Below are 66,322 nucleotides of genomic sequence, written 5' to 3'. Positions count from 1 at the left end.
AGTTTGATAGCAGGCAAGAAGTAACATTCGAATCGGGAAAGAAAAGCAAGAAGGGGCAAAAATCAGTACGAAGGGAGGACGGGACGTATAGCACTGTACAGTGAAAGATCGGGGGAAAATCATTGAAGTGAAGGCCGGCAGATTGAGGGGATTGGACGGCACCCACTTTCCGAACACTTTCCTAACATTCCTAACACTTTCCTAACACTTTCCTAACATTTCCTAACATTCCTAAGGCTGCATTCACATAGGAGTATACTATTCGGCTATACGGTGCACGTTTTCGAGGGCACGCGAATAGACTGAATCGAACAATAGGATTTCCTAATACCGGTTCACATAAGAGGGCACTATTCGAAAATGCCGAATAGCTTAGTGTAGTACAGAATAGTGGGAATCGTGCTTGTCATTTCTCGAACAGCGTATACCATCTCTTGTTTATGAAATGATGAATACTTTTGTCTGGATTTGCCCTTTAGCAAAAATAAACATGTAGAATGACATTCTGATGCAGTTTAGAAAAAGATTGCTGGGATTGTTGGGCTAGGAGGAAGGATAGGGATCGAGTTGAAGGTGCGCCGGGTGATGGTGTACTGGGTCGACTTGCCATGCCCGAATAGCGTATGGCGAATAGCGAATAACGAATAGCGAATACCGTATAGCGTATACCGTATACTTCTATGTGAACGCATTATGCCCTGGTTCCTAGTGAGGAATCCACGTGCTGGACGACGCAACATCCAAGATTCAGAGAGCCTCAGTGAGCTAAGCTGAAATACAATCGACCCCGTTATAACGAAGTCCTAGGGACAGGTAGTTTTCTCCCGTTATATCGAAATTTCTTCATGACCAAACAAATAAACAATACAAACAAAATGAATTTTTTACTACGTTGTAACTGGAGTTTCGTTATTACCGTGTTTGTTGTAACGGGAGTGCATTGTAGTAATAATGGAGAGCTCTATCGATTTACTAGAAGCCTGTGCCTGTGCACTGACGAAAGTTGGAAAAAATAGAAAACGCTCACAAAATTAAATACGACAGATACCATCTTGAGTCGCTACTCCGACAGACAGAAACTTGCAAAGATGCTCTTTTATGGCCAAATGATTTACCTTGTTGATCGGTCTTGTAGATAAACTTGTGTTTCATGTGTTTACTTTAATTTGTGTTCCTTTTATAAGTTATCGTTAAAGTACAATAATGATTCTGTTTTCAAGAATTTTGTGTTTGTGTCATGCAGAATGATCAATTTATCGGTTTTCGAGGAGCAGAAATACGAACAGCAATCAAGACCTTGAGCTAGTAGATATATTGCTATAAAACAACAACCTACAACAGCAACACACACACACACACACACACACACACACACACGCACGCACGCACGCACTCACAGCACACCGGGCAACGTACTTAACAATATTATTACATTGTGTAGAAGAGCAATGTGTTTGGATTATGTTCCCAATTTCACTATGTTCGCACGTGTCCACCTGTTGATACAACATCCATAGTAAAACTTTTTACGTCAACATCAAGAAGTAATATCAACACTCTCACAAAGTTGCAAGAATGTTAGTAAAAAATTATAATAATTGACTTATGAATTTGCATTGTACATTTCGTACATGCAGTATTTTGATCAAAACTTTAAAGCGATCTTCGAATTACTTCTGAATCAGACAAGTGTCAGATAAGACGAATATTTTATCGAAAAACAACAAACAAAAAATACAATAACTCATAAAACCTGGAAGGGGATGAAGAACAAGGGCGTCACACACACACACACACACACACACACACACACACACACACACACACACAAAATGATTATATTACATTGCACACAGGAGCTTCCGCACAACATTCTTTTGTCACATAAAAAATTGAAATCTAAAATCATTATCCTACTCCAGTCATATCCGACTCCGGTGGACCATGCAATTCAGAATAATGTTCGTGTCCAATCAACATTAATGCGTACTGGTAGATCAGAAATTTGATTGTCACAATTGTCACTCTCATAGTTAATTGATTGACACGTAAATTATGATTAGCAATTCAATTATGATATATTTCGTATCTAGACGGTTTGACATGCTGAGACATTTGTTATTGAATTGCTTGTAATGCATGTACACGTGTATATAGAAAAATGTGTTGTTGTTTATAGACCACGAATACTATGTGTAAAGTATATATTAAAGAATGTTCATTGTAAAGATATTCCCTCGTAGTTCTTGGAAATTGCGTACAATGTGCCATTTCTCGCAATGGGACTCATCGTTATCATCCGTATAGCTCATAGGATGTTATCGCCTTTTGTCTTCTTCCTCGTTATGTATTATTTTCATGGAGACCTATTGCGTTTTGAAATGTCATAGATATCACTTGCTCTAGGACGTGCTTTCAGTCCTGGTTCTAGACTAGACTCGTTATTTTGTCATTTAATGAACACTCCTATAATGAGACTGTGGATTTGAATTTTAAATCGAATGAACCCAATCAAATCTACATGATTCACGGATCTGTACACTCCGGAAGTACATTAATATCATGCATGCATTGTGGGCCTTAGTCGATTAATGAAATTAGGTTTGCACCCTGCTCGAGAAATGGAGTTGGGTTAGAGAGCCTTGCTCGACAAGTGAAATCAGATTTGAACCCTGCTCGAGCAGTGCATTTGAATTGCACCTTGCTAGGAGTCAGATAGGGTTTGCAGTGTGGCTGAGAAGTGAACTTGGGTATATACTCATTTTAAACAGTGAACCTATTTCATTTCAATTCGAGTCATATCCGACTCAGGTCGCCCACTTGCATCATTGAATATCTAGATATAATATTCTTCTCGTCAAATCTAATTTTGGTAGCCGTTCAATCATGAAAAAAATACACAATTTCAGGGATATTTCAGTAACGGTATACCATTCCGATGAAAATACTATAATACATTCGGAGTCATTATGCGTTGCTGAATTAAGCTTTGTATAACTTGTTTCTAATGACCGGGACGTCCACGTTTCTAGATTTTACCGTTGCTGTTAATAGCGCGTTAGTTGTTAAAAAAGTACAGGAAATTGATATTGGTGTAGGTGTTTTTATATGCGTGTGTGCGTTGTTTATTCTATAATTCCATGTAATCGAGATGTCCTGCATAGGACATGTAGGACTTTTATCACATAATGTCCGTTATTCCGTTATTTAGCTGCTGCAATCGTATTCTCGAGTGTATTGTTGTCTCTCTTCAATGTATTTCCGAAATTCCTTCACAATTTTCTTTTTCCTCTGCACATTCAAAAACATACTGCAAAGCTACGGCTATAATTTTCCGATAAACATCATTTTGCAGGTCACTATCTCCATGGATTTACGTCCCTCTCCCCCTCTCTCTGTTGTCGTTATATGCCAGTGTTGTCTCTTATTGTCTTATTTACATATATATATATATTTTTTTTTCTCTGAATAGGGCTTCCGAATCAAAGTAAGTAGTATTGACTTTTTGTTTTCATTAGAAGGGCCAGCATTATGACAAGGGCTGGCTGTTCAGTAGGTCGATTCATTTTTCAAACAGAACGTATCTGTTCTAAAAGGAGATTTATTACAATGTTTGTTATGCTAATGATGTATCATAATTTCTCGCTATTGTCATACAATGTTTCTTTATCAATTTGCCGCTAATGTATATTATGAAATATACATGTTATGTTTTGTCGAAAAAATTGAATAAATTTCCACTGACTTGAATCTTAAAGAACTCGTATTATAAACATGTCTAAAAATTCGTAAAACTCACCTCATAATGTTGTAAAAAAAATTGATATCGGCTGCTTCGAGGCGGTATGGTTAAAATAACGATGAGTATGGTTACAAATTGCATAAAGGTGATTTCTCAACTTATGCCACGACTATGCCAATGATAATAATGCCAAGACTGGTATTACCCCATCTACAATGCCAGTCTGGCGAAGCCTGAACAGAATTTAGTCGGGGAAAGCTGTATCATTCTTACTGAAAGAAGTGGGGAAAACTAGTAATCAGATGTATGCTTGCCCAACCTCCACATGCCCGGCAATGTGACATACATGTAGGTATATCATGTTCAAACATGACCAGAAGCTGTTTAGTGACAAAAAGGTGCACTGCAATATAAAAATCACATGAGGTATTATTGGATCTAGAAAGACCCTTCCACCAATTGAACATACACTGTAGCTACAAAAAGAAAAACCCTCAGCACCTTAAAAAAAAATCCTCTATGCAACAAAAAGAGAAACCCTTAGCCACATAAAAAAGAAAACATACATTTAAATAATGTCAGTTTGTAGCCAGATGTGAAGTTCCAAATTCAAGAAGATGAAGCAAAGCAGAGTATATTATGTATTCTGAAATATAAACCTTAAAAGCTTATGAGGGATTCTATTTTTCTTATATTTGCAAGTCAACTATGTGCAGAGGTGATGAGAAGAATAGACTTTTTTTCTATACTAAGGAAAATATGCCTGGATATGCGTACAAGTGATATCTTATATTCTCATCCCTCGTTCAGAGATACATGTAAGTAGGAAAAAAAGATCATGTGCTTTAGAATATTATCTATGTGACATGAAAAGAAAGACGGATTTTTTTTTTTAATCTGGATCAGAAACAGGAAAATGGATCAGAAAAATTCAGCCAAAAGTGAGACACCAACAAAAGTGGCGTCGTCACATTTTTGTTGTACACCTATCTCTGTCTTGCAGGGTGAGCTGGGTAGATTTAGGCGTGGGCCCTCTACACTGCAAAAAGTCCGGTGTTAAATAGTGAACACCGAGCTGGTGTTAAATTTTCGGTGCTCATTTATGGTGTTAAATTAACACCTCCGGGTGTCATTTCCAAATTTTAAACTGTTTTTTTGAAGAGTTTCTTATCCAACTGCACTTCTTGTTGATTTTTAAGTTAAACAAGACGATCAAGAATTTTACATTAGAATACTAGATTTTCGAAAAAAATGTGAAAATAAATTTACACCACAGTAACACCAGCTGGTGTGGTCTCTTATTGAAGCTGGACGGGTGTTAAACCATTGATATTAACACCAACAAATATCAAATCAACACCATGTGGTGTCATTTTTGAATTAACACCAGTACAGTGTAAAAATAACACCAGATACAGTGTCAAATTAACACCACGAAGTGTCAGGTGAACACTTTTCAACACCATCACAGTGCATTTTCTACACCTGTGGGTGTGGTCCTCTATTGAAGTTTGATTGGTGTTAGATTTAACACCCGTGGTGTTAAATCTAACACCGATGTTTTTACATTGTAGTAGGAAAATGTTCAAGAGCAAAGAAGTCGCCGCTCACCACCGCAAAGACAAAGTCCCATTGGACATGACAGCGGGGGAGTGCATGAAGGCCTACGCCCCCTCCCCGGGCTCCCCCACCAAGAGGGCCGCACCCGTGGTCCACTGGGTGCCCGTGCTGCCCGCCTCCCCGCCCCTCCAATGGGCCCGGGGTAGGGCGTGGGATCGGTGGAGGCGGAGGGGGAGCAACGACCTCACCTAGCAATACGGGCGATCTCAGAACATATTCCTGCTAACATGAGACCAGTGAGGGCGCCCTTACATAGTTTAGCAAAAGGTGTGTGTCATACCTGTCATTTCTATCTTTAATCCTATTGGGAATTGACAGTTCAGAGTTTACCTTAAATGTGAGAGTTTTGCTGAAATGTGTTTGGTATCCCCACAAAGTGGAGTTAATTAGACTTTAAGGGATGATACAACTTTTGTTGAGATAGGGTTTCAATTTGTGTGTGTGTGTGTGTGTGTGTGTGTATGTGTGTGTATGTGTCCAAGACGATAAGAAACTACTCATGAAATATGAAAGAACATACAATTATAAGAGAAATTAAAGTTTATTTGATGAAAGAAATTGCTTTTGAAATGGCTGACATATCCAAAATTCAAAGTCCAAAATCAAAGTGGCCACAACCAAAACTTGTCATCCCTCTAACATGTGCTTTTGTCCTTGTTTGATGGGCTCTTTCCTGTTTATGACATCATCGCACAAACTGTTTAAGGTGCATTCTTGCAATGAGAGTTAGATGTAAAATTTATCAATAAGTAAAACATTATAAAATCAATTATGATGCTACAGTTTGTTTAGTTAGAAATGCAATTTTATATGAAGAGAGCAGGGCAGAAATAATGTTGGTTGGACGTGGATTTCAGATCCATGCACACAACTGTGAACTTGAACAGCCTGCGGAAAAAAAAAATGCCACATTTACTGAAGATTGACGTCTCGCTTTACATCAACAAAAATGCTCTTAAGATAGTAAAAGTAGTGGTTTAAGAAGAATTTGTCCACATTGGGTTTGGGACTCTTGGATTTGTTGTTGTTGTTGTTGTTGTTGTTGTTGTTGTTGTTGTTGTTGTTGTTGTTGTTGTTGATATATATACCAGAGAAGGGAGTTCATTTAAGATGTCCTTGTACGTACATGTAGCCTTGCTTGATTAACAGTTATTAACTCCAATCGTTACTGCCACCTAAACTACCCGATCAGCTTTCAAATTTGTTGCATGCTTCCATAGCTCTCACCACTAGTTGCTCTTTGGATGAATCTCTAAAGCCATCTACTAAGAGCCTGACTGTAATTCTAATCCCGGATACCTGCACAAAGCCTCATGAGGCCCAGTACTCAATGAATACTAAAGTATGCATGAGTTTCATTTGTCGACAGAATGTCGTTTCTACTTTTGAAAGTTTTGTTTTCATGATTTCAAGTCCGAGATTGATGCCTCTAAAGATGTCAGACTCAGTCAAACCGAAAGTTGGGCAGCCTGTGCAATGTTCTACCCTTGGAAAGTGTGTGGTGTCCGTTTCCTGTACACTTTGGTGGAAAGGAAATGCCTCAACAACCAAAAAAAAAATAAAAAAAAAAATAAAAAATGAATAAATAAAGCAGTTTCTATTAAAAGCCAAAACATATATTAGGAGACCCATGCTTCAAATTGAGAGTCATATCATGAATATTGGAATTACAGCTTGGATATTTTTGTGACTAAAGTGACAGATGTGAGATTGTGAATGCATGCACAATCCACAAAAGACTTGTTTTGCCTTTCCATTGCTCACAACGTCAGTGAATGACATACCGGTACTTACATTCATGCAGGTGTGGCTTAAAATTACGAGTGTGACCATAATCTTGTGAGATTGTTTTGTGTGTATATGTTATATGGAGATGGGGGTGGGGAGAGGGGCAGTAGTTTTGAGGTATGTACACACATACACACACAAATGCACACACTTTCCAGTGTCGTGTATGCACTGTGCAGTTATAACCTCAATTCCAAAAGATGTAGGAGAGCTACCTTGTACATGTAAACTGTAAAGGAATGAATTTGTGGCTAAAAATACTGCAAGCATTTATCCGTAATTTCAGCATAGCATAGTAGCATCATTAGTCACATGAAATATAAAGATATTTTGTGTTTTCTCTGCAGGTGATAACATTGCAATGTCACATTTTGTAGTAGATACTGATTTTTCTGGTTGTTTGTTTTTGTTTTGTTTTGTTTTTTGTTTTTGTTTGTTTTTGTTTTTTAAGTATCCAGATGGGTCACATTTTTATATGCACCTTTCAGAACAAAGGAGGTTTTAAAATGCATTAATGCAAATTCAATCAATACCACTTTATGGCACGGGGTCATCCCAGTAGACCGACGAGTTCGACATTAAAAACAGGCCCATGAGTTACAGCTCACGAGTCATACAGCCCATGAGTTCGACACTAGGCAAATAAAGCCCATGAGACCGACACTAAGTAAAAACAGCCCACGAGTTCGACAGATACAACACGGTGCGTAATGTGTCGGTCTACGGTGGGCCTTTATTGGCTTAGTGTCGAACTGATGGGCTGTATGACTCGTGAGCTGTATAACTCATGGGCCGTATGACTTGTGAGCTGTATGTCTCTTGGGCCGTATGAATCGTGGGTGTCGGTCTCGTGACGTGCACCCGTATAAACATGTTAACAATTCACGTATTCACACAAAAAAATTACCCGAGTCAGTTGACTCATTTTAGGTCAAATCTACTGAGTCATTGCTGTTGTGACACACCTTTTAAGTTCTTCTGAGTAAAAAGACTCGTTTTACCGAATCTAACGAGTAAAATGACGCACACCGAATTACAATAATGAGCCACGAAATCGATGACTCATATTGCATCATCTCTATTTGACTCAGTAACTGTTATAAATGAGTCAACCGACTCATTTTATGTGACATGTGAGTCCAGTGAGACGATTATAGTCGATCATGTAATAACTTCAAGCAAAAGAATTAACTATTTTTCAGAAAATATTTTCTGAAATTTCTGATTTTGTCGCGGATGGTAAATTGCATAATTTTTAAATATTTATAATTTCATATAATTTATGAAATATTCAGCTCTGTTATCAGAACAGAAGTCTTGAATAAATGGATAGAAAATATATTTCAAAACAGTAACCACATACATAAATACAATTTTACGACATGGGTATATATTAGAAGCATTGTCTCGTGATGTGTAGTTAGGTGTTAGGTTAGGAATAGCTAGTTACGAGGAGGATTAACTGGATCAGCATGCTGAACAAGAGACTTTTCAATCATTTTGCGTTTCGATTCTCGCACAGTGAGTCGCTTGACTCAGCATACTGAGTCACTTGACTCATTTGGTGACTTTACTGAGTAAAAAGACTCAATATTTGGCAAAAGTGTGTCACCACACGGACAAACTGCAGACTCACGCAAATGAGTCATTTGACTCAGCTGTTTGACTCAGCTGTTTCACTACTGGGTCAAGTGACTCGGTAAGCGTAAGTAAAAAGACTCAATATTTGGCAAAAGTGTGTCGCCTCACGGACAACCTGAAGACTCACGCAAATGAGTCATTTGACTCAGATTTTTTTGTGTGTGTTGGCTCCAATATAAGGAAGAATCAAGAAATAAACTAGTAATGCATTTTTTGGCCCCGACGAGACTCCTGATGAAGGTGGAAGCCACCGGAAAATAAACTCATTTTTCATTGGCAAAAAACGCATTACTAGTTTATTTCTTGATTCTTCATTATATGCATGTACGTATATCATATATGTATATATATATATATATATATATATATATATCACATAAACTCAAAAATAAACTCATTTTTATTGGCAAAAAACCCCGCATTACTAGTTTATTTCTTGATTCTTAATTATATGCATGTATATATATATATATATATATATATATATATATATATATTTATACTTTTTTTATAATATCAATCTAGAAGTACAGAAATGATCAGATACTTTAACTGTATCCCCCTACTTTTCCTGTCATATTGTATTATGGACCACGACAGAAGCATAGTACCTTCTCCCATTCAGTAATTCCTCCATGGTCGAAGCATATTCCAACAAAGTTCGTTACATTCACATTTCTCACAGATTTGAAAAACCAATCTATAATTTCTACGTAAATACGTTTAGAATATTCAGAAGTTTTATACAGAAGCATGTTGTTTAGAGAAACAGTGTGATGATACAGTGTTGCTACAATTAATTTGTTATGGTGCGAATGATATTTATTTCACCCTCTCCATCTTCTCTTTACCGCTTTTTTTTTTTTTTTTTTTTTTTGCCATAAACCTGACTCCAGTCAGCTTACATTAGCAACGATTCTCCCGGGTATTTTCCGCTTGATTTGTATTACCTCGTTAATGAAATCGACCTCGATGCGTAGTAATAAATTATCCATTAGGCCTGCTGCTTTTAAAATACGTTTTGCTTACATAAGCATCAGCTGCCAAAAGGACATGTAGGACAAGCTGCAGTCTCCGTGGTTGTCGGAGTTTCTATGACAGAGGATGCGCTGAATTGTTGATTAATCATATCATTGCGAAATAATACGACTTGATCAATATTAATGAAGATTTTGGACTGCTGTGGCTAAACTTTTATTCATATTTGACTGATATTATCAGCATTTTGTCTACTAGGTTGCAATGCGCGAATCGGACCACGTATATTTATACCTGGGGCTTCTCGGGTTACAAAATAATGGGCATAGGCTCTAAGTGCCAGTACTGGAGTGATAATAGAAGCACTAGGTCTCTCTGATTAAACAGTGGCAACAGTGAAGAAGCTACCCTGAATAAAAACGAAGACAGCAATCTTACAATTACTATCGTAAAACAAGTAGGCGGCACTACCACTACTACTACTACTACTACTACTACTACAACTTCTGTAACTGCTATTAATGTACTGATAATATTCCTATTACACTACTGTATACGATCTGCTATACAACAATACTAATTTTGACATCGTACATATGCAATGATGATGATGATAGTAGTAATACTTGATAATGATAATAATGATGAAAATGATAATGATAATTGCAATAATAAAAATGATAATTAAGCATAGTGAAATCGTTGTCAATTCATGTATTACCATTATCATTATTATCACTGATATTTTCAAAATAGTCATCATCACCGTAATTCACCATACACTTATCCTCTTCACCATTAACAATCTTTTTACTCGAGCGAGCAACACTGCTCTTTGCACAAAGCACGGGTGGCCATAATCTGCGCCTACGAAGGGCTCTGCGCCTACGACATGACATTGTGTTGCGCCACCTACGATGTTTTTTCTTAGGAAAGCGAAGCGAGGAATCGCAAAACTAATGGAAAAGAAAGGCCTACCTACAGTACGTTGTATTTACATTATGAACATTAGCTGCAGCCTGACTTGACGAAAGGACCCTCTGACACATCTAAGTCCTTGATGCAATGACTAAAACCTATTTTCTTAATCTACTATACATTCCTTACCTCCCGTCCTCCTCCCATTAATGTATACACATCCTGATCTTCTTGTTATTCGTACGTACAATGGTCAACAAACACGGGGTCATCCCACTAGACCGACACCCACGAGTCATACAGCCCATGAGACCGACACTACGTGAAAACAGCCCACGAGTTCGACAGATACAACACGGTGCGTAATGTGTCGGTCTCGTGGGCCTTGTTGGCTTTAGCATTTGTTTAGTGTCGAACTGATGGGCTGTATGACTCCTGAGCTGTATAACTCATGGGCTGTATGACTTGTGAGCTGTATGATTCGTGGGTGTCGGTCTCGTGACGTGCACCCGGCAAACACTCCATGGGTATAGAAGACATTGTATTGAATATCTCATATTTTCGTCCTTGCTGTCTGCCATTGCCTTAAAGGCGTCAATGTCCCTCAAGTTTCGCTTCCTTTCACACCGATGGTATGTTATCTCCACTGATTTTCCTTTTGTTAAACGAATGGATTCGAACTTTTGTTATGATGAACTTAATCTTCTGCAGAGCCGGGAGGATCTGAATGTGCTTAAATTTCCCTGCAATCTCACCAAGGAAATTCAAGAGCTGGAGTTCCACCTGGCTATTTATTCAAACTGCAGCCAGTTTTGTAGGGATGCTCAAAAGAATTCCAATTTCGTGCTTTTGATAATCGGGGTTTGATGCCCCGACCTTTCCGAGCAATCTGAAGATTCATTTTGAACTCAAACAGAATATGCCAATGTTTGTTACTTATTCATAAAATGGAATGAAATTTTACGTACCGAATATGTCCAGCTGAGAATTTTATGTTTTTCTCATACAGTACTCTTTGCGCAATTCTATTCAAGTCTCTTCTCTTCTCTTCTAATCTATTATATTCATCCCCCTGTCTTTACAATATGTACCGCTTACGGATGGTGAAAAGAATATCATAATCTTATGAAGACATAGTAATTATCTCCATTATGTTATATACTGGCTGGCCATTGTGCAATGAAACATGGATAGATTGTCTTTCTATCATCGGAGGTGGATCCAGCAATCCAGTCGGAGCATTCTTCAAATATTTGAGTGTCAGAGTTCATCTCACATTCTTGTAAAACACGTGAAGATGCTAAAATGCTTTGAAAGAGAAACTGCTTCATCGTGGGGGTAGAACTGACGTGGATATGACAGAACGAGTAAAATCCTTTCTGTTGGACAATGTTAAACACAGTGCATTGTGGCGTTTACGATAGAAATCGGCACTCAAAGCACCCAAGTTTGGAATTATGGAATTTGGATATTTTAAGTGCTTTTACAGAAAAGTTCTGGTAATCACACAATCAATGCACTACAGCTAGGCACAGGCGACTCCCGTTTATAACGAAATCCTCGTGACCAGAAGGTTTTCTTTCGTTATGCGATGTATCGAAAATTTAATTTTGTTGAAGCAGAACAGTAAAGTAAATCATAAAGATACTATTACAGATTATTTTAGGATTATAGGAAGTAAGTTTTTCCTGCGTTGTACAGTAACTACGCATTTCGCCATAACCTATTCGGTATAACGGGAGCGCACTGATCATTATAATAATTATGCTATCGCTTGTCATGATAAAAATGTGGCTAAACGCTCTCACAAGTTTTGTAGGCAATACCATATCGAAATAATTTGAAAACCATTTAAGTGAATAATTCAGCAACATTAGTACCCCTCTAATGCATAAAATTTTGAGACAGTCAATACTGCAATATTATTACATCTCTATAGGTAATTTGATGTGAAATATTTTTTACTCATTTAAGTTAGAAAAGTAGATTTTCAACACACACACACACACACACACACATGTATATATATATATATATATATATATTCTTTTTTTTTTGCAATTCATTCGACAACTGCGGGTTGTGAGGTGACGACGATACAATAATCATCTCATCTAATGTTCATACATTTTGTGACAATGAGCAATATCACTGTTTACAGGAAACATGTGAAACTAAATGAACAGACTCAAAGAAAAAAAAAACATGAATCTCTCTGTGAATTGTTCCCCTATTCTAATGAAACTATCTCGGTCTAAATTCATTGAATTTTACTCTTCTCACTACAGTAACCTTGTATGGAGAAACCGATCTTCACTTCAGAAGCAAAAGAGATCAGATGGTGAGAAAATGATTTTATTAATTAAGGAGTTCTTAATAGCGGTCATTTTGTTGAGACAGGTGCCCCTATCTAAGATGGTCGCAACATAATTGCATCTTGAAGGTGACAGAGAATTAAAGGGGATGGAGTTGAATGGAGGCAAAAAATCCTTCAAACGTCTGCAAAGTGTTAACTCATTGTATCGAGGGATTAGGATCGCCGCTAAGCAATAAAAATAATTGAGGTCAAATCGACGAAACTCTTTTCCTAAGACACAGTATCTTGTTATGAAACCTATATTCGATTGTTACATGGTTTGAATGAGACACGTCTCTCATGGATGAAGGATCCATCATCCAAGAGAGACGTGTCACATTCAAACCATGTAAAAGAGGAATAGAAAGCTAGAATGGCGCCTCGCTCCGCCAGACCGTCCTCATCCTTATACACTGAAAACATTTTGATACAACTGTAAAACACGCCTACATAAAATTTATTAGCAAAGGTATTAAACTGTACATGTACTTTTTAAACTCACTATAAATTTGGGGAACATCTATAGTTTCTATAAAAATACAATTGCAACTCCGCCTTTCCTATCATTTCAGTTTTCTGTGTTGGTGAATTTCATGGTGAAATTTTCATTCATATATTAACAAGAGAAACATATGGTTATCCTTCAAGGAATATGTCAAGCCTCAAGAGGGCTGGATTACTTCTATAGTGATGTCACTGCCAGTGAGCTTAAACATAAGTGTAATTGAAATAGACAGTTTGCAAATTCATATCTGCATTTTCTTACTCTGTGCTGTGTTTGTATACACCTCCCAGTGCTTTCCACTAAAACAAAAGTAAATAAAACAAGGGAAAAAAGGGAATTTTGGAAGCAGCAACAAGTCTCTAAATGTTAAGATTTAGTGAGTGTATGAAATAAATTCCGACACAATTGTAATATTATACAAATTGTGTCGACCTACATTTAAAACACACTGAAAATCAAGTGCGAACTTTATCATAAAAATTAATGAATAAAATTTTCCATGAAATGCGATGTGTGTGTGTTCACGTGCAAGATACAGAAATGGGTATTTGACTGATGATTGGTATTATTTCATTGTTTCACCCTATGTAAATGTATAATAAACCAATGATCTTTTCGTTGTTTCTGTTGCTTTGTTTTGGGTGTGTTTCACGGTTTTGTTTTTGTTTTTTGCTATGTTTTTCTTCCTTTCTTTTTTTTTTGGGGGGGGGGGGATCTAGAGTTCTTTAAAATGTGATTAACTGATGGAAATTCAAGCCTAGATAAGGTACTATTACAATGATTTGGCACACAAAATCAGGAATAAAAACACAAATATGTTGATTCATACAATTGCTAGAGACATTGATATAGGCTGACTCATGTTTATTGCAAAATAACATACAAATTAACAGTCAAAGTCCACCTTCACATACATAAGGATTGAGAGAATGCAGCAATATTAGTGGAACACATCAGTGAAAGTTTGAGGAAAATTGGACAATCCGTTCAAAAGTTACCAATACTTTAAGTATCTGCGCAGTCACTGCTGGAAGAGAAGACTACTACAGTGTATGATGTCACATGCGTACAACTATATAAGGAAAATAAAAAGAGAATTTCACAAAACTTTACTTTTTGAATAAAGTGCACATTTCTTCAACTTGCTACTGACGTATGTTAAGGGTATTATTATTCCCCCTGCCTTCTGAAAGAGAGAAGTCGAGTGTTCTTTTGTTATGCGAGAAAAATGGAAATATGTTGAATTTTCTTTATTCTTTCTTTATATCGTTGTACTCATGTGACATCACAAGCTATACTAGTCTTTATATCCAGCCGTGACTGAGCAGAAACTTCAAAATTCGTAACCTTTTGAACGGATTGTCCAATTTTGCTCAAACTCTCTCTGATGTGTTCTACTAATATTGCTGCATTCACTCAACCCACATGTCAATGAAGGTGAACTTGTCCTTTAATTTCATATAATTTCCCATGTGACTGACGATGATGGGTATAATCCAGATAATCCATGTTCACTCAAAACATCATCTGCAACTTGCATGACATAGCAGTATGAAAGCCAAGGAAACCTTGAAGCTTTATGGAGGAAAAAAAAAACCCTGAAAGAAGCAAAACACTTAACATCTCTTTACTTGTCATTACAACACGATGACTTGATTGAATGCAACAGGTCCTACAGTGCTATCTGTAAAACGGTTATTGCCCATAATCCTTCTGAACTGAAATACAACGTACAAGTAGGCCGATACATATGGTCAATATTCAGGGAATGCCTCATGAATATGTATTCGTCAGTTCCAGTCTAAAACATTTTAGTCCCCGCATCCTGTGTGCATGTTTTAGTTTCTGCTATGTCATACAAGCCTCAAGCATGCTGTGTAAGGTTTCTGGGATATTCCTTATCACACACACAAAAAAACAACAACAACAAAACAACAACATGATATTTGAATATATCGATTATGCAGCCAGTTACATGCAATCAACCACTGAAGTTCTGATTAAACAGGTTTCTACAAGGACATTATTCATCTCCAGTGTGACTACCATTACTACCCGAGAATGTCATGCACAACATTAAATTGTAAACTTCATTGTAGTACAATGTACATCTATGACAATTGGTCCTTTCTTGACATGCAAACAGCTAACATTTGAAACCACAGACTGAAAAAGAAAATTAGAAGAAAACTACTGGTAATGGTAAAGAATAAATTCTCTTACATTCAATCACATGACATTGTCACATGATATTTGACAGGCAGGGCACAGTTCTCTCTGTTTTTTCATGTTTTTGTTTGTTTGTTTATTTGTTTGTTGTTGTTGTTGTTGTTGTTGTTGTTTTGCTAATTAGTGAGGTACAAGTAAAGAGGAATTCTCCATTATCAAAAAAAAAAGACAAATCATGAGGTAAATAGAGCAGGCTTTCTACTATGGACTGTACATATATTATATCTCTTCTCTATAGAAAAATATATTGTTTGCACCTGTCTGCTGGAAAACACCACATGCATCATGTACAGAATCCTACAAATATTTTTTTAAATTCTTTTCTGCTTATTCATTGTACAGGACCATTTGGGCAATAATGGTGCAACACAACGACATGTACTACCTTATGCCTCTCAATCTCATGCAGTGTTTTCATTCAAACCAATTTACGACAGTATATCCAAGTTTTGGATAATGAGAATGAAGAAAGTGAAATATCAGTATAATTTGATTGGTGATTCTTTCGTTGGTGCAAGAAATGTCATAGCAAATCAGTTTGTTTTTAAAGAGGTTTTGGGTTAAAAAAGCACTACAAATGTAAAAACATGACTACTAGTATACCATAAAAACAAATAAGGTTATAAGCCAATATGATAACAAGTATCAAAACATAATCAAGACAAAACAATAGAATCGAACATTAATTACTTGTACTATAGGGCCTAAAGGAGGTATTCCAATGAGTTTAAGAACACAAGTGAACCAGTCTATTGCTTGTAGCTTTCTCTCTGTCAAAAGCATACCTCTACATTTTCAGAGCAGTGGATGCTAATTACAATCACAAACATCCAGACACACAGCTGTGTAATAGAAAACAGCTGATGGCTTATCAAGGACAAGATTTCACTACTACTTGAATTCAATTGAACTTAATGTCACAGTCTCATCATTTTAAGAATGCCTGAAATAAGGTCGGAGAGTGTGTAAAAACATCTACAACATACATCATTTATACAGCGACTGCATGGGCTGTGTATAGTTAACGCAGCCACAAATGCAGACATATTTCTGACACATTTAAATCATTGTCCATAGCATAACAACAGCAGCGACAACTTATAATTCCACATCTCACAGATGACCTTATATTGCCTCTGTATTCGCTTTTCATGGTTAAGTGTTGGTTCATTTCTGTAGTCTCAGCTGTAATTGCACCTTCACTGAGTTGATTTCTGACAAAATTATCTTATAATAAAAAGATTGAACATTTTCAGATAATTATGATTTCATTTAACCCCCATGTACAAGAGGAAAACAAACTCTTTTGTTTGTTGTTAAATGCAGCAATACAATTTGTGATATCCACTTATCTTTAGTTGATTCTTTATGCACTTTCTTAATACATGTATTGCTGTACAAGCTGGGCCAATAATTCCAACAGCTTTCAAGTAATATCAATATCCAAAAAATTATGCTATAGATTGACCTTCACCTTGCTGATTTGAGCAAAGTTGAGGCAATACCAATGATTTGCACTGACACATTTTTCCACCAAAAACAGGTTTAAATGAAAATCATCAAATTCTCCTTCACCTGGCTGATAAAATCTTACCATGTCTCACTTTAACATTATAATAATAATACTTCAGTGCTCATTGTGTAGAGCACATCACTTCTGCAGTGTCTCTATCCGCTTTAAGGGAGAGGATTGAAAATGGACAAAGGAATTATAGATCTTCTTCAGATCATACACATGGTACAGAATCTTGCTCAGCAAAGCAAAGATGTAGCATTCATACATACATACACATAGAAATATCAATAGAGTTACTTGGCAATGCACGGCGCCATTAAATACTCACTGGATTATGGTCAAAAGGCAAACAGGATCAACATTGTCATTCCAATTGAATCCTTGTAAAGCATTTGTGCACATACTAAGAAAGTCATTGAAGGCTGGTATTAGAGCTGGAATTAAATCTCCCATCCTTGGTCATAAGCTCAGTTAATTTCAATTTGTAATTTTTGCCTTCAAAATGTCAAGAGTCCCAAATACTCATTCCTCCCCCCCCCCCCCCCCGCAAACACACACTCTAGCTGCTGTGATCGCATTGGAGTTAGCATCCCCTTGGAGGCCACACCCTTTTGCCATCCACCATTTTCACAATGCATTCAAATCAGCATTCAAACTGATGATTTCAATTACAACCAAAACCAGTTCACATCATGATTCTCATTAAGGTTTGATGCTAACAGACCAAAATCATTGTATGTGCTTTTAGCAATTGGAATATTGAAAATTCATATATTCCTAAGAGTCATTTCCAATTAACGGTGGACTGTATATAATTTGCATATTTCTTTCTGATTGTAAAGCGTACCTGGGACAACTTGACTGTTATTAGATCCCGAGCAGAACCTAAACATTGATAAATCTGAATACAATAAAAATATATTCATGTATGTATATACATATATATATATATATATATATATATATGCTGTGATCTATCACAGCACTACACAATATGCAAGTCATAGCAATTTGCATGAGTTTTCACAGTCTTGCATTTGTAATTGTTTCTATTAATACTGAAGAAAAAGAAAATTGCTCTGCTAGAAGCCATTGTAATGCAGAAACACAAAAGTTAAGTAGACTACAATAACTACATTCTAATACTTTTCACAAGAATATATGGACAAGATTATATGCAGACAGATTTACTTGAAAGCATGCTACACACTGAATGTTCACTATACAAAATATTATCCTCAAAATATTTTCTAATGGCATCTGCCTGTCTGAAATTCACCTCATTCAGACCACTCAATTTGATTCCAAACAGAGCATTTTTAATGTTTTTTTGTGACATCCTTTTGTACCAACTGTCAGCTTATAAAATATCTGCCTATGATACAAAGACTGCATTCCCTATATAGGATGGTCTTTGTACACAGGTTGCACAGTGCATGCAAGATACATGTACATTGTAGTTGTGTGTGTATACAGGCAGGCCTATAGACAGCATAATGGAAGATTCAGTAAATATAATTCCACACATACATTTATATTATCTATAGATGGTTTTAAGAAGAAAAAAGGTTTTGATTTTCAAAAATACAACATACAAATGTTGTTTCTCAAAGGATTTGGAGAAACACTGGAAGATGAAGACATAGAATATATAGGCACATCAAGCACACAGATAAATAGAAACATAATTAGAATTCTCTAATACTTTAAATATATTCAATATGAAATGCTTTGTGTTGCTACACAGCAATATGAAAAAGAAAAGACAAGTTCACAGGACTTTGGACAAAAGTAAAAATAAACAAAAGGCTGAATATGAATTAATTGCAGTTCCTTGTTTAGCTCCACCATTTCCTGATCATCTTTTCAATCCTAAAAAGCAAGAAATTTCCTGGCATGAAGTTTTCAAGGATTGGGGCAGACGGCCTTTGCCCGTCACAAAATTTTCATGAATTGCCACTGGCATTCAGTGCATTCGGTGTAGACAGGAATTTTTGCATGTGTTTTAATTTGCCAAATCTTGGCTATCGCGAAATTTGCAAAATTAAATGCTTGCAAACATTATTTCCTGGTTTAACAATAATCATCATAATAAACAACGACAAATATTGTCACTGATGATTGTAAATTATAGCAATGTTGATCATTATCAAAACAGTGGGAATAGTAATGATTCCTCTAATGGGGGGAGGGGTCTTTTCCTTTTCACATTTGTGGACATGACAATGCAAAATATTGGATCAAGGACAAGTGTGCAAATACAAAGTCCTACAATTGACAAGTGTGAATAGAACTGTCTCACAGGTAATACACTCAACATGTGAGGTCTAAGACAAAGACAAGTCCATGCGTATTTAAAAAGCAGATCATATGCTAGAGTGATGGGGGTATGGTATATCAGCAGCCACCTTTATTTCGGACAAGTTGATTTTGCTTTTAGTACGGGGGTTGGTGTGTATGCGTGTGTGGGGGGGGCACTTGTCTTCAATGGGTTAAAAGAAAAAGAATCATATTACGAGCTGTATGTCCTTCCTCTTCCATTTCATATTTTTATGACACTAGAGTGGCCATAAGTGGACGGTGTGTTTGTTTGTTTTTTTCCTTTATAACTTCTGTTACATGATTGTCATATGGTGTACAGTTTGCTTCCATGGTCTATTTCAGTTTCTCATAAATACCTTTGTGAGCCAAAACAAGGTTATCATTTCCTGATCGTCTCTAATCAAGTGGTGCACTGAGATGAATTTATTCAGCTGTAAATTTGATGGCACCACTCTTAATAGTGTAGAGTGTACAACTGTACTTAATGTATTCTCTTCCACTAAGATTGTCATGGGTCTATTCTGATGTTGGTGTATAATCAAGTTTGTTGTTTCTTTCTTCGTCTGTTGATCACATGTTTGCACGAACAGTTCTCGGTTGATTTAGACATTTTCAGGGGCTGGCAGATCAGATGCAGGTGACGAAAGAAATACTACCTTATAATTTTGGTGATGATGCAGATCACTGTCTGGAACCGGGAATTATAATACTTCAGGATACTTTATCATTATGAGTTTAAAAGCAGTTTGAACATTCTAGTGTTATACTAGTACATCAAAACATACCCATGAGGCTTTCTACATATAAAACCTCAAAACAGGTACACATAATACAACACCACAAGATTTGACCCAGATGTAGCAGAATTCTGGATCACCAGATCCAGTTAGGCTTAAATCACACAGGTTATAAATGGAAAATTAAAATCAGATACTACTTTAGTTGAATAACCATTTAAGGAGAATGAACTGCCTTGATAGAGGTTGTGTTCTCAGAACATTGCTGTCGAGTTGTTTACTTCTCCTTCTGATATCTTGAAGCTGATAACTACATACTGTAACTTTATAGATAGATGAAAATAGCCTCATGACTCACAGCTCTGAGAATGCCAGTTTCTGGTAATCATTAAAGGGGCTGTACAGTACTGGTCAAGGTGCGGATTCATGCTTTGAACATTCCTAACTGAGATAATAAGAAACCTCCTATGAAATATGAAAGAGCATGCAATTTTAAGAAGAATTCAACGTTTATTTGATGAAAATCGGCTGCCAAATGGCTGAGATATCCCAAAAAGTGCTAATTATAAAAGGCGACATGCCACAACTTTATTAGGATCTCTTTGTTTCACCTTGTTTTTGGATATCTCAGCGATTTCAAAACCGATTTTCATCGAATAAACTTTTGATACCAGTCAGAACCACATGCTCTTTGACATCCCATAGAGTGGTTTCTGAATATCTCGGAAAACATTAAAAGCTAAATCCTCACCTCGACCAGAACTGTACACACCCTTTAACATATGCGCTCAAGCTGAACTGATTACTGCAACATGCAGCATCACATGATGTTGGAGGATTGCAAAACAAAGTAGACCCCATTCAATTTATATTCACTCCTGCAGTGTGTTTGTTTTTATACATAGTGCAAGAAGTCAAAATGTCCTCTTTACACATTTTATGAAATGGAAAATAAGTTGAGGAATACAGCACACACACATTCTTACATATTCATGCGAATTCCATTAAGATAGCGATGTTCACCATATTGTGTGTTCTGCACAACTTGCTTCTTCATCACTGACAAGGGGCTCATACCTAAATACCACCTATACCCTGGATTAGAAAGATGACTACATCCAGATCGCCTCGGAAGTGATAGTTTGTCCCATCACCTTCACCAACGTAGATTATTTGCTTACTATTCATACCGTGTCTAGTCTATCTAACATTTAACGTTAACAAGTTAAGATAAAAAATGATTAGGGCCCAACGTTACACGTTTTAGGCGTAACTAGATCATAACGTTAGGGCAACTTATAGATCCTAATATGTTCTAGATCTAGAGTCTAACTGTTAGGCCTACTGGCAACTGCGACTGGACACTAGAAACTATAACATTGTTAAGTCATATTAGAATCTATTATTATTATTATATTAATGTGACTAACAAAAAACATAGCGAGGGAACATGCTGAGTCGAGGGGAAAGTGTATTCCAAATCCAATGTCTTTTGTTAAATATTCCAGTACTTTAGTATTTACCAATGATTGACAGATGAGGTCATCTCAAGAATAATATTGATTAGAGTTAGAATCTAGAACGTTTCTACAATTCTAGTTTGGAAGGATTTTTTGTGGGCGTTCCCAAGTAGGCCCAACTGTTAATCTGAAGAATGATAAAAGAAAAAATCGTTAAAAATAAATGGAATGTTTCTAACGTTAGACATTCGTTTCACCAAAAAAAGTGATGTTAGGCCTAGTGTATTTTAAATCAACACAAATCAACATGCATTTGAATTTCAGGGCCCCTTTACCGTTAAATTAAAATTAGGCCCTAACGTTAGACCTAGGCCTACTCTAGAGCAAGTTAACGTTAGAACGTTAGTACAGTAGACCTAGTCTAACTGGCAGTGTTAGAGTCTAACACAAACAGCCTAACGTTACACCTACTAGAGTCTACTAGGATCGACTGTGGAGTGTGTCATCACAGTTAGAACAAAGGCCTAACGTTAGGGCCTAACGTTGACTGTTAGCTGTGTTAGGCCTCTTCAGGCAGGTAGGATTTAATTCAGGTAGACCATCTAGAAACTAACGTTAGGGTCTATGGAACTTTGACTAGAAATCTAGACTAAAACTGTAGTGTAACGTTAGTTTTAGATTCAACTAGGATGCCTAGATAGCGTTGATTCTAACGTAAAGTTTGTTAGGTAGGCACCCTACCTCTAAATAATGTTAACTAGCGTTAGAATTCTAGACATCTAACCGTTACACCCCTACATGTATGTAATGTAGTGGACTCACCTTTTTCACTTTTGGATTGAGAAAATGTGCTTCAAATGTTTCGATAAATTAATGTTTGAATTCCCTTTCATGTTCGGACTAACGAAACGTCAAACTCGTATAGATCTACCAAGATCCATATTTCTTAGTAACGAACCTTTAGAAGAACGACAAAAAGTTCGTAAAACAAACCCTAACACTAGTTTGCTAGACTAGAGTTTGTCTTTTCCGAACTAAAAAACATTAGAATTTCTAGGCCTAACTAGTTAGACGATAGTTAGAATCTAACGTTAACTTAGTGTTGGTTGCCTTGGTTTTAAAATTACAGCGCAACTGTGACTGTGTAAAAATAATACCCCTGTTCGTAATCGTGTGTCTTTTCTTTATTTTAAAATTCAGAGTATTTTCTTTGCAAGTGAGTCAAATCTCAGGCAAATTGTGACTAGGCCTAGATGATCTTTGACACTCGGACGTGTTGGAGACACCCAACTAACGTAGCAGCAAAACATATGGCCACATTTATGTCAAACTGGTGATTGTCTTCCGGGTCAGTATCGGATTATTGAACCTGGCGTGTTTCTACAGCGCTGACACTGGAAACTGCCCCGGAAAGAACTACCTCATTAGACGGTTAAGATACGTTTGTAATCGGAATCGGTATCGGAATCTGCATCGGAAAGAAACCGTTACTGGTGCGTTTCTACAGGCCCCTCTATCGGATACAATCCGATAGACCCGGAATTTGGGGTTCTGTAGAAACACGCTGAAAGACGCTTGATAAACAACAACATCATGAAAGACAGCGCGTCTCAGGCAAACAGCGTGTTTCTACAGAGAATCCGATAGACCTAGAATTTGCAAGCGCGTAATCAAACACTGCGCTAACGCAGACCCGGGTTGTTTCTACAGAAAGCGCATAATCGGAAAGAATCCGATTCTCCATCTGAATGCGGTTGTGACCGGATGTCTGGAAAGTTGGCTGGTGCATTGTGGGCCTGGGTAGAGCATCTACTGATGATGCGATCACCGATTGAACTAGATCTAGTGAAATTGAGTAGGGCCGGCCTGGGTGTGGTACCGCCGGTACAACTCGTTACAAGTTTAATAGAAGAACAACCGGCTGTTGGACGATTTTGTTTTCAACGTTTTAATAGAAACTAGTTTTCTACCAGTTATTTCGTTCGTCAATATTTCACGGATCTTAAAGTTTGGATTTTTATTACCGGTACTGGATTATCACGTGACGAGACAACATCAGTTCACAGAGACACAGCTTCTGTAAGTTCTATCTAACGTTAGGCCTAACCGTTAGGCCTATTTGTTAGTCTAACATTAACAAGTAAAAGTAGTTAGACTAGATCTAAATGAAGTTAAGCTAAAAAATGATTAACGTTAGGCCTAGTGGTCTAGGGCATAGGCCTAACTAGATCTAGGGCCTATGTTGTAGGCCTACTGCCCTGGATACTATCTAATGTTATAGACTAGTGATTTCTACCATTCTAGACTAAAGGTTAAATAAATATATATAGAGCTCTAGATTCTAAATTAACGACATTAACGTTAACAACGTGGTCAACGTCAGGTAGGGCTAACGTGTCGTTAGATCTAACACGGAGTTCTAACAGTTAAAGTTCTAACGTTAGTAACAGTAACGCCTTGAGAATTAAAGGTGCATGGTCCCGGTGTTTCAGTCAAATGTGTACGCGGGCGCACGGCGCAAGTTTCCTATAGAGACCTACGCTATCGACTTCTCTTTGGCGCTTGAAACGCTTTGGCCCACTTTCCCGAGTCCGAAGAAGTCCGATTCACTGTAGTCAGTGGTCCCATCACAGTTCGGCTCATGATTCGGCTGAGGAGGATGACAGCTTAAGCAAACTTTTTTTTTTGTGATGTCATAATAACGAGCACATATGCACGCACCCTGGCATTACTACAGACTGCGCGATGCGCAAAGAAGACAACAAAGGCAACGTTACTTAGCAACACCTACACACGTTACTCTTGATGACAGCTCAACTTCGGTAATCTTTTGTATCAATGCTAACGGTGATCGGCAGTATCATCAACAGCGCCATCTATACTACATGTACTATGCCCCTTTAAGTTTAGACATCTACCTGTGTTAGAACTCTAACAGTTAGATATTCTAACTGTTAGATCTATTCTTGTCTACTAAAGAGGCGTCTAAAATTAGGCAGACTAGAATCTAGATTCTAGAGTCTAAGTTAACTGTTAAGTTTTAGGCCTAACCTTGTTAGGGTTCGTTTTTCCGAAGGTTTGTTGAATTAAAGTCTTAAAGAAAAAAATGAGAAAGGTTAACGATTTGGAAGGTTCACTTAACGTTACATCTAACGTTAGAAATTTTAGAGAATTAAACAGGTTAAGGGCCTAACATTTGTTAGACCTGATGACAGTGTCAGTGATGGAGTACGGCATATTGTAAGCTGTGCTAACTGTAGACCTAACGTTAGACCTAAAGGCGATTAGACTAACGTTAGATCTAACGTTAGGTTTCTATAACAATAGGTTTATTATTAACATTATTAGATCTCAAATACAATTTATAAGGTTTGTTAGGTACCGGGGTAGGCACCCTGACTAGGCCTAGGTTTTCTACCTCTAACCATTTGAGACATTCTACACCCCTCCTAGCTAGGCCCTAACGTTAGTGGACTCAACTTTTTCACTTGTGGATTGAGAAAATGTGCTCTAACTTTAGACTCTAAATGTTTCGATAAATGAATGTTTGAATTTCCTTTCATTTTCGGACTAACGAAACGTCGTACAAAGGACAAGGTAGTGAATACCAAGAACCATATTTCTTTGTCGGATTAACGAACCCTATAATAGTAGGGCCTAGATCTAGTAACGAACCTCTGGAATAACGACAAAAAGTTCGTAAAACAAACCCTAACACTAACACGTTAGTTTGCTAGACTAGATCTAGGCCTGTATTTGTAAGGTTTGTAGGGTCTAATTGTCAATTCATGTAACGGATGTATTGCCTTGGTTTTAAAATTAAAGCGCAACTGTGTAAAAATAACACCCCTGTTCGTGTTTTTTTTTTTTAATTCAGAGTATTTTCTTTACAAGTGAGTCAAATCTCAGGCAAATTGTGACTATTGATAGGTTAGGGTGTCGGACGTGTTGGGGACACAAACTAACGTTAGAATTACTAGCAGCAGCATAAAATGAAAAGTCATGGCCGTATGTCACTGGTGATTGTCTTCCGGGTCAGTATCGGATTATTGAACCTGGCGTGTTTCTAGCGCTGACACTGGAAACTGCCCCGGAAAGAACTACCTCATTAGACGATTAAGATAATCGGAATCGGTATCGGAATCTGCATCGGAAAGAAACCGTTACTGGTGCGTTTCTACAGGCCCCTCTATCGGATACAATCCGATAGACCCGGAATTTGGGGTTCTGTAGAAACACGCTGAAAGACACACATCACCTGAGACGCGCTGTCCCTGAAGCCGCTGCTGTTGTTTATCAAGTGTCAAGACAGCGCGTCTCAGGTGATGTGCGTAATACGCTTGAGGTCCGCGCGCTGTCCATTTGTTTTGTACAGGATTAGCGCGCACTTTCGTGTCTTATTAGTTAAGTAAAGGTGCATGGTCCCCGTGTTTTAGTCAAATGCGCACGCGGGCGCACGGCGCAAGTTTCCTATAGAGACCTACGCTATCGACTTCTCTTTGGCGCTTACGCTTTGGCCCACTTTCCCGAGTCCGAAGAAGTCCGATTCACTGTAGTCAGTGGTCCGATCACAGTTCGGCTCATGATTCGGCTGAGGGGGATGACAGCTTTAGCAAACTTCTTTTGTGATGTCATAATAACAAGCACATATGCACGCACCCTGGCATTACTACAGACTGCGCGATGCGCAGAGAAGACAAAGGCAAGGTTACTAAGCAACACCTACGCACTTTACTCTTGATGGCAGCTCAACTTCGGTAATCTTCGTATCAATGCTAACGGTGATCGGCAGTGTCATCAACAGCGCCATCTACACTACCGGGACTATGCCCCTTTAAGCGTCTTTGGTTAAAGGTGCATGGTCCCGGTGTTTTAGTCAAATGCGTACGCGGGCGCACGGCGCAAGTTTCCTATAGAGACCTACGCTATCGACTCCTCTTTAGCGCTTACGCTTTGGCCCACTTCCCCGAGTCCGAAGAAGTCCGATCCACTGTAGTCAGTGGTCCGATCACAGTTTGGCTCATGATTCGGCTGAGGGGGATGACAGTTTAACAAACTTCTTTTGTGATGTCATAATAACAAGCGCATATGCACGCACCCTGGCATTACTACAGACTGCGCGATGCGCAGAGAAGACAACAAAGGCAACGTTACTTAGCAACACCTACGCACTTTACTCTTGATGACAGCTCAACTTCGGTAATCTTCGTATCAATGCTAATGGTGATCGGCAGTATCATCAACAGCGCCCTCTACACTACCGGGACTATGCCCCTTTAAGACTGTAGGATGGACTGCCAGAGATCAAAACAAACAGCTGTCTTTATAGATGACAAAACAATGAATTTGCTGCGCGCATCGCGCGACACTGAAGGGAAAGTGCGTTGCACTGTGTACTATCAAGTGACCTAGTTCTTCTCAGGTGATGTGATGGACAAAACTACGCTTTATCACGTGATCAGCTCTTGACCAATCCTATAGCAAGATTCTTAGTATGTGGAATATAATGCATTATACAGACACACCAAGGGAGCAGGTATCTTTTCGCAGCATGTCTGAAAGGATACAATTTATCTCTTGTCTGGTATTTTTGGCGCTTGAAGGCATCTGAATCGCAGATTCAAACGCCCATCAACACTGGCACAACTGTGAACTTATTTCAGACATGTGATTACAGCATCACACTTGTCATGCACAGCAGCAAGTTTGACAAAAACAAACAGTAATGGCTGGCCAGCATCATAACAGCGATGAATTTACACTGATGTGTCCTCTGAGATGCGTCCTCTTTCCGTTGTGACACGGCCATTTTCCCTGCGTACTGCATACGTGTCTGTGGTTTCAGGCTGTGTCTTAGGGGTAGGTACTGGAGTTGAGCAGGGAGGTTTGAGGTCTATACTGCACTCAATCTTGCATCTAGGCCAAGGAAGGAGATCTGAATAAATGTGTCTTCGGTCCTTGTAAGAGAAGAGGTTGTCTCGGCATGGATGTGGCTCAAATACGCTCATTTGAGGTATGTGATCATTTAGAGCAGTTTTCGGGTCGTTGCCACCGTTTATTTCGTCTGAAGGTTCAGCGTCTGGCCTCTCGCTATACCAGGGGTGGGTGAGACGGAGGAGGGCAGCTGCCCATTGAAGAAGGCCATAGAAGGCCATGAGGAAGATGCCCACAAAGAAGCCGCCCCAGATGAACACGAGTGCAGGGATGCTGTATATTTGCTCCCGCGAGTCCTGGTTGCTGTACCACAGCCCGAACATGACAGTGTTCTCCACGAAGATGACAGTGTAGAAGAACAGGGCCCGGTATCGCGTTGCGCCCTTCTTGACGTTGAAGAAGCAAAAGATGTGGATGAAGCCTATGACACAGTCAAAGAGCACCTCTTCAAATTTGATGTCGCAAGATGACGTCTTCTGCCAGACCAACCACACCATGATGACCAACCAGTGGACGCCAACCACCACGAACACCCACCACTCGTAGATGGCGGCAAAAAGAACAATAGCGATGACACGCGACGTAATCATGAAGAGCCTCCAAGCCACACGCAATTGCATTGCAGGGAATGTTATGCTTTTCCGATTAGGGCAGGCATCTCTCTTGACCTCATAATATTCTTCCAGGGCCTGCGCCAGTGACCACAGTGAAAACAGAACAGAGGCACCTGTAAAATGCAAAGTATGTCAAGCTATAACAGTATATGCTATTAAAATGAATGAACAAACACATACATGTAAATGTGTACTGTCTATTCTACATATGAACTTTTAATATCATTTAAGACATGTTCTTCCTATGTCAGTACACATCAGTAAAAGATAATAAAATTTCTGTCTTTGGTGTTTTTGTTTGTTTGTTTTTGTTTTTGTTTTTTGTTTTTTGCCATTTTATATGTGACCATGCATTACAAAACCAACAAAAAGTTGCCAGATATGGATTTTTAGTTAAGAGCAGATTCTGAAAGAGCAGATTCTGGGCTTTAAAATGATGTCTATATCTCGACTCAAATGGACTCTCCTAACCTAATCTAAATATTGTACAGAAAGCACACATTCCGGAAAAGTGTGAACTGAGAAAAGAAGCTCTAAAGTACAGGGTCTATTCAAGCTGTCAAGCGGAGCTTGCTGTACGCTGAATGGGAAAAAACAGGATGTAAACCACCAGAGCAGAAGAAATGAAGGGATTATCAGATCAAGCTAAAATTGAGCATGCTTTCTCACACTTTCAAAGCAGTAGCATTGATTTACTTTAACGTTATTAGAGTTGAAAGTGAAGTGTGCGTTAAGGGTTTTTGAGGAATGAAAAGAAGACTCTACAAGACACACGTAATCACACTATTCTACAAAAAAAGTTTTCAAGAAAAAATACTAAAAAGACAATTTCCTGTTCGTTCTATGATCCCAAAGCTTCAGCATAAGGTAGAAGAAGAGTCGCTTTTTTTCAAAATATATGAAAAACTCAAGATTGGCTAGGTTGACCCATTTCACCTATTTTCAGTCATCACTGCGTGCGACTTGTTCATTTTGTAATGCATGGTCACATATGAAACATTCTTTAACAAGAAGTAACACACACTGAACAGCTACTGTACGTGTTCACGAGACACATAAATCATTAATGGCAAAATTTGCATAGTTGATCTGCAAAGGAACTCATAGGCCTGAGTTCACAAAGGTGGAACAATCTTTGTCCATGGTTTAAACAATTGACAAAGACTTGTCTGTATGGGGCGCCACGTGTCGCATGACCTACAGTGTATTTCGTTACGAAATCAGTAATTTTGTTGATGAAATGACCACTTTGTTGGCGAAATGAACGATGAAAAGACCATTTCATTCTCCATCTCGAGAGCAGATGGAAGGTTGAAATCGCCAGATACAAAGAGGAACACAGGCCTCAAGAGTATCCACCCTTCACTGTCTTCACTCACTTCGTCAAAAAGGCTGCTGACAAGGCAAACATCCCTGAAATGAATACTGTTTCCTGGGAAGAGCCGTGGAGCAGCCAGTATACCTTGGTGTAACACTGGACAGGTCCCCCACTTTCAAAGATCACATCACTAAGACCAAGGCAAAGGTGACATCAAGGTATAGTATCCTCAGAAAGCTCACTAATACGAAGTGGTGTGCTGATGTAAAGACAATACGCACAACAGCACTAGCTTGTCTGGAGTAGATCAGCTCATGCAATTGAGAATGAGACTGACACTGTTCTAAATTCTTTATGTCTTGCTATCACTGGTTGCCTAAAGCCCACAGAAGTTTGAAGACCTCTACCTACTAAATGGGATTGCTCCCCAAAGCATCCGTAGGACTATTGCATCCCAGAAGGAAAAGCTGAAGCAAGAAAGTGATCCGTGTCACACTCTCTTCAATTATGACCATTCAAGAAAGAGGCTAAAATCCATGAGCAGCTTCAGCCATTAATTCTGTAGAGGCCCTGAACAAAAGCCCTGACAAGCAGCATGTATCCATGTGGATTGAACGTCTCATCCATGCAAGCCGAATACAGTGTCTATCATTGGCCCAAAGGAAACTACACCACCAGGCGCCAGTGAGACATGGCCTGCTGGGTCTTGCTGCAATCATGTAAGAAGTGCGCTCCAATTCAAGCTAGCATAGTGGGTGTAGAGTGAGAATGATCACATCACCTGCCTGTGTGGGGAGGACCAGACTATGCAACATCTCCTTGTCTGTTCATTTTTTATTGTGATTTGTTTGATTTGACCATTGGATAAACACAATCAGGGTAAAAAATATTACAAACTAAATACCCGGGGGTCTCTATGCTCACCTGAGTATCGCAAGTTCACCTTCAATGAATTCTTGCAGACTCATTACAGTATACGAGGTTCCAGGACTGGTATCGTAGAAGATTTATTTCAAACCCAAACTTCAAACTAAGAGGTTTCGCATTTAAAGTAATCTATCTGGAGTATGTAACTGTGATCTGGGCTCTCTGCATCATTAGATTTTCTTCTACATAATTTTATACACACATCCTCTGTTTCACGTCGTTCAGCAATGAGCACAGAGCAACATTCAAACTTGAATGAAAACCTGAAAGTGCGGCAGCAAGTCTACGGAGGTAAAATGAAGTCATGCTCACATGCTTTTAAGTGTTGCAAGAGGTTTAAAGAAGGATAACAAGATGTGGAAGATGACATAATATGAGCAGAATGACCTAAACTACCAGGACTGAGGTCATTGAGCGCATCAAGCAGATGGTGTGTGGCAATCGTCGGCTGACTATTCGAATGATGGCAAATGAGCTAGGCATGAATAGGGACAGCGTCTGGAAGATTCTTACTAAAGATCTAGACATGCGGAAAATCTGCACAAAGATGGGTACCAAAACTCCTGAGTGATGACCAGAAGAATCAATGCAGGACATCATCGAGCGCCTTGAAACTTGAAACCAAACCAGATTTGCTAGGGAGAGTCATTCCTAGTCATCACCTCAGTCCTAGTTGTTGAGGGTCTTCTGCTGCCGGGGTCATCTTTCACGTCCTCTCATCCTTCTTTGAACCTCTTGCACCACTCAAAAACAAATGTGCGTGACATAATTTCATCTCCGTAGACTTGCACCAGCACTTTCAGCACTTTTGATGGAGTTTTCCCTAACCCTACCAGAAACTTCAAATTTGTTCGTTGTTTGTGCTCATTGCTTAAAGGGGAAGGCTAGTAACTGATCAATGGGAATCAGTGGAAATGCTGGGAGATGATTGTTCCAATCCTTATGAGATTCATTCAAGAGTTCATTGTATATTCATTGTTGTGTGAAAATGATTTGCTTTAGAACGGTCTCATATTCAAGTAATGTGCAGATTAATGCTCCGTCACTGACCAGGGACGCTAACCTGGAAGCATTAAACTGCACATTACTTGAATATGAGACCATTCTGAAGCAAATCGTTTTCACACAACAATAGATATACAATGAACTCTTGAATGAATCCCATAAGGATTGTCACAATCATCTCCCAGCATTTCCACTGATTCCCACTGATCAGTTACTAGCCTTCCCCTTTAACATCATGAAACAGAGGATATGTATATAAAATTATGTAGAAAACTAGAAATGTCGCCATGGCGACTGGTATGCCTCCGCATGATGCATGATTCTCCTAATAGGTCTATACAGTGGAAACTCGATATAACGAGATGGTTGGACCGAGTCATTTTCCTCGTTATAGCCGATATCTCGTTATATCAGTAGGCATAAAAGAAGGCATAACATAAAGACATTAATTTGCACATGTGGGACTACCCATCATATTTCAATCAATACTGATAACTTGATATTGTGTGTGAGGGAATTACTCACCTTCATGGGTAAGAAGATGTTTTTCGCCAAGGAAATCCAATATCAAGAATGTGTTTCTTATTAATTGTAGATGTTTGAATTTGTAAATTTATATAGCTTGCGATTGTATCAAGATCGTCTGTGGATTGGTATGTGGTTATCGTATGGGTGTGTGTTGTGTGGAAAGCTTGAATATGGTCTGCACAATGCTGTGTGTGTATGTGACACATTCTGTATGTACATTATGACTGCGTGTGTGTGAAGATGGGGAATTCCCTACGTAGAAGGCCAATCACAGCATCAGATTGCCTCACACCTGCGAAACGTCATGATGATGTCATGTATACATATGGCCGTCCCACCACATTTTCTGCATGTATCAGTGTGTGTGCACACACACACTTACACGTACAACATGCAGTGCTAGCTGGAGTGCACTGAAGAAAATGATTATGTGTGTACAAGACAGTTTTAGGCGCATCAAGCTTTACAATCTCGGAAGATGATAGCACAGGCGAAGTAAAGCTTTACCGAAGGCATTTTGCTTTACCTGGCTATAGCAGGTTTGATTGACTATGTTTTTCTTTGTTTGGAAGTCACAAAATTTAACTCGTTATAGCAGTTATTTCGTTATAGCCGATCTCGCTATAAGAGTAGCATTTTTCATAGACTTGTGTGGAAGGAAATGTGAGACCGGAAAAATTTCCTCGTTATAACCGATATCTCGTTATAGCAGTGTTCGTTATACCGAGTTTCCCCTGTAGTACATGTGGACAATGTGTGATTACATTTTCACAAAAGTGACAAATATTAAAATGACATGTTTGTCACAAATTTGTTGAATGTTCACCTTCCTTGACCTAGATTTAATTGAATGAATGGGAGAACATGTATTTGGGGATTTAAGGATTTAAACTTGACTTTGACCCTTTCATAAGTTTATTCATTGAGTAATTTTCAAGGTACGGAGAAACAGTCCAATTTCTGTATTGAATGGTAGATTGTTACCATTTTCATCTGGCCTTTGATCCTAAAATTTATTTCGATTTCGATTTCGATTTATTTTCATATTTCTCGATGAAAAAATACATCAAATATAACAAAATTGAATGAAGTACATGATATCAAGCTGGAGACATACATAAAATATTGCAAATATATAAAACATATAGTGGTCGATCTATGAAGTTTTGAATCTGTGAATGAATGCTGAAGAAATATGAAGGAACCTACTTAAAAGCGAGCTTGTTGAGCGTAGGTCCCAGTTAAAATCGAGTTAAAGATTAAGATGGGGAGCACGGGTACAACAATGACCGAAACATAGAGAAAAAAAGTACAATTATACAGTTATATAGCAAATTCTTCTCTAATGCAGATTTGGGGTCGGATAAGCCACATGCTGTAGGCGGATGAACCATTGTCGTTCTGGCAATAATAACAATATGACTCAATATATGATAACAATGATACGGTTAAAAAGTATTAGAGATTTATACATTGCGTGTATTATGGAGGGAACACAATGTACCTGCAAATCCCCCCCCCCCCAAAAAAAGACATTCAACAAACAGTTACAGTGCAGAAGGAATTAAAATACCAGCTGTTACCTCGCCCCAACTGTCTTAAAGAAGGAAGAAAATGCAATAGGTCATAAACATAGTGACAGAATTTGAGGGCACATATAGCTGGTTTAACATAACAACAACCCTGGAGTACAGTACAGCGGGATAGTCCTGTACAGCACAAAACAGATTTCAGTGAGCTGAATTAATGTAATTATTCAATAAATACTGTCTTAATTTGCATTTAAAGGATGATAGTGATAAACAACCTGTGACTTCAGAGGGGAGATCGTTCCAGTATTTCGGTCCCGCATACATAATTGTTTTCGTCGCGAAAATTGTTCGAGTACGTGGAAGGTGATAAGCGTCCCGTTGGCGGGTGGGATAATTGTGAACTGAGTAGTTTCTTTTGAACATGTGTAGAAAAACTTCAGATAGATCATTCGGGGAGTATTTATACATGAAAATACCTAGGTTGTAATCAAACAAGTCAGTCAATTTCAAAATATTATTCTTGTGAAAAAAAAAATCATTTGTATGAGATAGATATCCGGCGTTATCGATAATTCTGATGGCGCGCTTTGGAGGAGGAAAAGCGAATCAAACAAAAATCTGGACGAATTACCCCATGCAAGAATTCCATAGTTGAGGTAAGGGGAAATCATTGTTGAGTATATAATTTGTAATACATGTATGGGGAAAAAATATTTTAGCTTCTTTAAAATTCCTATGTTTCTGGACAAAATTTTACTTCAATAGTTAATATGGGTTTTCCAGGATAGATCACTATCAATGTAGAGTCCTAGAAACTTAATACTATCTACCTGGTTTAAATTGATACCATTGATCTTAACATAATCAGAAACAGATTGCAGAGAATTGCTGAACAGCATGTAATGCGTCTTATCAATATTTAGTGACAACTTATTCGCGTGGATCCAGGACTGAACAAGTTTCAGTTCGTTGTTTAACATATGCATAAGCGTGTTAGAGTTACGATGTGAAAGAAATAAATTTGTGTCATCAGCAGAGCATATGAAGGAAAGAATCTGAGACGAATTTTGGAGGTCGTTTATGTACAAAATAAATAATAATGGGCCAAGTAGGGAACCCTGGGGGATACACCACAAGAAGTTGTTTTCAAGAGAGACTCATGACCGTTTAAATAAACATATTGCTTTCTATTAGTAAGGTAGTCTTTAAACCAATCTAGAGCTGTCCCACGAATGCCGTAATGGCTTAACTTATAAAGCAAAATATCATTTGAGAAGTCGAGAAAAACACCGATGGTATGGGAAGCGTCATCTAAAGCATGTGCTACTTTATCAATGAAAGCTAGCAAAGCGTGGGCTGTGCTATGCTGTTTTCTGAATCCAAACTGAAAATTTGAAAGAATATTGCAATTGATAAGGAATCTAAGAGTTCGTTTGCGAAGAAGCTTCTCCAAAATTTTTGAAATTGAAGTTAAAAGAGATATTGGACGGTAATTGCTAACCTATTCTTTAGCACCCTTTTTAAATATTGGAACGACTCTAGCAATTTTCATCTTTTCAGGGACTTTTCCTGTTAACAAAGATTGATTGAAAATATAAGTAAGGGGAGTAATTATTTCAGTTATTATATTTTTTAAAAGAAAAACTGAAATTCCGTCATCACCTGTACTTTTCTTGTTATTTAGTTTGCGAACAATTTCTTTGATTTATTCCTCGGTAATAGGAACAAAAAACAAAGTCTGTGTATTTCTATCCCTTAGAAACGAATGAAAAGGTGTCCCGGAGAGAGGTATTTTCTTGGCAAGATCTGGCCCAAGGTTAACGAAGAAGTCATTGAATACACCTGCCATCTCCCCTGGATTGTCTATCACGCGACCCTCTTTTAGAATACGATTTGGGGAATCGCCTCAGTGCTGGATTTTAAAGCTGTGTTGATCACCTTCCACGTACTCTTTATGTCAGATTTGCATCTATCGAACTGTCGGTAAAAATACTGTTGCTTATCAGCTAAGCGTAACGTAGAGGTCAGCGTATTTCGATAACGAACATAACGAGATTTAGTTGAAACATTTGGGGATTTACGGTATCTACAAAATAATCTGTTTTTCTTATTAATAGACCTAAGAAGAGATTTCGTGATTCAAGGCTGTCTTGGTATCTTTTTATAATTAGATTTAGATCGTTTACATAAAATTTATCTAAAGAGAATCGTTTACACAAAATTTATTTAAAGAGAATCACTGTCAGGCAGAACATGCATAGATATGTATTAAAGGGAAGGCAAACCCAAAGAACGATGTGGATTGTAGCAACATTAGTAGAATACATCAGTGAATGTTTGAAGAAAATCGGACAATTGATGCAAAAGTTATGATTTTTTTAAAGTTTTGGTGTTGGAACCGCTGGATGAGGAGGCTACTAGAAGTAATGATGTACTAGGTGTTTCAAAAAACATTTTCCACTTTTGATTCTTGATAATTCATGAACTGTATATCAGATAACACTGTCATTGATATGAGTATTAGCTGAATAGTGTACAATTTGGTTGAAGGTGGTTTGAATATGAGAGCATAAATCAGTTTCATGAAATCCATGATTAATTTCACAGTTAGGTTCCAGATTTTGCTCTATTTTCAACCCTCTGTACAAAATTTCACTTTGCACAGGGGTCAATGGATATGTATGGGAGTGTGTGGTTAACACCATGACAATGGTCCTAAAAATGGTTAGGGTTTGAATGCTTCATTATTTATTCATGAGAAATTCCACTTTCACAACTAGTCTTTATTCAGCCTCTGGCAGTATCTGTGTAAAGTCAACGCCTGCCGATACTGTCGTTGGGTCTCGACAGTGTTCTCCCTACTTCTGTAATACGAAATTACAATGAATACCTTCTGTTCTATCGTAAACATGGTGACAGGAAGCAAAGAAAATCAATTAGAGTATACACTTGTATAAATGGAGCCTTTAAATAAATCTTCTGTGAAACATATCGCTCCAATGATAAATGCTGCTGAAGTCAATACCAACAAATGATTTCTTTGTATCAAAAAGCGAAAAATTTGTCAGACTATTTAATTAGTAGACAGTTGTATTAAAATGAGGAACTTTAGACCATTTATGCTTATTTATATCCCAAATTTAGTGATATGTGAAGCAAAAATTGAAAATGATTGCCAGCTGGAATGGAATGTGGTGTTTGCAAACACATGGAAACATGTGCTTCCTTTATCCATGTGCATGCATTTATCCTTTACCGTGCATGATTCCAGACTAGCAGTGCCCAGGGCAATCCACTTTAATTTTTGATTAAGCATTCATGTGCCTGGGAGCTCCAGACTGACGCCTAGTGAACAGGTGGTTCAGGCATGTCCATTGTTCAGGGCCATTGTCAGCACACACTCACATACACATCATTGGTTCCTGTGCAAGGTTCAATTTTTGTACAGAGGGTTGAAATTTGACCAAAATCTGAAACCTTACTTCAACATCAATCTTAAATTTAATGAAACGGATTTATGCTTTCACATTCAAATCACCTTCAACCAAATTGTACACTATTAAGCTAGCATTTATATCAATGACAGTTTTATCTGATAAATAGTTTTTGAACTATTAATGATCAAAAGTGGGAAATGTTTTTTGAAACACCTAGTATGAGTGGAATACAATATAAAGAAAAATATACAGAAAATTCAACAAAAATTAATTTTTCAGGAAAATTACATATTCCATCAACTTGATACAGACATATGTGGGTAGCAATGATTCCCCCTGCTTTCTGAAAGCGGTTAGTCAAGTGCTCTTTCAAAATGCTAGAAAAAGTGAATTTTTGTTAGTTTTCCTCTTTATTTTCTTTGTATTGTTGTCCACTCATACGTCATAACATCTAGTAGTCTCCTCATCCAGCAGTTCCAACACCAAAACTAAAAAATTTATAACTCTGGCAATGATTGTCCGATTTCCCTCAAACTTTCACTGATGTTTTCTACTAATGTTGCTGCTTTCACTCCACCCACATTGCTCTTTGGGTTTGCCTTCCCTTTAAGTTTCATGATAACTTGAGCCACTTCTGAGATATGGAGGAAGTTCTAAGTAAGTTCAGCACTTTCATTTGATCTTTGACCTTTTGACCTTTGACTTTTTTGGCAGAGAATCTTTATAGGGTTATACATGCATACACCAAGTTGAAAAAAATAATCATGCTGGCATTGCATAAATATGAGGGAACTATTACAATTTTGAAGTGTTGCCCTTGACCTTTGACCCCCACACCTTTGACCCCATGAACCCCAAATTGCCTAGATAATCACTGCCAGTCCGTACATGCATATTTAATTATACTATGTTCCATGAAAATACCTTGAACAATTTCTAAGATACGGAGAAAAAAGTGAAATTTTAACATTTTCACTAGACCTTTTGACCTTCGACCTCATGACCCTAAACTTTCACCAGGGAATCTTAATTGAGTAACATATGTACACATTAAGTTTCAAGAAAATATCTTCAGGCATTGCATAGATATGGGGGGAAAGAGTGAAATTTTGAGCATTTGACCTTGACCTTATGACCTTTGACCTTGAGCATGTGCACCCAAAAGTTGAGAGGCACAACATCACCCCTAATACATATACATACCAAGTTTCATTAGGATACCTCAAAAGGTTTTTTAGTTACGCTGTTCACAAAATTCATTACGGCCGGACAGAAGGACGGATGGACGGACGGAAGGACGGACGGACGGACGGAAGGACGGATAACCTGAAAACATAATGACTCCGGCACCACTTCGTAGCGGAGGCATAAAACTGTGATGGCTGCAGAGAGCTAAGATCACAGTTACATAACATACTCTAGATAGATTACTTTGAAGGTGAAACTTCTTAGTTTGTAGTTTGGATTTGAAATAAATCTTTTATGACACCAGTCCTGGAACTTTTCTGACACACTTCCTATAGTATTATCTTAGCTCTATCATTTCTGGTTCTAGAGAAAAATATTCAAAAAGATTCCTTATTTTGGGGGAAGGGGGTATGGTCAAACAAGAGGCCATTTATTGAGATCATATCCTCCTAGGAATGATACCTGCCAATTCTGATGAAATTCATCAATGGGTTTTCAAGAAGAAGTTGAAAATGTATACAATTTAGCCCCCAATTTGACATCCCCCCCCCAAAAAAAAAAATGAACTGGGGAAGGGATGGACACTCCTCGATCTGCCATAAACAAACTTAAAACTAACGTCAATGTATACTCATAGTATGAACTTGGCTCTATCACTTCTGGTTCTAAAGAAAATTGTAACAGATTCCTTAAAGGGCCCCTAAAATCCATATGCAATTGTCATGTTGGTTTGTGTTGATCTATGATACCCTCAACATCACTTTTGTGGCGAAACGAGTATCTAGAAACATTTCATATATTTTTAACGATTTTTTTCTTCTATTTTCCTTCAGATTACGTTGGGATGCCCACAAAAAAAAATCCTTTCAAACCAATTTTCCTTTTGTGACCTCATCTGTCAATCATTGCTAAAGTAGTGAAATGTTTAACAAAAGGCATTGGAATGTACCTTCCCCTCGACTCAGCATAACTTACATGTTCCCTCGCCATGTCTTCTGTTAGTCACATTAATATCACAAAATGTTTCCAGATGTAATAACAAATGAAAACAAAGTGATGAACAGTATGCAAAAAAAAAAGGAGAGTATAACAGACCAACCAATACAAGAATTTCTCAATATTATAACAACTTACTTTGTCAAGACGAACTCTAAACCTACATATAATATTTTGGGAGAGCCATGCATAATGGCGGAGGCAACCGGTCACCATAGCAGCATTTCTATAGTTACATAATGTATAAAATAGTTGTAATAATAAGTTCATCCAATGGCCTTAATCAGTATGTAGCTTATTTCACTATTATTATAAGGATAAATCCACCTAAAAAGTTGGATTGATTGAATGCAGCAATATCAGTCGTACACATTAATATGATCAGTGAAAGTTTGGGGAAAATCAGAAAATCGGTTTAACAGTTATGAATTTTTGAAGTTTTTAAAGTCACTGCTGGATGAGAAGACTGCTACAGTGTATGATACGCGTAGAACGATATAAGGAAAATATAGAGAAAATTTCACAAAATGTATTTACAAAAACAAGAAGTGCACATTTTCTCAACTTGTCAATGACGTATGTTATTAAGGGTTAAATGCTTTATAATAACAATAAAAAAAGGATAGTATCTTGGTCTCCTCGTGTCGTCATCAGCAAAATCTAAGTCGCACATTACCAACTACATTCTTAATTAGGTCTAGGTCCAGCTATTTTGAAGTACATGTACAATATGTCTATACATGGTATTTAACAGGAGACAACTGAAGATGCAGTGCACGCAAGAAATTATTCACTAACATTGTCACTAATAGTGCCCTTGGTACTGTTAGTGAATTAATGAAACAGCACCACTGTTGTTAGCTTCTGTGCGGCCTCGCGATGTTAGGCTAACAGCGCTGCTAGTGAATTTGACTAAGACCCCCTTTACAGTGAGAGGCTCGGCCGCGGCTCGGCCGCGGCCGAGTCCACCTTCATTTCAGTGTAAACGCGCAAAAGGCCAAATGCGAGGCCAAAACTGGCCTCGCATTTTGTCCTACAAAGAATTTTTTCCTTCGGCAAAGGCCTTTGCCCGAACGGCGACTTCGTCGCCACGGAATTCATTTGGCAAAGGGTCTGAAAACCAGACAATACCAAATTGTGTTTGTTTACAAGCAGAGCGCCACTACGACAAAATATTGAAAGATTTGAATCAAAAGCGCGGCCGAGCCCGGCAGTGTAAACGGACAAAATTGCGGGGCCCGGCCTCGCAATTGAGGCTGGGCTCGGCCGCGGCTCGGCCCAGCCCCGCACTGTAAACGGGGTCCAACAGCACGCTTCTGTGCGGCCAAATCGTCGCTATCAGTGCTATTAGTGCGCTGTCAGCGCTAACAAAGTTTCTGTGTGGCCGCTCCTGGTCTCTTATTCCAAGGCAAACAAAATCAATGCTTTATTAATATTTATTCATGATGAATTGCCCTGTGCACTGCTAGTCTGAATTCATGGTACAAGGTAAAATACATGCACATGAAAAAGTAAGCTCATGTTTTCATGTGCTTACATACACTATTAGGATGAATAAAGACTAGATGTGATTGTGGAATTCCTCATGTGTATGAAATATAGCATTAAAACCCTGGTCATTAATTGTTTAGGATCATTGTCAGGGTGTTAACCCCAACACTCCCATACACACCCGTTGACCCCTGTGCAAAGTTAAAGTTTTGTACAGAGGGCTGAAAATAGAGCAAAAACTGAACCCTAACTTTATCTTGAATTTTATGAAACTGATTTATGCTTTCATTTTTAAATTAGATTGTACCTCCAACAAAAGTGTACACTATTCAGCGATTGCTCATATCAATGTCAGTGATTTATCTAATTCATATCTTTTAAATGCTATATTAAAGGAAACCAAAACCCAAAGAGGAGTGTGGATTGACTGAAAGCAGCAATATTAGTTGAACACATCAGTGAAAGTTTGGGGAAAATCGGCAAATCGATGCAAAAAGTTATGAATTTGTACAGTTTTGGTGTTTGAACCATAGGATGAGGAGACTAACCTAGATTATTATGATGTATGTGTAGACAACAATACACAAGTAGTACAGACTAGAAATGTCGCTATGGCGACTGGTATGCCTCCGCCATAATGCATGATTCTCCTAATAGGTCTGTAGTACATGTGGACAATGTGTGATTACATTTTCACAAAATTGGCATGTTTGTCACAAATGTGTTGAATGTTCACCTTCCTTGACCTACACTTGTAGGTTTAATCTGATGAATGGGAGAGCATGTACTTGGGGATTCTAGGACTTTTACTTGACCTTGGCCCTTTCATAAGTTTATGCATTTGGTAATTTCAAGGTACAGAGAAAAAGTGCATTTCTGTATTGAATAGTAAATTGTTACCATTTTCATCTGGAATTTGACCCTTGACCTTTGACCCTAAAATTCATAAGAGAATCACTGTCAGGCAGAACATGCATAAATATGTGCGAAAATAAGTTTCGAAAAAAACTTAATATTTTGAGCCACTTCTGAGATATGGAGGAAAAAGTAAAGTTCAGCACTTTTACTTGATCTTTGACCTTTTGACCTTTGACCTTTTAGGCCAAAATAAAACCTTCCCAGAGATCTCTGTTGAGTTATACATGCTTACGCAAAGTTAAATAAAAAGGTAATCCTGCAGTGTATAAATATGAGGGAAATAGTAAAATTTTGAAGTGTTGCTCTTGAATGCTTACACAAAGTTAAATAAAAATAATCCTGCAGTGCATAAATATGAGGGAAATAGTAAAATTTCGAAGTGTTGCTCTTGACCTTTTACCCATGACCTTTGACCTCATAAACCTAAAATTCCCTAAATAATCACTGCCAGTCAGTACATGCATTTATACTATGTTCCTTGAAGATACATTGAACCATATCCAAGATATGGAGAAAAAAGTGACATTTCAACATTTTTACTTGACCTTTTGACCTTTAACCTTTGACGTCCTGACCCCAAACTTCCATCAGAGAATCATACTTGGTTGATACATATATACACTAAGTTTCAAGAAAATATCTTCAGGCATTGCATATATATGGGGAAAAAGTGAATTTTTGAGCATTTGACATTGACCTTTTGACCTTTGACCTTCAGCATGTGCACCCAAAAGTTGATAGGCACAACTTCACCCTCTAATGCACATGCATGCCAAGTTCCGTTAGGATACCTCTAAAGTTTTTTTAGTTACGCTGTCCACAAAATTCATTACGGACGGACGGAAAGACGGATGGACGGACGGAAGGACGGACAACCCGAAAACATAATGCCTCCGGCACCACCTCGTGGCGGAGGCATAAAAATGTAAAGGGAGTCCTACAAAAATATATCTATTCATGAAAATTACACATTCCATCATTCTGATACTGACATATGTTAAGGGTTGCAATTATTACTGCTTTCTGAAAGGAGATACTCAAGTGCTCTTTCATCATGCTAGAAAAGTGAATCCTTCATGGAATTTTATTTATTTATTTTTAGTTACGCTGTCCACAAAATTCATTACGGACGGACGGAAAGACGGATGGACGGACGGAAGGACAGACAACCCGAAAACATAATGCCTCCGGCACCACTTCGTGGCGGAGGCATAAAAATGTAAAGGGAGTTCTACAAAAATATATCTATTCATGAAAATTACACATTCCATCATTCTGATACTGACATATGTTAAGGGTTGCAATTATTACTGCTTTCTGAAAGGAGATAGTCAAGTGCTCTTTCATCATGCTAGAAAAGTGAATCCTTCTTGGAATTTTCTTTATTTATTTTAATATTATTATCCACAGTCACACACACGTCATAACCTCTAGAAGTCTCCTCATCCAGCAGTTCCAACACAAAAAGTTCACAACTTTTGCATCAATTGTCCCATTTTCCTCAACTTTCACTGATGTGTTCTACTTGTGTTGCTGCTTTCACTCGATCCACATTTCTCTACGGGTTTGGGTTTCCTTCAAGGATCTTAAGTTGGAAATGTATTTTGTAAGACCTAGTAGTATTCTGGGAAAGGAAACATATGAGACAAATCTACGTAGTTTAAAATGCATAAGAGAGAAGTGAAGGAGAGGGGAGGGGGTAGATCTTGATCGCTGCTGACCTGCAAGCCAGTAGAGTTCCTCCACATCCACCATCATGTACACCTGGATAACCAGCTGGGGAGCCGACTCCATGAAGGCCTGCAGGAGGCGCAGCACGGTGATGTTCCGATTCTCGTAGATCATCAGCTCGTGATATTTCTTCTTCTTGTGGCTCAGCAGGCCAAACTTCATGTTGCGCCAGTATCTTGTGGGTAACAAAATAGGACAGGGATAATCATTATCGTAATGTGAATAACCACAAGTTGATATTTGTCATTGTATTTATGCTGTCTGTATGCTGACAAATATATTATCTTAAATCAGGGAAGTAGATCTCTTTCCACCTCCCTGCTTAAATAGATAATGTCTAAGAATAGCTCACACCATCTGTCATGAATGTACACACTGGTAGATATGTATTGTATGGTTGCTATTGTGTACGTATACCAAATGACAAGATTAGTGGAGAAGGTTCATATTGTAAAATTGCTAGTACATGTAAAAAAGAAAAAATATATATATAATATATAAGACGAAGGAAAGAGCTCACCAAATCCAGAATGGTCTAGGAAGTACTAGTATATTGGCTAAGTTGTGAAATACATACTGTACACTGTACAGAACACGTCTCCTTCTAACCCAGTGGGTTTGGTAGCTACTTTTAGGTATGATGTCATGCACATAATAGACAGTGAGTCAGGGCGCCTGGAAGGATCTTGAACTCACAGCTGTGTAGTTCTAGGTTGGGGATAATTACAGAGCATTCAAGAAAGGGTGAATGTACCTATATGAGCCACATAAATTATGAAGTAGACAGAGTACCCAACAACTATGCTCTGAGAGTCGCATCACTTCTGGCTCTGAAGCAAATCATTATAGTCAGTCCTGTGTTTACCTGGTGACCTGCTATATTTGTGGAGATAAGGCCAGAGAAACATATTGCCTGTGGCGAATTGGTTTGTCTTCATTGGTGACCGACTCCATTTTAATGTTTGTGGACATTGCTACCATTGAAGCAGTGAATGGTTGGATTCCTACAACTGTAGCTGGATATCATTTGCTGGATTATCCTTCACAATGTTGGGATTCTACACGTATAAATCGCCGTGGATTTGTACTTTGGATTACTAGTAGTATAGTAACCTGTGTCCACTGATTTATGTCTGAGGGATCATTAATCAGTACAATAGGATCATTCATCTGTTCATCGAACATCGTCTTTGGACATTTCCAAGGGATTACATGGAACTTGTGATGTTTACATGCAACTGTAACACAATGTACAAGCTTGTAAAATATGTGCAATGCTATTTATAATACATTGTACGTACTGATTAGTGTCCCTACAGCAAATATCACTGATAATAAACTGCCTAACATATACAGTTTCTTTTGTGCGATCATTCTTAATGTCATTTCGGTTGTTACATCATCAAAGCAATAGGCCTACTATATGTAGCTACATGTAGTATTCCAAATGCAGCAATGACAAATAAACTATGGTACATACATGTATATACAAGGTTATGCAGTTTATGATACATACAGGCTTTATTAATAAGCACTAATAAGCACAGCTTGTCTTATGGATAACCTTTGAGGTTTGCCTGCATGGGCATCATTTGTAAATTCTAGAAGCAATCGTGGTTAGTGCATCTCCCTCTCATATATACAATGCACGATAGCAGTTGTGTGCCAAAATGTATAGCTGCAATGTCACTGGTGTGACTATTTTTTTTTTCCAGGGGGTCAGGTTGACATGGGAGACAAGACCAGAAAAATGCTGCAGAAAATCAATCACCTTGGATGCCTCCATCTCTCAAGTAATCACCATATCTGCCACAAGTTCATGTCCCTCTGATGACCCTAATTGAAGCTCATCAATCTTGACCACTGACTCAAGATTAACCCCACTCTCCATGCCATGCATCAAGGACACAGTCGCGAATCAGTTTTTGTCCATTATACCATATAGAGTGTCCATATGCAGGCCGTATTATTGTGACTTGTTCCAAGCCGTGTTTATAGTCAGTGACAAAACTGCCAAACATATTACTTTCCTGACCTTGATATTACTTTGCAACCATGAAGAACTGAGAACCCATCACATTCAATGTATCTTACACCCTATGGGGCAAAAGAAAAAAAAGGAAAATAAAATGAATAATAAAAATGTGAGGCTGGGTAATTAAAGAAAATATTTCTCTTCTACCGCCCCCTTTTAACCTTACCTTTTGAGCACACCAAGCTGGAGAACATGCGTGGCCACCAAATCACACCAGCACAGCAGCTTCCCTGCCCAACCGTTGTTCTTGTGATGGTCAGAGTCTTCCTCCAAGTCAGAGACGAACCACCGGAAGCTCAAAAACTGGAGGACGAGGGATGGGATGAGCACGAAGATGAAGGTCAAGATGCCCCAAAAAATATAGTCGCTGTGGAAATAGTGCACCCCCATAAGGAGATCAGTCACCATGTCTGCAATGTGCATGATCACCCCACTAAGGGGGGTGAAGATGGCATCTAATACCTGTACATGTACTTGGTTTTTGCAGTCCTGGTAGTTTTCCTTCCTGGACCCAGAGGGAGGAGCATTGTTGCCATTCCCCTGCATTGTCAGGGGTTGCGACTCCTGTTCATTGGTGGAATCCTTGATATCAGTGGTATCTTTCGTCATGGTGACGCAAGGCTCCTACATGAATCCAAACAGGAGTCATTTACCCTAAAGGGTTGATCCTACAATAACTGCTCTGGGAGGCATTTTTGGCATAAAATTTCTCTCTGATGCCAGCTGATTCAGTGTTGCCAACTGTAGTTATTACAGGTAAGTTTGTTCATCACCTTTTTCTCCACACGTTGCATGTGACTAGTCCTATAAAACTAGATGACAACAAAACAATGCTGTGTTACCCTGTAAGGGGATGTTGTATCCGCAGGGCTTCACTGATCGATCTGAACAGGTCTTGAGCTGGAACACTCAACTATAAGGAACAGGAAGTCCCCGATACAATGTTCTTCTTCCAAATCTGAATACAATCTTCTTATTTTCCTACCAATCAAATGACCAATGAAATTAAGTTTCTTTGTGTCCCAGGACACTCTAATGTCAATCAGTAACTTACTCATACTACAGCACATAAATGACGGTACTGTGATCTAACCTATTAATACACAGACGCACAAGGAAGACAGATCAAAAGAACATGACAGACTAATGCCACAGACTAGAATAAACATTTAGTAAATGACTTATAAAAGATACCAAGATTAATAAAGTGCAAGTAATGTTAAGATCTTACCGCAATGCTTCCTTGTACATGTACAAGTTGTATTTATAGGAATATGCACAGTATGATGACTTATCCTGTATCCTCAACTGCGTACCAGTATTACTGGCAATGTGCACAACATTTGAGGAAAATCTGCCTTGACAGGATTGTTTTCTTCTCATGATGTACATTGTACTAGGGAGGTGGGACCTCCCTCCCTCATTGTACCTTGAACTGATAATTGCATATTATGATTAATAAAGATAAATGAAAACAGTCTCACATTCATGACCCCGATAATGGTAGGTTCTAATCATTAACTCAAGCACTCAAGTTTGACTGATCACTGTACACAGAAGCACATGATGATGGGAAGTAGATTGCAAAAAAAAAGTGCATGTACCTCGACCTAACTTGCTTTATCTCGCTCTCTTCTCTCTTTTGTTTTTTTTTTCTAGGTTGTACATTTGTACATGTATTGCCATGAAACATCAAAATGTCTTTAAACCATATTTGACAAAATCTGAAATAATTATAGGAATACTACAACAAGGTACATTTAGTTGTAATACAGTGAGTTTGAATGTTGCCAACTTACATACAGGATCAACTAAAATGCACCCAACACAATGTTCCCAAATATAACATCAGCATAATGTTTTTCCATTTTTGTCATTCAGTCCATTCTAAAAAAAATTTTGAACAATTTTACAATGAATGAGCTAAATCACAGTATATGCACGCATAGATCTACAGGAGACACGAGTGCAATTTTACAGATAGTTTTGCGTGGTATGAAGTATGATACTCCTCTGTCACAGTAACAGTCGATGTATATTCAACAGAAGAAAGTTATGGTCTAGATTTAACCATAAAAAAACACATTTTTGTGCAAGCACACTTGCTCCAGCTGAGATGTAACACCATATTATGCATACCATACTGAATAATAGTGTGTAGTCGACTTCTGTTACACAAGTACAGCCTCGTACAATGGAATATGATGATATGACTTGAGGTACTTATGGTTGATACTTAACATCGATTACAATAAGTTTTTTTTTATAAGTAAAAAAAAAATAGTTGGATAATAAAATCAGATGCATCAAGATATGAAACACCACTGAGATGTTAACTTGTAGTGGAGGCAACATGCAGAATGTTCCACTCGAAGGGCCACATGCTAATGAAGGGGGAAGTAGGGGTCCAGTTATAAAATAGCAGGATTTCTAACCAGTAACTTCCTCTTAATGGCTGTTTAATTTCAATTTGGACATTGATGAGTTAACAGGATTTTGAACCTTAGGGTTAGAAAATTCAGTTGATAATATACCCCACAACAAGAACCATCATCACCACCATGCATCAAACAATTAAACAGGCCTGTATTAAAAGTTAAGAACTCTGACAGTAATACACATTTAGATATGAATTTTAAGCACCGACAGTGTTCACAGATCACCGACATGCCCACATAATAATGGCATAAAGTTTCAGATTACATTGTATTTGTCGTGCCCATGTGAAGTGCACATTGTAGTTTGAAGTTCATTAAGCAGTGCGTCCCTCATTTGCCATTCAACACAACAATGCTCTCCCACTGTCCAGAGAAAATGCCCTTCTCCTCAGGGGAGAATGGTACAAGTATGGCCCACCACTACAAGATCACGTTTATCCTATAACAAGAGCAGACCTTTCTTTGACTATTAACGCAATATAACAGAACGTTCTATCCATGAACAAAAATAAGAAAATATTTGATGAGGACATGATCATGTTGATCAAGAACAGGCAGTTGATTTAACCTGCTGCCAGCTGATTGAGTGTTGCCAACTGCAGTTATTACAGGTAAGTTTGTTTATCACTTTTTCTCCACACATTGCATGTGACTAATCCTATAAAACTATATGACAACAAAACAATGCTGTGTTACCCTGTAAGGGGATGTTGTATCTGCTGGGCTTCAATAATCGATCTAAACAGGTCTTAAGCTGGAACACTCTCAATCATAAGGAACGGGAAGTCCCCGATGCAATGTTTTTCTCCATAATCTGAATACCATTTTTTTCTACCTACCATTGACCAATGAAATGAAGTTTCTTTGCGTCCCAGGACACTCTTATGTTAATCAGTGACTTACTCCGACTACTGCGCCTAAAACATGGTAGGCCTACTGTGATCTATGCATACACAGATGCATGAGCAAAACAGATCCAGAGAATATGACAATTTAACTATGTCACAGACTAAAGAATAAATTGTAAATGACTTATAAAGATACCACAATTAAAAAAAAATGCAATTAATATTAAGATTTTACCGCAATGATTCCTTGTACATGTACAAGTTGTATTTATAGGAATATCCACAGTATGATTCCGTGTCCTGAATCCTCAACTGCGTACCAGTGTTACTGGCAATGTGCACAACATTTGAGGAAAATCTGCCTCGACATGATTGTTTTCTTCTCATGATGTACATTGTACTAGGGAGGTACGACCTCCCTCCCTCATTGTACCTTGAACTGACCCTGCATATTATGATTAATAAAGATAAATGAAAACAGCCTCACATTCATGACCCCGATAATGGAAGGTTCTAATAATTAACTCAAGCACTTAAGTTGACTGATCACTGTACACAGAAGCACATGATGATGGGAAGTAGATTGCAAAAAAAAGTGCATGTACCTCGACCTAACTTGCTTTATTTCACTTCCTTCTCTCATTTGTTTTTTTTTTTTCTTTCTGGGTTGTACATTTGTACATGTATTGGCATGAAACATCAAAATGTCTTTAAACCACAATTGACAAAATCTGAAATAATTATAGGAATACTACAACAAGGTACATTTAGTTGTAATACAGTGAGTTTGAATGGTGTCAACTTACAGGACCAACTAAAATGCACCCAACACAATGTTCCCAAATACAACATCAGCATAATGTTTTTCCATTTTTATCATTCAGTCCATCCTCACAATTTTTTGAACCATTTTACATTAAACCAGCTAAATCATAGTGTAATCACGCATAGATCTACAGGAGACAAGAGTGCAATTTTACAGATAGTTTTGCGTGGTATAAAGTATGATACACTGTGTCACAGTAACAGTTGATGTATATTCAACAGAAGAAAGTTATGGTCTAGATTTAACCATAAAACAAACACATTTTTGTGCAAGCACACTTGCTCCAGCTGAGATGTAACATCATATTATGCATAACATACTGAATAATAGTGTGTAGTCGACTTCTGTTACACAAGTACAGCCTCGTACAATGGAATATGATGATATGACTTGAGGTACTTATGGTTGATACTGAACATCGATTACAATAAGTTTTTTTTTATAAGTAACAAAAAATTAGTTGGATAATAAAATCAAATGCATCAAGATATGAAACACGACTGAGATGCTAACTTGTAGTGGAGGCAACATGCAGAATGTTCCATTCGAAGGGCCACATGCTACTGAAGGGGGAAGTAGGGGTCCAGTTATAAAGTAGCAGGATTTCTAACCAGTAACTTCCTCTTAATGGCTGTTTAATTTCAATTTGGACATTGATGAGTTAACAGGATTTTGAACCTTAGGGTTAGAAAATTCAGTTGATAATATACCCCACAACAAGAACCATCATCACCACCATGCATCAAACAATTAAACAGGCCTGTATTAAAAGTTAAGAACTCTGACAGTAATACACATTTAGATATGAATTTTAAGCACCGACAGTGTTCACAGATCACCGACATGCCCACATAATAATGGCATAAAGTTTCAGATTACATTGTATTTGTCGTGCCCATGTGAAGTGCACATTGTAGTTTGAAGTTCATTAAGCAGTGCTTCCCTCATTTGCCATTCAACACAACAATGCTCTCCCACGGTCCAGAGAAAATGCCCTTCTCCTCAGGGGGGAATGTACTAAGTATGGCCCACCACTACAAGATCACGTTTATCCTAGAGCAGACTTCTCTTTGACTATTAACACAATATAACAGAACGTTCCATCCATGAACAGAAATAACAAAATATTTGACTACGACATGATCATGTTGATCAAGAACAGGCAGGTGATTTAACCATTTCACATAAATACATATGAAATATTTGATATTAGAGTGTGTGTCCCCTCTGAATTTTTCTACCACTTTTTAAAGTCATGTAGGTATTCAATTACTAGCGAAGACTAGGATCATCAGTTAGCAATATCAAACATGTAGGGCATCAAGAAGATGATTTCCATGGTGTATGATGTCAACATTCTCCTGCAGTCATTGTTGATGGCCACATGACAGCTTACACTTTCACAGATGCCATCACACAGCACACACACACACACACACACACACACACAATTACAGATACACACACACATTCTTACATACATGTGAACTCCATTGTTGAGAAAGCGATGTTCCCATATTGTTTGTTCCACAAGAATTGCTTCTTTGTCACTGACACTTCAAGAGAATCATACCTTCATACTCATGAAGCGTAAGGACTGACCAAAAGGCCCCCAATATCAATCGGCTCTGTATTGACTCTCGTTAAAATGTCTGCTCATAAAGCAATTAATGTGTTCATGAAGGTTTTAAAAGCAAAACATGGTAGACACAAAATAATACCGGTTTATCTTTCACTCACACACAAGACAAAAACCCTATACTTTCTTTGGAAACTCCATAAAAATATGACACAAATACTACGTATGATTTGATGGTAATATTAACAAATTTTTGTTGGGCAGTAGCAGAATCAACATCAGAACATGACGCATGACACAAACATGAGTATGGTTCTAGAACAGCCATGTACTCACACAGTGCATACATAGATAGACACAGCCAGGGAGCAGGTATCTTTTTGGAGCATGTCTGAAAGGATACAATGTGTTTTGTTTTGTTTGTTTTTTGGCTGGTATTTCTGGTGCTTGAACACATCTGAATCACAAATTCAAACGTCCATCAACACTGGCACATCTGTGAACTTATTTCAGACCTGTGATTACAGCATCGCACTTGTCACACACGGTAGCAAGCTTGACAGAAACAAAATCGTAAATGGCTGACGAGCGTCACAACGAAAATGGCTTTACAACGTGCATGCTCTCGGAGACAGTTAGCGTTTAGACTTCGCCATTTACCAAGCATACTGCATATTTGTCTATGATTTCAGGTTGTGTCCTGGGGGCAGGTACTTGAGATGAGCACGGAGATGTGAGGATTATGTTGCTCTCACTCTTGCATCTAGACTCAGGAAGGAGATCTGGATGAATGTATCTTCGGTTCTTGTAAGAGAAAAGGTTGACTCGGTATGGAGCAGCTCTCGAGTTGATGCCAACATCTGTTTCATCTGAAGCCTTAGCGTCTGGACTCTCCCCACTACAGGTGGGTGAGATACAGTACAGCAGCTGCCCGTTGGGGTGACAGAACCCGTAGTAGAGGGCCATGATAAAGATACCCAGGAAGAAGCCGCCCCAGACAAACACGAGCGCCGGCAGGCCGTACATCTGCTCCCGCGAGTCCTGGTAGCTGTACCAAAGACCAAACATGATGGTATTTTCCATAAAGATGACAGTGTAGAAGAGCAGGGCACGGTATCGCGTGACACCGCCCTTGACATTGAAGAAGCAGAAGATGTGGATGATGTCCATGACACAGTCAAAGATGTTCGGTGTAATAATGGCAGAGGTAAAAATGGCAGAGGTAAAAATGGCAGGGGTAAAAATGGCAGGGGCAAAAATGGCAGAGGTAAAAATGGCAGGGGTAAAAATGGCAGGGGCAAAAATGGCAGAGGTAAAAATGGCAGGGGTAAAAATGGCAGAGGTAATAATGTCAGAGGTAAAAATGTCAGAGGTAAAAATGGCAGAGGTAAAAATGGCAGGGGTAAAAATGGCAGAGGTAAAAATGTCAGAGGTAAAAATGTTAGAGGTAAAAGTGGCAGAGGTAAAATTGTCAGAGGTAAAAATGTCAGCGATTTCGTCAGAGGTAAACGTATGAAGAGGTTTTGAATAATATCCTAGCCAGAGCAAACTGTATTTATCGAATTATCAAATCCAAACTGCAGATTTGAAGAATATTTATGGAATTATGTTTAAAAAAAATTAGAGCACTCTCATTATTCTGAGTTTGATTCAAGTGCAGTGGCGTAATCTGTCTGTTCATTTTTACCTGGCACCGTCAAGGTTGACCTCCTCAAATTTGGCGTCGCAGAACGACGTCTCCTGCCAGACCAGCCACACCGTGATGACCAACCTGTAGACGCCGGCCACCACGAATACCCACCACTCATAGATGGCAGCAAAGAGGGCCATGGCAATGACCCGCGATGTAATCGTAAAGAGTCTCCAAGCCATACGCAATGCCACAGCAACGTACACGATGTTCTTCCGGTCGGTGCAGGAATCTCGCAGAGCCTTGTGGTACGCTTCCAAGGCCCACGCCAGCGATGACAGCGATCTATTTATTTATCTTTGATCTATCTTGACGTGGAATGTAGTCATGATTGGTATGGTTTTATTTCTAAATTTTATTGTAGACGGCCCGAGGGAAGTCATATCACAAGCAGCAACGGTGGTCTCCAGGTCTCAAACACTGGCTATGACTTTCTAACCACCATCGTCGGCATCAACAACGGGCTCGACGGCAGCAAAACCATAGCAACGGAGTCCACACTGCTATCGACCATCAGCAAGGACTCGTCCTACCAGATGGACATTCTGTCGGTAAGAACGGTCGCAGTCGACACCTTCGAGAAGCGATTCGATGGGACATATGGGGCGCCCTCTAAGGGCAAGAGACGCAGCATTACCCTGGCCTCCTCGAGGGTCCGGAGCAGCCGCGACAGGAGCTTCGAGTACTCTGAGATTCCCGAGAGCACATCCAAAACGGACGAGAATTTCTACCACTTTGCCACCCTGCAGACGCAACAATCTAATCCCAAGGCACCCAAGCTTGGTGTCATAGGGCGGACCAAAGCTCTAGTGAGGAGCAACTCGCTGCCGTCAGGAAGAGTACGGAGAGTTGTGTCAGCATTCGAATGGAGGGACCCTACCACATCACAGACCTTATCGGCAACGTTGCTATGGACAACGCCATTTTCCCCTCCATGGAAACACTTATCTTCGACGAAGTCTCCACCCGGAGGAAGAGTAGTGTGAAGGACGACCAACCTCTACAGAATGTTCCCCAGCAGACTGACCCCAATGCTAACAGATGTGAAGAGCTGAACAAGTCGAGCAGCCGACCAGATTTGATGCTACAGGATAGTCCGAAGCGAGCAGTGGGTGGCCATCAACAGGCAGAAACTGATCAGCACGTCTACAAAGAACTAGAAACAAAGGGTCGAGGCGATTGGTATATGATCTCCTTGATCACGTTCCATCGACGTGAACGTCACGTGACATCAAGCAGTCTGAGACTGGAGAACATGTTTACAAAGCCCTCGAACATCGGCAGCGCGACCAAGACAACTATGATCTCTTGCAATCCACAAATTTGCATACGACTATTCAAAAGCAAGACAGTGCGAAATATCACGTTTACAATGAGTTGCAAACACCACAGGACCAGGACAACTACGACCTGTTGGAACTGGAGAGTCCGCAAGTCAAGCAAGCCCATCGCGACCTCTCAGATTATGAAAACCCTCCAACCACTGGGCCCAAACCTGCTTCCCCTTTCGCTCCAAGACCCATGTCACCGCGACAAAATTGGCAGCCGCCCTCTACGGCCCAGAGTGAGACAGCGTCTCCAGCAGCAGCAGTGTCGATCAGGGTCCGGAAGGTTTCGTCATGGTTCGCGATCCGAAGTACTACACTCTCGTCCCCGACATTGTCCGAGACGCCAGCTACGAGTATCCCGCCGTGGTCTTCCAAGAAATCGACGGCTTCGATGACGACGATGCCAGCGATACGGACTCTAACGCCTACGAGAGTTTCGAGCGACCGGTTACGCCGAAAGACCGACGGCAGAGCTTGAAATCGAATAGCGCGAGCAACGACCGCATCCAGGAGCGACTTGGGGTCAGAGTGACCCTGCCGCCCTAAAGCAGCAGCAGCTGGCTAAATTCTTAGACGATGATTACGAGAATATCGAATAGACTTCTCAGGCTAGTCGATTTAGACCGCCACCTAACGATCGAGCAAAGTTAGTGTCAGACTGGCTAGCCAAAGAGTTGTTTCCCCAACAAGCACCACGTGCCTTCTATATACGCAAATGAACAAAACAGCAGCAGCAGCAGCAACAACAACAAAACAAAACAAAAACTAGCATATATTTTTTTTTCCGACGACTGGGCGAATTTTTGAGGTCAGGTGAAGCAGATGAAGCAAAAGAGATGAAGTTATGGTATATATGATGCCCACAATATATGCAAGAATCTTCAGCCTATCGAAGGAGGGAGGCAGACTTAATCAGAAGAAGAAGAAGAAATATCAAATTGATGTGATCAGTGCAGGTCAGACTATTGCCGACAGTCCCCCTTCCCGTCCGTTTTGTTTATGATAATCATTATCAACTCCTGAGTCTTTTTTCTTGGGGGGGGGGGGGGCAGGCATAAAGAGAGCAATGGATAATTGTTCTTGCTGCAACTGTAAGCTCTCTTGCAAACAGTATTTGTTATTAAAAGTCGCAGATCTAAATGGTTTAATGATGATGGCTACGCTACACTCCTGTATATCAGTTGTATTATGATAATCTCTTTCCCATGGAATCATACTAGTACTGCAGGGCTGGCCCTTGGTCCGACTTGTGAAGAAGGGGTGGAATTGATATTCACATACATGTAGTTATTCTTATCCGTTCTGACTTGGAATTACAATGTATCGGTTCTTGGAAGGATAAACACATTGTGCCAAAGGTACTTGTAAATGCCACTTCTTCTTTTTTTTTTACAATCTTTTAGGAGATATTTGGTGGTTCATATGACGACAAGAATAGAATATACATGAATATATATATAATATATATATTTATATATTTTCCCCGTCTCAAGTCATTTACACCTCATTTTTGACTTCCTTCAAAGAAGCTGTCAAAGAGGGCAGTATTTGAGGAGAGACAAGAGTTTGTTTGCAAAAACCGATAAATCCATTTTTGAAGATTTTGAAGTACGGTCTCTGTCATAAAGTAGAAAATAATACCTTTTAAATGATATATTGGTCACAGCATATAAAGGTATATTTTTGAAGTTATGGTCAAAAGAAGCAAAACTTTTCTTATTATTCTCTTTATTTTTCTTGACCTTAAATCGCAAATATCTCCATTTGACAAATATGGACTTATCGGTTTTTGCAAACAAACGCTTCTATTCCTTTCTGCCAGTCGAGTTTTCTCTGGTGTAATTGTGGAACATTTCCGGTAATGAAATGAAATGAAGGTGATGCGAATTATTCTTGATCTCTTGTATGAGAGACACTACTTTGCAATGTATTTGCAACTGTATACGAATATTGTACAATCTTTATGGACAATATTAAAAATATGAAGTGTATTATATACGTCGCGCTATTTATCTGGTATAATAGTATTATCTGTATATTATCTGTAATATACTATTTGTAAGCGTTAATATCAGTACTATATCTACTCTGACTGGATCAAAGATTATGTGTCTATCTGTGTATATTTTACATTAAAAGACGAATAAAAAGATATTGCACTACAGCACACACATATACGACAACGTTCTTCTGATTTTGTGGTAATCCTCGCCTTAATGAGCGCGTTATAAGAGTCCCTCTATTATTATTATTATTATTATCATTATTATTATTATCATTATCATTATCATTATTATTGTTATCATTATTATTATTATCGTTATTATTATTATTATTATTATTATTATTATCATTATCATTATCATTATTATTATCATTATTATCATCATTATTATTATCTCTCGTAATTCACGTCGTACATTTAAAGTTTAATTTTTTTTATTTTCATAGGTTGTATGCATGTACATTATATAGATATATATTCACACATAATTCGTACATAAACACACGCACACACACACATAGTATATACATGTATATATAATATATCATAAACCTAATGCAAGTATAGAAATATACAGATATACTTTTAAGTAGGGATCTCCCTCCTTTTCCTGTCATGTCGTATTATATACCACGACAGAAGCATGGGGCAAATTATTTGTTTTATAGGGCCTTATCATTTTCTCTCTCTTCCTTTGTTTAAAACAACAACAGAAGCATAATATCTTCTCCCACTCAGTAATTTCCTCCATGATCGAAACGTATTCCACAAAGTTCGTTACATTCACATCTCTCACAGAATTAAAACCACTCTATAATATCTATGTAAATACGTATAGAATATTCGCAGGTTATTATACGGAGGCATGTTGCTAAGAAAAATAGTTTGATTATACATAGTTGCTATAATCGATTTTTCATAGTGCAATTTTTTTTCGCCCTCCCCACCTTCTCTTTATCGCTTTTTTTTTTTTTTTTTTTTTTTTTGGGGGGGGGGGGGGGCATCAAATTGCGGACTCCACTCAACTTACATTAGCGAAGATTCTCCAGCGCATTTTCCGCTAAATTTGTATTACCTCGTTAACGAACGACCTCGATGCGTAGTAATAAGCTATCCATTACATCTGCTGCTCTTAAAGGGAAGATTGGTTGAGACGGGGATTCAGCTTTTAACTTTTTGAAAGATAATTATACAACCACTCATCTGCTCATGAAATATCAAAGACCATACAATTCTTAAAGGAATTCAAGGTTTATTTGCTAAAAATCTAAGAGCTATCCAAAAACAATGTAAGACATAGGGATCCTAATAAAAGGGGGGTCCCACCTTTTATCAGGATTGCTTTGTTTTGGATATTCATTTATCTATTTATTTATATCCAGTTTTATTTAATCGGGGTAGCCTGTCATTTAAAGAACTGCTTTCAATGAGGGCCCTGCAGATGGGTAAAGACATAGAAAATACAGTACATAACATTTAAAAGCAAAAGTTTACAGATAAAACTGCAAGTGACAAAACATGGATTCAAGACATGATTTCACGTTGATATCTCATCCATTTCAAAACCAATCTCCATCAAATAAACTTTGAATTCCTCTTGGAATTGTGTGATTTTTCACATTTTATAAGCAGTTTGTCATTATCTCACACAGAAAATTTGGAAGCCTGAAGCTCCACCTCAACCAAAACTATATCGGCCCTTTAAAGTACGCTTTGCCTACAAAAGCATCAGCTACTAATAGGACAAGCTGCAACCTCCGTGGTTGTCATGGTTTCCATGACAAAGGATGCGCTGAATTGCTGATTAATCATATCATTGTGAAATAACACGACTCGATCAATATCAATAAAGATTTGGGACTGCTGTAGCTAAACTTTCATTCAAATTTGACTGATATTATCAGTAATTTGTCCACTTGGTTTTAATGCGCGAATCGGACCACATAATTAGTATATAATATATGGGGCCTCTCGGGTTGGAAAATAATGGGTATAGGCTCTAAGTGCCAGTACTGGAGTGATAATAGAAGCACTGTCCCTCTGATTATACAGTGGCAACAGTGAAGAGGCTACCCTTGATAAAAACGAAGACCACAATCTTCAAATTACTATGGTAAAACAAGTATATAGGCCTACTACTACTTCTACTACTACTACTACTACTACAACTACTACTACTACTACTTCTACTACTACTATTACTACTACTACTACTACTACTACTACAACTACTACTACTATTACTATACTGATAATATTACTATTATGCTATACAATCTGCTATACAATAATACTAATTTTGATATCATACATATTATGTAATAATGATGATCATTATAATAATGATGGCGATAATAATGATAATGGCAATAATAATAATAATAATAATAATAATAATAATAATATTAATAATACAGCATAGTGAAAATCGTTATTTCTATCATTACCATTATCATTATCACTGATATTTTCAAAATAATCACCATCGTCCTCTTCGCCATTAACAATCTTTTTACTCGAGCGAGCAACACTGCTCTCTGCACAAAGCACAGGTGGCCATATCTGCGCCTACGAAGGGCTCAGTCTTCGCCGACATGTGTTGCGCCACCTACGATATTTTTCTCAATAAAGCGAAGCGAGAAATCGCAAAACACATTTGAATCCAATGGAAAAGAAAGGCCTACAGTACGTTGCATTTACATAATGACCATCAGCTGCATCCTGACTTGACGAAAGGACCCACTGACACATCTAAGTCCTTGATGCAATGACTAAAACCTATTTTCTTAATCTACTACACATTCCTTACCTCCCGTCCTCCTCTCATTAATGTATACAACATCCTGATCTTCTTGCTATTCGTATGTTTGATGGTCGACAAACACTCATGGATATTAGAAGTGAGAAGGCATTGTATCGAACAGCCCAAATCTTCGTCCTTGCTTTACCATTGCTGCAAACCCGTGAGGTAATGTCCCTCTTTTTCGCTTCCTTAAACAACTATGGTATGTCATCTAGCCTGATTTTCCTTTTGTCACTGTTTGTTATAAAGCTAATGGATTCGAACTTTTATGATGAACTTATGCAAAGCCGGAAGGATCTGAATGTGCTTAACATTTCCCTGCTAATTTCACCAAGGATGCTCAAGAGCTGGAGTTCCAACTGACTATTCATGAAAACAGCTTCAGTTTTCAAAGGATGCACAGAAGAATTCGACAGGTGCATTTGCGCTTTTGATAATCGGGATTTGATGCCTCCACCTTCCTGAGCAATCCGAAGATTAATTTTTCATTCAGTATAAATGTCAGGCATATTTTGCTCGTTAAATGTAATGAAATTTCACGTACCGAACATGTCCAGTTGAGTAATTCAGATTTTTATTTCATTAATCGTTACGCAATTCTATCAGAGGATTCCCCTGTCTTTACAATCATCATGTACTGCTCATCCTTTATATAAGTATAGATGGTGAAAAGTAATTGCAATCATAAGGATATACTTGTAATAGTGACTATACCTTCATTACTTTTAACAGCCAGCTGCTGGGCATTATGCAAGAAGACATGGATCGATTGTCTTCCTATTAATGAGGTGGATCCAGCAATCCAGTTTGGCCCAAACTTCAGATATGTGCAATCCAGTTTGGCCCAAACTTCATATATTATGTTTGAATGGCAGCTTGATATTGGTTCAAAGAAAATAAGACAGAAGAAAGTGATCCCATACACATCTCTTCAATTTCCTTGATCTCACTGTGCTCTCTTATCAAACATGACACTAGGGAGCTTTAAGGGCTTTTTACACTTGTGTTTCTTAACCCCGGACTTTCTCTGACCCAGGACTATCGTTAGTCCCGTACCAATTTTTTCAGCTTTTTACACTCGCCAATTAGTCCCGTACTATCTCTTGTCCGGGGCTAAGGAGAAAACTGACCTTTTTACACTCGTATTTCTTAGCCCCGGACTTTCCAAACCACATGAATATTCATAATTACGCAGTGTACTGTACACGTACACGCACGCACCGGCAGCACTTGATTACCTCGTTTCTGATTGGTCAGTGAGGGTCGGACTTCGTCTCCGTCGCTTAGCCCAGGATTATTTTTTCGTTCTGTTTACACTCACTTGCTTGGCACCGCAATTGCGGTGCTAGCACCGCAATTGCGGTGCTAGCCCCTGCTATTTTGCAGGGCCAGATAGTACCGTACTATCGGTGGGGCTAGCCCACTTTGGCAAAAACGAGTGTAAATAGAAAGTGGGCTAAGGATAGTCCCGTACCAACGGTGGGGCTAAGGCCCCCCCCCCCCCCCCCCCCTTAGCCCCACCGTTGGTCCGGGGCTAAGCAAAATTTTACAAGTGTAAAAAGCCCTTTAGATTTTAGACGCGCGGACGTTCAAAGGAAAAAAACTTGATCTGAGCTTGCGCAGTAGCGCGCGTAAAGTCAATCTATTTTTAGCTTCCGTCGCCTGAGTTGTTTACTACGCGTACTGGGCTATTTTCACGTCCGCACAGTTTGCGACGTAGAGAGCGTCTTCATGCACTGATCTTATTATGGGGCGCGATTTTATTTTTTATACGTTGCGTCCTAGCGTAATCTAAAGCTACTTTTCCACACGACGCAGGGAGAGGAGAACGTCCAGCGCACTCGTCATCTCAAACGTCCGCGCGTCAAAATCTAAAGCTCCCTATTGTGTCTAGCTGCAAACGCTTGGAAGGCGAAACTTTGCTCCCATGTGGGAGTAAATCTGATGTGTGGATATAATATATAAAACGAGTAAAGTCAGACAATCCGAATGGTGAAAGTTTCGTTAGCCCTTTCAGTGCCAGGGATGTTGGACGGTATTTTCAACGCTATGGGATTTACTACGAGTATAATAATCGGCACTCAGAGCTCACAGAGGGTAAATGCACGTCGCGCCAAAAGTGGTGCTGTTCTGGAATTTGCATATTCCATGACTGTGCTTGTACCAACAAATTCTGGTTATCGCAAGTAGATATATACATACAGGCGACATTCGTTATAACGAAATCGCCGGGACCGGTAGTTTTCATTCCTTATGCAATGTATCGAAATTTTGTTGTGTATAGCAGAACAGTAAAGTAGGCCTATATCATAAAGATGCTATTAAAGATTACTTTAGAGGATTATATATAGGAACTCAGTATTTACTGCGTTGTACCAAGCAATTCGCCATAACCTATTCCTTATAACGGGAGCGCACTGATCGTTAAATTTTATAATAATTATCTTATGATAATTATTGTGGCCTAACGCTTTTCTCATAAGTTAGTAGGCCATACCATATCGATATAATTTGAAAACCATTTAGGTGAGTGATTCAGCAACATTAGTATCCCTCTAATACATAAAATTTTGAGACAGTCATTACTGCAATGTTATTACATCTCTATAGGTAATTTGATGTGAAATATTCCTTTACTCATTAAAGTTAGACAAATTGATTTTCAGCACACATTTCTCTTTTTTTTTTTGCGATTCACTTGACAACTGCAGGTTGAAGAGGTGACAATATAATGTTTATCTCATCTAATTTTCATATATTATGATAATGAGCAATATCACTGCTCAGATTACTACTTACTGAAAGCAAGAGAAACTTTTAAAACAGTCTCAAAGAAACCATGGCAGAAACACATGCATCTGTCATTTCCCCCTTCCCATTTTAACGGGACTTTTTCTATCCCTGTTGTTGAATTTAACTCTTCTCATCGCAATATGGAGAAACAGATCTTCACTTAAGAAGCAAACGAGATCAGATGGAGAGAAAAGGGTTTTTTTCAAGTTCTTAATAGCGGTCATTTGTTGAGACAGGTGCCCCTATCTATCTTAGATGGTCGCGACATAATTGCATCCTGAAGGTGACAGAGAATTAAAGAGGATGGAGTTGAATGGAGGCGAGAAATCCTTCAATCGTTTGAGAGGTGTTAACTGAATGTGTCGAGGGATTACGGTCACCGCTAAGTAATGAACATAATTGGGGTTATTACAACAAAACTCGTTCGTAAGATAAAGAATGTTGTTTACATTGTATAGATTGTAACATGCTTTGAATGAGACGCGTCTCTTGGATTGAGGGACAACGGGAAGTAGAAGGCTAGAGTATGGCGCCTCGCTCCACCGTTACCTCCTCAGCTAAATACAGAAAACATACATTGTAATTTGACACAGCTATGTAGCACAAATATAAAGTTCATGTTAGCAAGGGTGTTGCAGTGTACTGTCTAAACTTAATGTCAATATAACATGGGTGACATATTATCTACAATTTGCAACTCAGAATTTTCTCACATTTTGAATTGGTACTAAAAGGGAAATATGGTCACCCTTCAAAAAATATAACCAGCCTCTAAGAGGGCCGGATTACATCCAGAATACGTCACTGCTATAATTGAAATGAAAATTCTGTGAAATTATATCTGCATTTTCTTCGTTCAAGTTGATAATGTTGGCATGCATTTCACAGTGCTTTTCATAAAAACAAAACAATACAAAACAACTCGGAACCAGGAACAAGTTTAAGATTCAATAAGTGTGCTAAATAAAAACCCCACACAATTGTAATTATTTTTCAACCCACTTTCAAAATACGCTGAAAATCAAGTGCAAACTCCATCATAAGAATTAATTACGGAGTAAAACAACTTTCCATGAGAGATGATGATAATGATGATGATGATGATGATGGTGATGTGTGTGTGTGTGTGTGAGAGAGAGAGAGAGTACAGTCATTTGCAAGATCCAGAAAGGAGTATTGGACGATAGTCTTGCTTCCAGACCCTCTGCCCGTAGTATTTCGCTATTCAGGATATTGACGCCCTCAACATCGAAAACTAGTATAGTTTAAGGTGGCGACTTTGTCGCCGCGGAGTCCAGTTGACAAAGGGTCTGGAAACCAGACTAATTGGACTGATGATTGCTTTTTTTTTAAATTGTGCCATCCAATGTATCACAAACCAACGACCTTTGGTTGTTTCAGTTGCTTTGTGTGTTTTTTTGTGTGTGTGTGTGTGTTTTTTTTTTTTGGGGGGGGTGTCATTTTTTGTTGTTTATTTTGTTTCACTTTGTTTTTGCTTATTTTTTTGGGAGGGGATTTGGAGATCTTTATATTGTGATTAATTGATGGAAACTCCAGTCCAGATGATGTGCACCATACAGTGATTTGCACACAGAATAAAGAATGGAAACACAAATGTTGATTCATATACTTGTCAGACATGTACAGGCTGACTCACGTTTATTGCAAAATATAAGATATATCATGCAAATTCACTGTCAAAACTATACATTTAGTTAGTGTCATATAATTTCCCATGTGACTGACAATGATAGGATATAATCCAGATAATCCATGTCAACTCAAATCGTCATCTGCAACTTGCATGACATAGCAGTAAAAAAAAAAACTTGAAGCTTCGTGGAGGAAAAAAAAAACTGAATGAAGCAAAACACTGAACATCTCTAACAGCATGATGGCTTGATTGCTTGCAAAAGGGCCTACAGTGTTACTTGTACAATGGGTATAGCCCATATCCTGCTGTACTGAAATACGGTACATACGTAGGCCGATATGCTCAATGTTCCGGGAGAGCCTCACAATTAGGTATTCGTCAGTTCCAACCTAAGACATCTTAATCCCCACTATCTCATGTGCATGTTTTAGTTTCTGCTATGTCATTTAAGCCTCAAGTATGCTGTGTGGGGTTTCTAGAATATTCCTTATCACACACACAAAAAAAACAACAACATATGTAACATATTTGAGTATATCAATTATGCAGCCAGTTACATGCAATCAACCACTGAAGTTCTGATTAAACAGAAATATAATATGTATCTACAATGACATCATCTCCAGTGTGACTACCATTACTACCTGAGAATATCATGCACAACATTAAATTGTAAACTAGTACAATGTATGACCATTGGTCCTTTTCTGACGTGCAAACAGCTAACATTTGAAACCACAGGCTAACAAAATTAGAACAAAACTACTGGTAATGGTATAAAATAGAATTAGATGCTCTTACATTCAATCACATGACGTTGTCACATGACATTTGACAGGCAGTGACTGACTCTTTTTTCTTTCTTTCTTTCTTTTTTTTGCTAATAAGTGAGAGACAGGTAAAGAGGAATTCTCCATTGTCAAACAAAAATGACAAATAATGAGGTAAATAGAGCAGGCTTTCTACTATGGACTGTATATACAATGTATCTCTTCTGTGAAGAAAAATATAGTTTCCACTTGTCTGCTGGAAAACACCTTATGCATCAAGTGAAGATTCCTAGAAATTTTTTTTTTTTATAATTCTTTTCTGCTTATCCATTGCACAGGACCATTTTGGGCAATAATGGTGCAACACAATGTGTCTATACACATCTTCTGCCTCTCAATCCCACACTGTGTGTTTCATTCAAACCACAATTTACGACAGTATAACAAAGTTTGAACAATGAAAATTCAAAAAAGTGAGATATCAATATAATTTGATTGATGATTCTTTAGTTGGTGCAAGAAAGGTCAGATGAAATCAGTTTGCTTGTTTTTAAGAAGTTGCTGATAAAAAAAAAGGAAACCTTGCTAAAAAAATTAATGTCAAAACCTCCTTAACATAAAAAACATATAATAAGCATACAGACCAATGTGATAACAAGTATCAAAATATAATGAAGACAAAACAATAGAATCGAACATTACTTGTACTTGGGCCTCACGGAGGTACATCAATAAATTTGAGGACACAAATAAACCTTAACTGCTTGTAGCTTTCTTGCTGCCAAAAGCATACCTCTACATTTAGAGTAGTGGATGCTAATTACACATCCAGACACACATCTGTGTAGTAAAAACAGCTGATGGCTTATCAAGGACAAGATTTCACTATACTACTTGAATTCATCAGAACTTAATGTCACAGTCTCATCTTGGTACATTTCTATAGTCTCAGCTGTAATTGCACCTTCACTGAGTTGATTTATGACAAAATCATCTTATAATAAAAAGATTCAACATTTTCAGATAATTCTGATTTCATTTCATCCACATGTACAAGAGGAAAACAAACTCTTTTTTTTTGTTAAATGCAGCAAAACATAAATCTGTGAAATCCACCTATCTTTAATGGACACCTTGTGTACTGTCTAGATATTGCTGTAGAAGTTTGACCAATAACTCCAGCAGCTCCCAAATTATCGAAATCTCATTTATCCAAAAAGCGATGCTACAGTGTATATAAATTGACCTTCACTTTGCTGAATCGAGGTCAGGGTTGTGATGATATGAAGGATACGTAATAACACTGTTTTTCACCAAAAACAGTTTCAACTGGTTTAAATGAAAACCATCAAATTCTCTTTCACTTGGCTACAAAAATCTTACCATGTCTCATTTTTACATTATAATAATAATGACAATACAGGGCTTACTGTATATAGCACATATCACTACCATACTGTCTCTAGAGGGTTTAAAAAACAGAAAAAGGAAATAAAGATCTTCTTCAGATCATACACATGGTGCAGTATCTTGCTCGGCAAGCACAGATGTAGCACTCGTGCATACTCAAAGATATATCAATAGAGTAACTTGGCAATGCATGGCGCCATCAAATGCTCACTGGATTATGGTCAAAAGCCAAATAGGATCAAAATTTGTCATTCCATTTGAAATCCCTTTAATGCTCTTGCGCACATACTACAAAAGTCACTGAAGTCTGGTACAGTTGAGCTGGAAATAAATCTTCTTTCTTTGGTCATCTGCTCAGTTATTTTCAATATGTAATTTGTAATTTGTGCCTTCAAAATGTCAAGAGTCCCAAATACCCATTCCTCCCCCTCCTCCCCTCCTCCCCCCACCATTCTAGCTGCTGGGATCGCATTGGAGTTGGCATTCTACCCCCTTGGAGGCCAAACCCTTTTGCCATCCACCATTTTCACAATGCATTCAAATCAGCATTCAAATTGATGATTTCCATGACAACCAAACCAGTTTGCCTCAGGAGGATTGTCATTAAGGTTCGATGCTGGTGGACCAAAAGCATTGTATGTGCTTTCAAAAATTGGAATATTGAAAATACAATGTAAATTCCTAAGAGTCATATTTCCAATTAACAATGGAC

General features: G+C 38.3%; 1 protein-coding gene and 1 pseudogene across 1 annotated transcript; one reads left to right on the top strand and one right to left on the bottom strand.

Moving 5' to 3' along the window:
- Window positions 1–27,568: 27,568 nt before the first annotated feature.
- Window positions 27,569–46,075, bottom strand: LOC139744613 (XK-related protein 6-like). The gene is made up of 3 exons (XM_071655043.1): window positions 45,633–46,075; window positions 43,422–43,606; window positions 27,569–28,473 (listed from the first exon to the last, which is right to left on the bottom strand). Exons 1-3 carry the CDS (start codon window positions 46,073–46,075, stop codon window positions 27,569–27,571), a joined length of 1,533 nt encoding a protein of 510 aa, XP_071511144.1.
- A 6,910-nt stretch (window positions 46,076–52,985) lies between these two features.
- Window positions 52,986–54,721, top strand: LOC139744612 (uncharacterized; annotated as a pseudogene).
- Window positions 54,722–66,322: the final 11,601 nt, after the last annotated feature.

The sequence above is a fragment of the Diadema antillarum genome, unplaced genomic scaffold (genome assembly GCF_040938485.1).
Source record: "Diadema antillarum isolate AM-2024a unplaced genomic scaffold, OU_Dant_1.0 seq00001196_RagTag, whole genome shotgun sequence".
NCBI classification, from domain to species: Eukaryota; Metazoa; Echinodermata; class Echinoidea; order Diadematoida; family Diadematidae; genus Diadema; species Diadema antillarum.
The sequence above is the reverse complement of the archived record's forward strand: the minus strand, read 5'-3'. Positions and strand labels throughout refer to the sequence as shown.

Excerpts from the sequence above, each read along its gene's own strand:
- LOC139744613 (XM_071655043.1), bottom strand. The coding sequence starts at position 46,075 with ATGACGAAAGATACCACTGATATCAAGGATTCCACCAATGAACAGGAG. Across the intron at positions 43,607-45,632 it reads CAGCTTGGTGTGCTCAAAAG|ATACTGGCGCAACATGAAGT; the intron begins GTAAGGTTAAAA and ends GTTACCCACAAG. Across the intron at positions 28,474-43,421 it reads GGAACTCTACTGGCTTGCAG|GTGCCTCTGTTCTGTTTTCA; the intron begins GTCAGCAGCGAT and ends TGCATTTTACAG.